The sequence below is a fragment of the Podarcis tiliguerta genome, assembly GCF_965153285.1.
Source record: "Podarcis tiliguerta genome assembly, chromosome: 2".
NCBI lineage: Eukaryota > Metazoa > Chordata > Lepidosauria > Squamata > Lacertidae > Podarcis > Podarcis tiliguerta.
This window is the reverse complement of record NC_139535.1, coordinates 17,087,102-17,142,751: the sequence shown is the minus strand read 5'-3', so window position 1 is coordinate 17,142,751 and position 55,650 is coordinate 17,087,102. Positions and strand designations below refer to the sequence as shown.

The window sequence follows — 55,650 nt, the reverse complement described above, 5'->3', positions numbered from 1 at the left end:
AGGTTTAGATCAATCAAGGGACATCAACGGACAAGGTTGGTTTCCCACTAAGGCAGCCCCAATGCTGATTACAGTGGTACCTCGGGTTAAGAACTTAATTCGTTCCAGAGGTCCGTTCTTAACCTGAAACTGTTCTTAACCTGAAGACCACGTTAGCTAATGGGGCCTCCCACTGCTGCCGCCGCGCTGCCCCTGCGCGATTTCTGTTCTCATCCTGAAGCAAAGTTCTTATCCCGAGGTACTATTTCTGGGTTAGCGGAGTCTGTAACCTGAAGCGTCTTGTAACCTGAAGCGTCTGTAACCCGAGGCACCACTGTATATAGAATCATGGAATTGTAGAGTTGGAAGGGGCCAGCTCCCTGCAATGTGGGGATCTTTCACCCAATGTAGAGCTCAAACTTATGACCCTGGGATCAAGAGCCTCACAGTGGGGATCTGGCGATTCAGGGTCATGCATGGATGTGGGAATTTTGGATTCAAGGTCAACTCTGTCGTGGACCCCTTTCCCTTGCGGCGTTTGGAAAGGTCATGCTCTCTCATATTTTCCATAGCCTCCAACATGCTACAGAGGAACATCGAGATATAGATCTTTTCGGGCTGCATGCTCACGTGAAAGGTGACTTGCCCCAGAGAACCACTGCCATTGCTGGGCCCCATTTCTAGAGACTTAATCCCATGCTTCTTTCTTACTCTCAAGCAGCACCCCTTGCTTCCGCAGAACTTGGTCAGACTGGCCCATGACCCAGTACTTCCCCTGGATACCATACAATGCACCTTGCACCTCCTATGCATCAGCAGAAGTATAGTGTCCAGAGTAATAGTACCACTCTATTCTGCCTTGATCAGACTACACATGGAATACTGCTTCCACTTCTGGGCACCACAAATTAAGAAGGATGTTAACAAGCTGGAACGTGTCCAGAGGAGGGCAACCAAGATGATCAAGGGTCTGGAAGCTAAGCGCTTGAAGGAGCTGGGTATGTTTAGTCAGGAAAAGAGGAGAATGAGAGGAGATATGATAAAGGTAAAGGGACCCCTGACCATTAGGTCCAGTCGTGGCCAACTCTGGGGCCGTGGCGCTCATCTCGCTTTATGGGCCAAGGGAGCCGGCGTACAGCTTCCGGGTCATGTGGCCAGCATGACTAAGGCGCTTCTGGTGAACCAGAGCAGCACACGGAAACGCTGTTTACCTTCCTGCCGGAAGGTACTTGCACTTTGACGTGCTTTCGAACTGCTAGGTTGGCAGGAGCAGGGACCGAGCAACGGGAGCTCACCCCTTCACGGGGATTCAAACCGCCGACCTTCTGATTGGCAAGTCCTAGGCTCTGTGGTTTAACCCACAGCGCCACCTGTGTCTATAATATCTGAAGGGCTGTCACATGGAGCAAGCAAGCTTTCTCCTGCTCTGGAGGGTAGGACTCAAACCAATGGCTTCAAGTTACAAGAAAGGAGACTCAGATTAAACATCAGGAAGAACTTTCTGACGGTAAGCACGGTTCAACAGTGGAACAGACTCCCACAAGAGGTAGCGGACTCTCCTTCCTTGGAGATTTTCAAGCAGAGATTGGATGGGCATCTGTCATGGTTGCTTTAGTTGAGATTCCTGCATCGCAGGGGGTTGGACTAGATGATCTGGCGGGTCCCTTCTAACCATACAATTCTATGATTCTATGTACCTCTAATAAGGTACATAAAACACCATCTCCGTGATGCCCGCAAGAACAGAGGTATGCCTGGGTGGGAACAGGCATTCCTCCTCTGCTCTGCTCATTGCAATCCTCTAAGCCCATTCCCAACAACATTGTGAGCCAGTTCAGCCGCTCAAGGGGGAAAAAGGACATGGTATACAGTCCACCTGGGATTGTATTGCCTCATTATGGAGAGATGCAGGTCCTACCGTTGGGCGTTGAGGTGACTATGTAAGGAGGTAGATGCTGAAAGTGGGTGGGGAGGCAGGCAGCAGCCCCACTGCTGTTTCTTCCAAGTTCCCTAGCTGTGTAACTAACTGCCTGTTGGGGGAAGAGCTGTGTGCATCATGTGACCTGCCCTGCGCCCCTGCTGCTCTCAAGTAACACTCAGTTCCAGGTTGAGATGGTGCCATCTTCTTCTCCTCTGCCTCGGGCAGCAAAATGTCTTGGTCCGGCTCTGAACACAGGATTTGCCGCACCTTTCAATGCCCCCTACATCGAAGAAACTGTGTGGCATTCAGTGTCGTGCTGTCACAATCATTCCATCAGCGCGAGCGTTTCTGCTTTCCAGGTGGAACCAATTCCGCTTTCCTTCCCCCCTCCCCAGCTGTGTGCTGTTCTGGGGGCTCTCCTGACACCCCCACCCCACCCGCCAGCTGCTTTGGGGAGTCGGGTGGGGACAAAGCCCCGGTTGCCCTAGCTGGATTAATTCATCTGGTTGGCCACTGCGAGATCCAGCAGGCTCTGCTTGAGTTCTGATTGCGCTGGCTCCCACTAGCACAACCGTGTGGTCGAATCCGGCCCTCTCAGAACATGGAAACCCCATAAGAAGAGGCCTGTATGGGAGGCCCACAAGCAGCTTCCCCACAGCTTCCCCCTTGCGATTCCTCCTCCTCTTCCAAAACACTAGCTGTCTACATGCAGGAGTTTTGTTTTCTTCTTTAATGTGAAGAAGTGCTCAAGTAGCCTTTCCTCCACGCCCACAAACACCCGATCTGAAATGGTACCGTCCCAGCAAAGCTGTTACCTTGTGCTTTTTCAGCATCAGCTGAGGGACAGTGGTGGAGAAAAGATGAATACTCTTGCCTCACCCCACAAGCAAAAACAGATCTGGAAGTTGAGGTCCATCGCCCAGTTAGGAGGTGGGGGGAAGTTGCGGCCAACCATCTTGGGCAAGGGTGGACGCCCAGCCCGAGCTGCTTTCCCCCAGTCTCCATGTATCTGGGGGCAAGAACCCCTTCACGCCCCAGCCCTGCAGACCCCCAGGATGGACGGCATTAGGGATAGGGCTCTGGAAGGGAGTTGGGACCTCGGGCCACGTGGGGGCAGCTGGCGGGTTGCTGTTCCTGTCTCCCTCGACCCACCAGGGCGGCATGATAGAGAGAGCGGGCTCGGGAACACTCGGAGCTGGCTCCTTGTAGCGCTTGGAGCCCCCTTTCCCACCCTCGGCCCCTCCCCGCGCCCCTCCCTTGGGGGCCCGGTTGGCCGCGTGCGTACGCTGGTGGCGGTTGCGGTGGGAGCTGCGGCTGAAGCATTTCCCGCACACGGGGCACTGGTACGGCTTCTCGCCCGTGTGGACCCTCCGGTGCCTCTCCAGGTGCGAGACGAAGCCGAAGCTCTTGCCGCAGGCGGCACACTCGTAGGGCTTCTCGCCCCGGTGGGTCCGCTGGTGGGTCAGCAGCTGGGCGCCGGCCACAAAGCGCTTCCCGCACTCCTTGCACTTGTGGGGCTTCCCGCTCGAGTGGGTCCTCTGGTGCTGCAGGAGGGTGGAGCTGACGCTGAAGCTCTTCCCGCACTCGTTGCAGCGGTAGGGCTTCTCCCCCGTGTGGATCCTCCGGTGCCGGTCCAGGTGGGAGCTGACGCTGAAGCTCTTTCCGCAATCCCCGCAGGTGTAAGGCTTCTCTCCCGTGTGGATCCTCCGATGCCTCTCCAGGTGCGAGCTCCAGCTGAAGCTCTTCCCGCAGTCGGCGCACCCGTAACGCTTGCTCTCGGCCGCGTGGGATTTCTGGTGCTTGACCAGAGACGCCAGCTCCCCGTAGGTCTTCCCGCACTCGCTGCACTTGTGGGGCCTGTCGGGCGAGTGCACGCGCTGGTGCCTCTCGAGGTGCGAGCTGACGCTGAAAGCCTTCCCGCACTCTTCGCACCGGTACGGCTTCTCGCCCGTGTGGATCCTCTTGTGCTTGATGAGGGCCGAGCACCAGCTGAACTTTTTCCCGCACTCCGGGCACTGGTAAGGCCTCTCTCCCGTGTGGATCCTCTGGTGCTTCACCAGTGACGAACTCTGGCCGAAGCCTTTCCCGCAGTCCGCGCACTTGTGCGGCTTCTCGCTGCAAACCGGCGGCGAGGCAGGTGGCGGCGGCGGCGAGGGCGGGTTGGGGGCGGCCCGTTTGCGGCTGCAGTCGGAGCATTTGGTGGGATCCCGGCCCCCTGCCAGGGATGTCCCGACGTGATGGAGGGCGGCCGCGCTGAGGTAGAAGCTCTTGCCGCAGTCCGCGCACTGCCGGGGCTTCTCGCCCGTGTGGATCCGCTGGTGCCGGTAGAGGTGGGAGCTGCGGCTGAAGCTCTTTCCGCAGTCGGTGCACTGATAGGGCCTCTCCCCCGTGTGGATCCTCTGGTGCCTTTCGAGGTGGGACGTGAAGCTGAAGCTCTTCCCGCAGTCGGGGCACTCGTACGGCTTCTGGCCCAGGTGCTTCCTCTGGTGAGCGGACAGGTTCGCGCTGAGGTTGAAGCCTTTCCCACAGTCCCCGCACTGGTAGGGCTTGTCGTTCGCGTGGGTCCTCTGGTGTTGCGCCAGGGTGGAGCTGACGGTGAAGCTCTTCCCGCAGTCTTTGCACTGGTACGGCTTCTCCCCGGTGTGGATCCGCCGGTGCCGCTCCAGGTGCGACCCGACGCTGAAGGCCTTCCCGCACTCCTTGCAGGCGTAGGGCTTCTCCCCGGTGTGGACCCTCCGGTGCCGCTCCAGGTGAGAGGTCCAGCTGAAGCTCTTCCCGCAGTCCTCGCACTTGTACGGCTTGTCGCCCGCGTGGCACTTCCGGTGCTTGGCCAGGGCCTCGGCCTCGGAGAAGCTCTTCTCGCACCCGTCACACTTGTGGGGCCTTTCGTCCAAGTGAAGCCTCTGGTGCCTGAGGAGGTTGGACTTCTGGCTGAAGCTTTTGCCGCACTCGGGGCAGTGGTGGCCCCTCTTGGTCCCTTGCGGCTTCCCAGAGGGCAGCAGGAGTTTGGAAGCGCTCACTGCCTGCTTTTCCTTCTCTGCCTTTCCTTCTGCTGCTTCCGTGCGCCTCGTTCTCCCTTCTGGCTGGCTCTCTGCCTCTACTGGACTCCCGTCCAAGGTGCTCTCTGCCTGCAGGTCTGTCTTGCTCAAAGCCTCTTGCTGATGGGTATCCTCATTCTTCCTTCTCAGCTCGTCACCTAAGACAAATGAAGCAAATGTGAGCTGCCTTCTGTGGTACACCTTTCACCACAACTTAACAGTTGTTGTTTTTTGACAATAATTTTTATTAATTTTCAATTACAATAATTCATGGTAGCCTCATTATAACAATGCCAAATTACAATACCATTACTAATCCCAATCATTCAAAGGCCAAATTATATAATTTAGGTGGCCTCCCACGTGCTAGAATTGATAATTTACTTTCTTTCTGCGTTCCAAGATCTTATTCCTCTCAATTACATTCCATTCAAAATAACCACCCCTTATTTAACAACTGTGGGATGCGGGTGGTGCTGTGGTATAAATCACTGAGCCTAGGGATTTCCAATCAGAAGGTTGGTGGTTCGAATCCTCGCAACAGGGTGAGCTCCCGTTGCTCGGTCCTTTTTTTTTTATATATATATTTATTGAGATTTTCACAATGTAATACAAACAGAAAAAAGAAAATAAAAAACCAATACCAAACAAAAACAAACACACAAAAAACAACATTTTTTTTAAAAAAATCATCTTTCAGAACAATTCTTGCTTTAGCTTGTTTCTTGGACTTCCCCACACCTCCCTCCTTTGTATTCCAATGCTATTGTTTGTTCAGCAGATCCTTTCCCTCTTTACTTTTATCTCAATTTTTGTCTTAATATTTTAACTTTACCTTTCCCTCTCTTTAACATTCCATTTTTCTATAGTACCTCCAACATCATTCCATCATTCATTAATTTTACATTGTTTCTGTAAATAATCTTTAAATTTCTTCCAATCTTCTTCCACCTGCTCTTCTCCCTGGTCTCGGATTCTGCCAGTCATTTCTGCTAATTCCATATAGTCCATCACCTTCATCTGCCATTCTTCCAAAGTGGGTAGTTCTTGTGTCTTCACTCGGACCTAGCTCCCACCAACCTAGCAGTTTGAAAGCACGCCAGTGCAAGTAAATAAATAGGTACCGCTCTGGCGGGAAGGTAAACGGCGTTTCCATGCGCTGCTCTGGTTTCCCCAGAAGCGGCTTAGTCATGCTGGCAACATGACCCGGAAAACTGTCTGCGGACAAACGTTGGCTCCCTCGGCCAGTAAAACGAGATGAGCGCTGGCTGCAACCCCAGAGTTGTTCGCGACTGGACTTAACTGTCAGGGGTCCTTTACCTTTACCTTTTATTTAACAACTGCAGTATTAACGACATCCATTCATCTTGACTTATGGGTGAAGCTGCATCTTTATTCCTCCTGTGTGTGACAATTATTCCGTTCGCGGTATTTCTTCCTGTCCATGTAAAGTGTTATGTCTATCTTTTCCCAGCCAATAGGCAGAGCTAATATCCCATTGTTATTTCAAAAGTTCTCCATTGCGCCATCGAGTGGTTCATTGTTTTACAACTTTTAGCAAAAAGCTCCCAAAGATCTATGTTCACATTGTTTTACAACTTCAACAGCAGCTCCCGACAACTTAATCACTTAGCCCTGAATGACTGGCACCTCCAGAATGGGAAGAGTTGCGGGGGGGATGGGGATCTCTCTGTCTGGTATTTGATCTGCAATGGCTCATTCACACATGCAAGTCACCACTTGATAACCAACAGAGTAATTGTGTGTTGAACATGTAGATGAGAATCAGTCCTAGATATGCTACAAGGGCCTGAAAGGGACACAACTTATCGCACCACGTCGTTCAGGTCAGACCTAGCTGGAATAGCTCAGTCGGTAAAGCATGAGACTCTTAATCTCAGGGTTGTGGGTTTGAGCCCCATATTGGGTAAAAAGATCCCTGTATTGCAAGAGGTTGGATGACCCTTGTGGTCCCTTCCAACTCTATCATTCTATGATTCCCACCCAGGAGAGACCACTAGTCTGGTTCAGGAGAGCTGCCTTTGAGTTCTGAAGTTCAATTCCATTTTTTAAAAATGCTGGTTCCTCACCTGGGCTAGACTCACTTGGCATCTCCCTTCCCTCCGGCTCCTGAAAATCTGGAACCCATGGGTCTTCCCCTCGGTCCATCCAGGAGAGCAGGTCAGGTTTGGAAAGTGGAAATCCAGCTGGTGAGAAAACAAAGGTGGCACTTCAGTGAAGGTAGTGGTTAAGAGCAGGAGACCCGTAATCTGGTGAACCGGGTTCGCTCCCCTGCTCCCCCACATGCAGCTGCTGGGTGACCTTGGGCCAGTCACACTTCTCTGACGTCTCTCAGCCTCACTCACCTCACAGAGTATTTGTTGGGGGGGAGGAAGGGAAAGGAGAATGTTAGCCGCTTGGAGACTCATTAAAAGGTAAAGGTACCCCTGGACGGATTAAGTTCAGTCAAGAGCGACTAGGGGGTTGCGGCGCTCATCTCACTTTCAGACCGAGGGAGCCTGCGTTTGTCCACAGACAGCTTTCCGGGTCATGTGGCCAGCATGACTAAACCACTTCTGGTGCAACAGGACACCGTGACGGAATCCAGAGCGCATGGAAACACCGTTTACCTTTCCGCCACCATGGTATCTATTTATCTACTTGCACTGGCATGCTTTCGAACTGCTAGGTTGGCAGGAGCTGGGACACAGCAATGGGAGCTCACCATTGTTGTGGGGATTTGAACCACTGGCCTTCTGATCGGCAAGCCCAAGAGACTCAGTGGTTTTGACCACAGCACCACCCATGTCCCTACCTGGCACTTCAGTACCCTGAACAGGGCGCCATCTCTCTTTCTTGCTTGGTTACCTTCCTTTGCAAGTTTGCTCAAGTGACGCTTGTAGTGCAATCGTACACAGGTCTTCTCAGAAGCAAGTCCCACTGCTCACGGCCAGACTATGCCGTTAAGAGAGCCACCAACTTACAGGGCAACCCTAACTGTATCTACTCAGAAGTCAATCCAACCGAATTCGCTGGGGCTTACCCCTAGGTCAGAACATAAGAGGAGTCCTGCTGGATCAGGCCAATGGCCCAACTAGTCCAGCATCCTGTTCCTACAGCGGCCCACCAGATGCCTATGAGAAGCCCACAAGTGGGATCTGAGCACATGAGCCCTTTCTGTTCCTGAGGTTTCCAGCATCTGGTGTTCAGAAGCATCAGAGAGCCAGCGTGGTGTAGTGGTTAAGAGTGGTAGTCTCCTAATCTGGGGAACCGGGTTCGCGTCTCCGCTCCTACACCTGCAGCTGCTGGGTGACCTTGGTCTAGTCACACTTCTCTGAAGTCTCTCAGCCTCACTCACCTCACAGAGTGTTTGTTGTGGGGGAGGAAGGGAAAGGAGAATGTTAGCCGCTTTGAGACTCCTTAAAGGGAGGGAAAGGCGGGATATCAAATCCAAACTCTTCTTCTTCTTCTTCTTCTTCTTCTTCTTCTTCTTCTTCTTCTTCTTACTGTCTCTGATTCAGTTTGCAGAATTTTTTCTGAGAGCAGAATGTGCGCTGATACAGCAAATAATTTCCTTTGTTGCTGCTGTTGTTTTTTCTCATAAAGCACAACGTTTACTGCATGGGACCCACCTGACGCCAGTCCTCTGCGATGCGAGTCGGCCAGCGCAGTGATCCGGGGAAGGCTGATGGCCATCTCTTCTGCTAACAAGAAGATGAGAGGATGCTGTCAGAACACAAGGCAGGCTGGTCGGGGCGTTGGGCTCTGAGCCTTGAGATGCTGCTGGCTAACTTCCCCCATGCGAAAGCATTCTCCCAGTGCAAACCCTCTTCACTGCAGCAACACTCTCCTGCCTACCTTATGTAGCGGCTGGGTTACGCTAATCCAGAATGCGGTAGCTAGACTGGTGACAGGCGCTGAGATCACATAACACAGGTCTTGAAAGACCTACATTGGCTCCCAGTACATTTCTGAGCACAATTCAAAGGGCTGGTGTTGAGCTTTAAAGCCCTAAATGGCCTTGGCCCAGTATGCCTGAAGGAGCGTCTCCACCCCCATCGTTCAGCCCAGACACTGAGGTCCAGCGCCGAAGGCCATCTGACAGTTCCCTCATTGTGAGAAGCAAAGCTCCAGGGAACCAGGCAGAGGGGCTTCTCAGTAGTGGCGCCCACCCTGTGGAACGCCCTCCCATCAGATGTCATGGAAATAAAGAACTACCTGACGTTTAGAATATATTTGAAGGCAGCCTTGTTTAGGGAAGTTTTTAATGTGTGACATTTTGATGTATTTTTAATGTATTTTTTTATGTATTTTTAATCTTTGTTTCTCCAGAGTGGCTGGGGAAACCCAGCCAGATGGGCGGGGTACAAAGGTTCTCAAGTGTTTCAAAGGTTTCAAAGGTTCTGAAGTGTTCTGGAGGGCACAGAGAGGGCACAGCTGTTGGTTTTTCTACTGCGCTATCTCCAAACTTCAAGCATGTTTGCCTCAGAGACAGTCTATATCAACTGCCTGCCGGGGAGCTCACGTACTCTTCCTTCTTGTACTGTACTGTCCTGTTCTTACTTTCATTTTGGCATTTATATTCATGCGGTGTGATTTTTTTTGACTGCTGAAACTGGATTTGCTCTAAAGGAGCTAAGTTTTGCCTTGCTAGGGAGCTAGCAACAAACGGTAAGATGGATGCCTTAGTAAATCTCTATTCAATACATTTTCTGCTATCTGTGTCTTTATGGAATCCACTTATCCGCCAAAAGTTCTGCTATTCCGCTAACCAAATGACAATTTAAGACCCTGGAGAGCCCTGCCAATCAGTGTAGGCAATACAGTGGTACCTCGGGTTAAGTACTTAATTCGTTCCGGAGGTCCGTTCTTAACCTGAAACTGTTCTTAACCTGAAGCACCACTTTAGCTAATGGGGCCTCCTGCTGCTGCCGCAGCACGATTTCTGTTCTCATCCTGAAGCAAAGTTCTTAACCCGAGGTACTATTTCTGGGTTAGTGGCGTCTGTAACCTGAAGCGTATGTAACCCGAGGTACCACTGTACTGAACTAGATGGGTCAATAGCCTGACTTGAGATAAAGGCAGCTCCTATTCACCCTTGCCCATGGTGTTCTTTGGGGCATAGTAGCGACCGACAGGCTTTCACTGCCAGTCCCTTATATTACGGTAATATATTACAGCAATAATCATAACTATAAAAACAGGCTGTCTCGCAGGCTGTTTCTTTTAAAAATCAAAGTGTGGCTACATGTTTTTTTTATTTACCTTTTTGCTCTGACACAACAGGAATGCAGAAGGAGTTGCAAAGAATGGAATGGCGGCGACAGAATAAGGAAAATGTCAATTGTGGAAGGTAATGCTCGTGGCTGTCTAAAGGGAGAAGGACCTCGTGTTCCAGGGTCCAGAATTGCCTCACTGGCACTGCTGGAATCCTTACCCAGAGAGATTAGCGTCTCATAATTCTCCTGCATGATATTCCAGCAGAGGGCTCAGGTGGCGAGGCCCTGCTCTCCTGCGAAGCACACCTTTGGTCTCGGAGGCCTCTCGCATCTGTAAGGAGAAGTTTGCCCATCCATCAAACTAGCCCTGGAGGAAAACCCACCTGCCCAATTTGAAATGCACGTTTTCTTATCCCTATTCCTGTCTGTGCATGAATGACGTTGACTTTGGAGGATGAGGGAAAAACAACCCCAAGATATGACCTGCTCATTGTGGCAAACATTTGAATGGATGCTCTTATTGTTTTCTTCCACATGGCAGGTTCGGGGGACCATTTTCAACCTGAGGGCCATATTTCCCTCTGGGCAGCTTTCCAAGGGCCACATGCCAGAGGTGGGCGGGGCCAGAGGCAAAAGTGAGCGGAGCAACACATTTAAATGTTACCTTTGTACCATAGACTAGTTTTTACACACGTCCACACACCTTCCAGAAAAGCGATAGGCATTTTCAGAGTTCAAACGACTATTTCCTGCCAGGATAAACTTGGAGTGTGCTTAGCGCATTGAAGACATTTCACTGCAGGGTTTCCCAAACTTGGGTCTCTGGTTGTTTTCAGACTACAGTTCCCACCATCCCTGACCACTGGTCTTCCTAGCTGGGGGTGATGGGATTTGTAGTTCAAAAACAGCTGGCGACCCAAGTCTCTGTGTAACCTGGGTTTTGGTTATGTCTGCCTGAACTATAAACCAGCACTGCACACCTACCTGAGTATCAGGGATTGGCTCTTTGTGGTGCCTAGTGAAAAATCAGAAAGAAAGGAAGGTTAGTATGCAACAGGCTGGGTATAAATAAAGGGGCATTAGGGACATTTCCCCTCTTACACTTATATCCTAGGTTTCTTCCATCACGGGATGCAAAGCAGACTACATGCGGTACCCAGGTGTTCTCCTTTCCAGCCCGGACCAGACTCAGGCCTGCTTAGCCTCAGCAAAGTGGTGGTGCCCCTTGGACCACACCCTGGGACTACAACTCCCATAATTCCTGTGTGGGCTGGGGCTGCTGGGAGCTGGAGTCCAGCAATATCCAGAAGGCCACAAACTCTTAGTCTCTCTGGCCCCACCATCACAGAACGGCAACACCACACAAATACTGATGAACTCCCTTCCTGGGAGGGCAACCTTGTTCCACCCACCTTGGCCTTTAGATGCCTGGTTACGGGGGTTCTTTTCTTGAGAGCTTGAAGGTATTTGACAGTTTCCAGAGGGGTGACCACATCTGAGTGCTTCCAGACAGGGGCTTATTAACTCAGATGGGTCCCTCAGATATTGCAAATGGCTCAGGGTATATTTTCTTTTTAACTTATTGGCAGTGGTGTTTGGTCCATGAGGGTGACCCACCAACCTAAGTCTATCCTCTGCCAGCCTTCTTCCTTCTAACCGTTCAAAGGAAGAAGTCAGCATCTTCTTCCTCTCCATCAATCTCAAGAGTTGCTCTTCAGTAGGGAAGAGGATGGAGAGCCAGTGTGGTGTAGTGGTTAAGAGCGGTAGACTCATAATCTGGTGAACGAGGTTTGATTCCCTGCTCCTCTACATGCAGCTGCTGGGTGACCTTGGGCCAGTCACACTTCTCTGAAGTCTCTCAGCCCCACTCACCTCACAGAGTGTTTGTTGTGGGGGAGGAAGGGAAAGGAGAATGTTAGCCGCTTTGAGGCTCCTTAGGATAGTGATAAAGCGGGATATCAAATCCAAACTCTTTTTCTTCTACTACTTGGCTGCCTGCTGTTGACTCTGTCTCCCCCTAGTGTTGGGCTCCCTGCCTTCCACCCCGATGGGGGTGGAGACGCTCCTTTAGGTATACTAGGCCGAGGTCGTTCAGGGCTTTAAAGGTCAGCACCAACACTTTGAATTGTGAGCTTTGAATAGCTGCTCATCCTGGCAGATCTTGACATAGGATTGCCCTCTTAAACAAATGGCATAAGCAAATTATGACATAAGCTTCTGTGCATTGCATACAGTCCACTTTCTCAGATACATGAAGTGTTAACCAGAGTAGGGCGGATGGCCACTTTTCATAATGTAAATACCACTGTCTATATACTGTCCTCCGTTTACAACCTACACAAATATGTAGGATTACTCTTCATGCAACTGAGAACCTGAAATACAGCCCATGAAAGTTTCTGCCATAATAATTTATTCAGCATTCATCCTAAAGTTTACGTGGTGACTGGTCTGCACTGAGCTCCACATGCAGCTGCTGGGTGACCTTGGGCCAGTCACACTTCCTTGAAGTCTCTCAGCCCCACTCACCTCACAGAGTGTTTGTTGTGGGGGAGGAAGGGAAAGGAGATTGTTAGCCGCTTTGAGACTCTTTCGGGTAGTGATAAAGCGGGATATCAAATCCAAACTCTTCTAAAGATTAGTCGTGCAGAGGCAGTCTAGGCAGCCTTTGGCCTGCCTGCCAGCTGTTGCTGAACTACAACTCCCATCATCATTGGCCATGCTTGCTGCGGGGGGATGGGAGTTGTAGTCCAGCAAAACATGCAACAGGCCAAAGGTTTCCCACGCTAGAGCTTGAATCCGCTTTAATTGCGCAAACCCAAATTCCCTGGCAAAATGACAGTGGAAGTGCCCATAGTCTTTGTTTATTCTAGAACATAATGTATTAGTGGTTTTATATTGTGATTTTATGTTGTGAACTGCCCTGAGACCTGCGGACATAGGGTGGAATACAAAGTTAATTTAATAATAATAATAATAATAATAATAGTAATAATAATACATTCATGGCGCTTTGCAATGCAAATGATTAACAAGGCAATAGGTCGACTAAAGACACATACAACAAAAAACGGGACTACACACTCTTTTTATGCAAGAAAATTGGGACAGTTGCTGTTTCTAATTCTGCCTGGGTTTTGCTCCCTTCCCGGGTTCATCGGTTTGCTACAGCGACCCCATTCTTATTCCGTCTTGCAGCTTTATCATTTACACGTGTTAACTGCCTTCTCCGTAGATCAAGCGGCAGAGTTTGCATTGTATGAAGAAACACTTTAAAAAATCACTAAACGAAAGCATGCCCTCATGCGCCACCAGTGAACAGCAAACCCTTGCCTGATGGCAGCCGAGAATTTTTCATCGCATAGTAGACCCCCCGTGGAAAGTGTGGGGCGGGGATGGGGCGGGGTCACCCCTTCTTTCACCAACCTGCTTGTGAACGGGAGCATCTCCCGGGGTGGCCAATTCCGTGTCAAGCGACTGCGCGCACAGCTTTGGGAGGTTTGCGCAGGCTGCAGCTCCGGGGCGCGCAGGCGATCAAGGCAGCAGGATGAGACGCAGCCACCGCCCCCCACCCTCCCCAGTCTTTTGCCTTCAGCTTCCTTACAGCCCTCCAACCTCAGGGCATTCCCGCAGCCCCGGATCGGCTCTCCTTGCGAGCCGGAGACCTTGCCACCTTGGCCGGGCAATGGCAAAGGGAAGCGTCCCGTCTAGGGCAGGCAGGTCTCCTGCGGGCATCGACTCGGGCTGGGGCGCCAGAGCAGCTGATCCGGCCCGCTTCTCAGCTGCATCCGAGTCACCCAGGAAGCTCAACGCCCGGAGGAAACACGCAGAGAGAGCGCGAGAGAGAAAGAGCCGCGTTTCTCTCTCTTCCCCAAGCCATACCCAGAGCCCTCTGGTGGCTGCCGAGGACGGAGCCTCCTCTCCGGACCGGCTTGGAAGACCTGGACAGAGGGATGGATGGATAGGCTCAGGGGGACCCGTCGCCAGCGGCTCTGTCTCCAGCTGCGGTGCTGGGGCTGCTGGCTGGTGATGTGAGAGTCGGAGACCCAGGGTGTAGATTTTGGTGTTCTTGTTGGTTGGGTTTTTTAAATGTCTCAATATTAATTGCATTTAACTTTAGGCTAAAATGCAACCATTCCTGCGGTCCTGCGTTTTGTGACTCTCACAAATCCCTCCTACCAGTGCCAGATTTACGTATAAGCTAAACAAGCTATAGCTTAGGGTCCCACTCTCTTGGGGGCCCCCAAAAAATTTAAAGGGGAAAAAACACTGGATGTACATTTCCAAAATATAAGATAAAAAACAAATAAAATAAAACTTACATACAGCAACAGTGTTTTGTGTTGTGTAGGCTCCTATTTGTTATGTGCAAATGGCTTTAGATACCTATTAGGGCCATAAATTACCATATAGCATATATTTAACAACAACAACAAAAACCAGTGACAATTTGTTGCTGACAAAGGACAGCTGGACATATAAAAGGCCCCATTACCTTCAGTAGCTTAGGGCCTCATCAAACCTATGGTAAATCTGGCCCTGGACCCAGGGTGTAGATTTTGGTGTTGTTGTTGTGTTTGTTTTTAATGTCTCAATATTAATTGCACTTAAATTTTGGGTAAAATTCATCCATTCCTGCTTGCCTTCCTTTTGTGACTCTCATAAATCCCTCCTACAACTTTGTGCAAATTAATTGAAACAAAGCATGTTTTCTATCTTACTTGTAATCCTGTGCTCAAAACAAACATGAAAAGTCAGTTGATCATTATGGCGTCGGAAGCCTGCAGCCAATAGAAGGAATGAAGCGCTCACCACAATATATTGAGGTTCTACGAAAGAGAGTTATTCCAGAGCTGGAAAAGAGGTATCCTGACAGTATTGGGATATTGCAGTGGGACCTAGCCCCCTGTCACACATCGAAAGTGGTGAAGAAATTCATGACAGAGCAGCAAATATAGGTACTTGATTGGCCAGGGAATTCCCCGGACGTAAATCCCATTGAGAATTTGTGGGCTATATGCAAAAGTCGATTCCGTGCTGTAGACTGTACGACTATGGAGAAGCTCCTTCTGATTCAAGTGTGGTACAAGGATCTGAAAACCAACAGTGACTGTTCGAAACTAGTAGACTCCATGCCAAACTATGTTCAAATGCTGCTTCAAAATAGCGGAGGTTTACTAATGTACTCACTAATGTGAGTTTTGTACATGTATATGTGAGTTTTGTACAATAAACTACATTGCTTGTGTCAATAATAATTAATAATAATAATTTATTATTTATACCCCGCCCATCTGGCTGGGTTTCCCCAGCCACTCTGGGCGGCTTCCAACAAAACACTAAAATACAATAATCAATTAATTTGCACAAGGGTGTACACCACATTCTATCTATAGGAGCCAACTCCTAGGGGTCAAGGGGTCTTTGGCTCCCCCCATAAGATATTTGAGGGTCAGCCATGGGCAACGCCCTCCTGAGCAAATCAAGTAAATAAATAAAAATACTTAATAAACAGACCAATTATATCACAGATAACTCGGTTCTGCCCCCCCCCCCACATAAAGCCTACCCCCCCCCGAAAATAAATCCTGGCTACGCCCATGGGGGCCACACCTCCAGAGTTGATGGGCATTGCCATTCAAATGGTGAGTATCCGTGGGCGTAGCCAAGAGGAGGCGGGGGGCAGTTGTGCCCCCCAAAATCAATCAAAATCTATACATATCAATACAAATCTGAGGTTCTGTCACCCCTTAACAAAAATCCTGGCTACACCCATGTGTGCGTGCACCGCATCATGTGGGGCGGGGCTCACCTGCCTCCCCCTCCAATATTTTATTCAAGTTGGCACCCTGATTTCACATCTCTTATCTGACCCTGAAAGTACCACCAATGGCAGGGCGCTTTGTCTGTTGTGAGTACTGTGATAGGAATTTTGAGGTCTTAGTTATATGTTAAATGTTCATAAGTGTACCAACCAAGCACGTACATAGATCAGCACAGGAAGACCAACCTGGAACCATTTTGATTTCTAAACTGAGCAAATGTTTTCTCTGCAAGGTCAAAGTGGGAAACCTCCCCATTGTCTCTTTCCTCACAAATCCTGTCTTAAGGGTATGTTGAATAGGGTGTGAGCCTGTGACCTGGCCCAGGAACTAAGTATTTATCATTACAAAAGACTGGCCAGGCTCCCCAGGCAATCCAATCAAGTAACCTGCCAGTCAGAAATAAACAAGGACAGGAGAAAAACAACATTCAAATTTCTGTTTTAGACCACCTTTTTTGTGATGTAGGTATGATGTATCTGGAGAGTGGTCTTAGGTTACACCCCTTCTGTGATGTATGTATGATGTTTCTGGGGGTGGTCTTGATCTACAGGGTGGGAATTTCAAAAGTCTTTATAAAGCCTTGCGCGCTATTGTTCTGGGTTCCTCCTCCTTTCCTGTGGGTGAGGGGAGCACCCTGTTGCAACAGATCAATAAAGATCAAGCTTACTAGCTGCTTTGCTTCTCAATATTCTCTGGTTGGCCTCTGTTATTTTCTCCTACCAATAGGGTACCCCAATTGGATACCCCATAAAGGAAAAGAGCAATTTTTGTTTACAACAGTACCTTGTAGTGAATGGAACACAGCTCCCTTTACTGACTTGAATCAACTTGAGTTCCAGCTCAGCACCTTGAAGACGTCCACCAGGTTCATTCCTGCCATTGGCTTGTGGCATTTTGTCATCTGTGTATATGTGGGTTTATGGGAAGCAGAGGTGGGTTGGTGCTTAGAACATCTTGTGTTGGGCACCAGATGATGTTCTGGTCTTCTCCAGCCTCCTCCAAAAGAATATGCCAGGCATGAACTGGATTGTCATAGCTGAATGCTGGCAAGATGTCCCTATACTTCCTTCCTTCCTTCCTTTTTTTAAAAAAGGGAATTGTTCTGTGCTGGCTGAGCAGTTAAAGATCTAGCGGAGGTGTTTTGTTCTTAAGATCCACCTTCAGTGGGTCAAACTAGCCCCATCATTAACTCTGAAGAAACAAAAAATTTTCCATTACAAACAGAAGGCTAGTTCAGACCAGTTTAGCCAGCTGGAGGTGACAAATATACCCATCCCATGGTCAAAGGGAAGGGCAATATTAATTGTGTGCAAAAATAAAATAAAATGTCTCCAGCATTTCCTCTTATAACTCTATCAATTAATAAGAGAAAAAAAACTGCATTAGAACATTATCATAGGGGAGAGAAAATATTAATAAAAATAAAAAGCAGAGTTTTTGTTGTGCTAATTTTATATTTCAGGTAGGTATTATTATTATATTTGGTATGAAGTTGTAAGTGGGACAGGGGAAGGGGAGGGGAGGGGAGAGGGGTTGAGTATGCTCTCTGTTCCTGTTTTTGAAAATCACACACACACACACACACACACACACACGTGTAGCTGACTAATGTTTCTGAGTGTTCTTTCTTTCATTCTACAAATCATCTTATCAAAGGTCTGCACTCTGCAGCCCTCCTGGGTGCCTATGCTTCAATAAAAGCCCTGGGGAAGACATCATAAGCCTTGGTAACTCTCCTCAAAGGTCTTCTCTTCAGATTGGGAAATGTGGGTAGCCAGGGAGGCTGCAGAACTTTCAAGAAGTGTTTGCATGAAAGCAAAACACAGAAACCTCCCTTGGCCACCTTGCAGCAGTTAGGTTAGCTGTTAAAAAAACAAAACTGCAGCCACCCATCAAAATTCTCAGATGCCCTGAGAGTCAGGCAGAAAAACTGAAGCCCCTTGAAACTGGAGGACAGATTTTGGTAGCTCACTAGCTTTTTGTGTTGCTGTGTACAGAAGCAAGAAGCAGGAAGCAGACCCAAATGCAGGTGTAGCCAACGTGATACATTCCAGGTGTTGCTGGACTACACCTCCTATCATCCTGGACCACTGGTCATGACAGGATTTGTAGTCCAAAATCTGGAAGGTACCAATCTAGCTACTATTGTGGCTAATAGTAAGCAGTTGATACACCTGTTGTCTGTGAATTTGCTGCATCCAATAATTATCTGTGGTAGTCGTCTTTAACAGAGAGTGAACACAGCTTGCCAACAGTCCAGACTGATCAACTGGAATTCCTCCAGTGTGATCCAATGGATAAGTCATGTCTTGCATTGGGGAATTGACTTTGCAAGTGCTAAAGTCTGAGACTATTGCAAAGCAGTCTGCAGTTTCTCAGGAATGATAAAGCATTTCAGAGACTTCCTTTGGGACCACTATGTAGTTTATTTGGATTTTATTGATTTGGTGCGTACACACAAGGCTATGAGATTTTCTGGCAGATAATTCATTCATCTGGTCTCGGTGAAATGTTGTTATGGGAGTGGACAAATCAACCAAGTTTGAGTTTCTCCCTCTTTCTCATTTTCCCAATCTTAAATTCAGTTGTCCCCATTCCCACAATAGTTTGCTTTTGTTTTGTTTCTTGAGTGAACAAAACTTCATATGCAGTTTTGTCTCCTATGCGGTTTTGTCTTCATATGAATTTTTGTCTTCACGTGCATTTTGTTTACAAGCAATTTCCCTTAATAAAATGCACTTTTGGTGTTAGTTCCATGAAAATAAGGGTGCCTTTTAAAACACTTCCCCCTAATTTACATTCTTTTGGTATGCTTTTTTGGGGGGGAGGGGGAACGGCATTGAGAAATTTTGTCAAAGTGTGCATTTTGATATAGTTTTGGATAGCTAGCTTGGGGTTTCCATGAGTGAGAGGTGAGTTTGCACTGAAATACGGTTTTCTCTCCCATCCCTAATCATACAAGAGGGAAGCTTAAGTGAAGGGGGGGGGAAGTACGCCAGTGTGCGCATGATGGAGCATCAGGAAAGCAGCATGACCCACAGGTCCTTCTCTGACTGCTTTGGAGACTGATCACAACGAATCCATATCCTCGGGATAATCTGTACTGCTTTCCCAGAAAACCCTGTTGCACATCTCCGGTTCCACGCAGCACTCAAATTTGATGGTATAGTCACCGCTTTTCTGTTCTGTGCCACAGATGTCGATACCAGGCCTGGTGCAACCATGGACACGCAACAGCTCTTGCTCTTCTGCAAAAAGGTAATAAAATGTGAGGCTAGTGGTGAGCTACCCTTGCATGTACAGTGGTACCTCAGGTTACAGACTCCGCTAACCCAGAAATAATACCTCAGGTTAAGAATTTTGCTTCAGGATGAGAACAGAAATTGTGCTCCGGCAGTGCGGCAGTAGCGGAAGGCCCCATTAGCTAAAGTGGTGCTTCAGGTTAAGAGCAGTTTCAGGTTAAGTATGGACTTCCGGAATGAATTAAGTACTTAACCCGAGGTACCACTGTATATGGATGGCTTATCTGGGCGGTGGTCCTAAAATACAGAGTTTAGATTTGGGACTGATGCTTCCAGTCTCCATTCTGGAGATGGAATGGTCTCCTGTGGACTCTCCTTGCTGGGAGGTTTTTAAGCAGAGGCTGGGTGGCCATCTGTCATGGATGCTTCAGCCGAGACTTCTGTATTGAACTCTACAATTCTATGATTCTACTAAGGGGGACTGCCGAGTGGGGGAGGGGTACGTTGGGGATGGAGCATGGGGGAGAGTTATTAGGGCTCAGGGAGGGGGGGCACATTACTCAGGACACTTTCAAACTTGCTCCAGACCACTATAAGGAAATTCTGCCCTTGGTATGTTCATTTTCCACTTCTCCATTTTGATTCCCTGGCCCCATATCTGCACAAACTTATTATCCCAAAATACAGGTGTGCTTTTACACTTGCAAGACTGGATGTTTTGCCATCTGAGGTACTTGAAGGTCGATTCCAAAAGATCCCGCCTGAGAAATGTCTTTTTGTTACGATATTGAAGCAATGATGCTGCAAGCTGATTGCTTGGAAAAGTCACATGATGTTGGGAGTGTCTGTGGGAAACAGACAGCACCGGAATTAGCTCAGAGTGTAATATGAGCTGCACAGGAAGTGCTTGTTCAGTCGTCTGCTGGAGTTTGAGGAGAGCAGACATGTTTTCTGTAACACTGCAAAGACAGGAATAAAGCCATGTAAATACGTTTCTGTCTTATCTCTTTCCCCTGCCGGGGGGGCAGGAAAGAGGGGTGTGTTCTTCTCACGCTGAGAAGGATCGCCTATCGCGACCTCTGCCTGGTCCCTGCCGGGAGAGCAGACCGGGAGGTCAACAGGAGACCAAGCCGGGTGCCTGGGTGAGTTGCCTGTTTCTGCTGATAAAGGCTTGGAATCCAACACTTTTCCCCTGTGGAGACTGTAGCACCGAAACGGCGGCACACGTCCTCCTGTCCTGTACTCTCTACAAAGACCTGAGGAACGAGATCATCATCCCACTCGTACTAACCATCCCAGGGCGCTCAACCACTGCCACAATGTCCTTTCTTCTATCAGATCAAAATGAGTAGATAACAGCAAAGGTTGTTAGGTTCATAGCGGGGGCAATCAGAATAAGGGCCACTAACTGACGGCTGATTTAGGACTTATATCAGTGATTCGGTGCTCTTATATCAAATTTCCTTTTCTGCGTATGCTGTAATGTTTTACTGTTGCTATAACCATTGGCTAATATGAATAAAGCTTTATCTTATCTATCTAACCTGCTCCAGAGCCGGCTCTACCATTTGGCAAAGCGAGACAGTTGCCTCGTGACGGGGCAACAAACGAACAAAATGCCCATTCAGAAGAAAGAACGTGTGGTCACGGGACCACGACTTACCATGGAAAAAATGGAGCGTTATGCAATTCTGTCCTCTCTCTAGGTCGGCTGAACATGCCTTTCCTCCAGTTACGCACCCAGATCCAGGGTAGTTCATGAGACAGCTGTAGCATCTGGTGCGCTCTGTCACAGGAAGCAGTGCAGGTGAGATACCCTGTCGTTTGGGTTTAATGTGGGGACGCGGGTGGCACTGTGGTCTAAACCACTGAGCCTCTTGGGCTTGCCGATTGGAAGGTTGGCGGTTCGAATCCCCACGACGGGGTAAGCTCCCGTTGCTCTTTCCCAGCTCCTGCCAACCTAGCAGTTTGAAAGCACGCCAGTGCGAGTAGATAAATAGGTACCGCTGTGGCAGGAAGGTAAACAGTGTTTCCGTGAGTGCTCTGGCACTTGTCACGCTGTCCTGTTGCACCAGAAGCGGTTTAGTCCTGCTGGCCACATGACCTGAAAAGCTGTCTATGGACAAACGCCGGAAAGCGACCCATAGTCGCCTTTGACTGGACTTAACCATCCAGGGGTCCTTTACCTTTACCTAACATGGAGCCATTTCACACATTGGGCAAATCTGTCAATGTTGGTTTCTCTCCAGCTCTCATTTTTCCAACCTTAAGTTCTATTTTTCGCATTACCACATCTGTTGGCAAGCCCCCCCCCCCCATCGTTTTGGTGCTTATTTATCAGAATACTGTATGTGTATACATTTTTTGGTAAGCCGCTTCCCCATGTATAATGCACTTTTTTGCATGTTTATTTTCACTATGGAACGTGCTCCTTCTGGGTGAAATACCAGCAGTCATGACTTAGCAAAGTTTGTCTCTAGGTGGAAAAGCTGAGACGAAGATCTGGCAGAATTTTAGGGTCACTCTTGAAGAAGGGAAGTGTGCATGTAACAATATCCCACAGCTAGATCTGTCGAGAAGGCAGTTCCTGTTGAGAAGATATGTTGGCAAAATCGAAGTTGTCTGCATCTAGTGTGTGTTGAGATATTTGGTTCGGTTTGCACTTAAATATTAAGCGAAAAACAACATATAAAATGCATTATAACCGGGAAACTTGATTTGCAAAAATGCCTATATTGGCCAAAATTGCCTTGCCAACAAAGGTCCGTATAGTTAAATCTATGGTTTTCCCAGTAGTGATGTATGAAAGTGAGAACTGGACCATAAAGAAGGCTGATGGCCGAAGAATTGATGCTTTTGAATTATGGTGCTGGAGGAGACTCTTGAGAGTCCCACGGACTGCAAGAAGATCAAAACTCTCCATTCTTAAGGAAATCAGCCCTGAGTGCTCACTGGAAGGACAGATCGTGAAGCTGAGGCTCCAATACTTTGGCCACCTCATGAGAAGAGAAGACTCCCTGGAAAAGACCCCGATGTTGGGAAAGATGGAGGGCACAAGGAGAAGGGGACGACAGAGGACGAGATGGTTGGACAGTGTTCTCGAAGCTACAAACATGAACCTGACCAAACTGCGGGTGGCAGGGGAAGACAGGAGTGCCTGGCGTGCTCTGGTCCATGGGGTCACGAAGAGTCGGACACGACTAAATGACTAAGCAACAACAATATTTAAAGAAATGCACACTAAAATGCTGGCAAATTTTAGCGATGATGACTGAAGGTTTAGCTCAGTTTGTAGAGCATGTGATTCTAAATTCCAGGGTTCTGGGTTTGAGGCCCACGTTGGCCAAAAAAATCCTGCATTGCAGGGGGTTGGGCTAGATGACCTCCATGGTCCCTTCTGACACAACCATTCTATTCTATGAATTTCCATGAGGAAAATCACAAACCCACGTAGAAATGTTTTGGACGTGGAAATGCTTAGCCGCCCAGAGTGGCTGGGGAAAACCTGCCAGATGAGTGGGGTATAAATAATAAAATTATTATTATTATAGCTAAAGCTAAAGGGACTCCTAACCATTAGGTCCAGTCGCAGACGACTCTGGGGTTGCGGTGCTCATCTCGCTTTACTAGCCAAGGGAGCTGGCGTATGTCCGCTTCCACAACAGGAAGCTCACCCCGTTGCGGGGATTTGAACCACCAACCTTCTGATCAGCAAGCCCTAGGCTCTGTGGTTTAACCCACAGCGCCACCCGTGTCCCTTTTATTATTATTATTATAGTTCAAAACAAAAAGAGACTGTGAAGAGCTCTCACAGGACCTCTCCAAACTGAGCACTAAAATGGCAAATGCAATTCAATGTAAACGGTTACACTGGAATGAGACTTACCTGCCAGGCTCAGATCTAGGCAAAGCAGCACAAAGGTGGCAAAAAGAAGGGCCCGGACCATACTGGAATCTCTTGCTTCTTCTCAGTTGGTGGAAATTTTCATAAAGGCGGAAAAAGAGATGCCTGATAAAGTCTCCCTGCTAGAAGGTGGGTTTTTAGAAAAACACACCCTGTGGGCAGCTGGTGGATTAAGCCAGCAGATAAAAGTATGAGGTCTACTTAGCAGCAAGAGAATCAGAAGACAAAAGTGATAAGATCAAATAATCCATTTTGTTGTGTGAAGAGGAGGCACCGGGCATTAATAATAACTTTGCTGTAGGAAATGGTTTATTGAATATTTACAGATAAATTATAAACAGAATAAAACACTGGCAGGATTATTGTAACAACCTGCGGTTTTAGAAGAGTATGTATTTGAAGAAGATGAATAAATGAGTAAATTAAGGTAATTTGGATATGCAGAAGATATTCAAAACAAATTTAAGGAACTGCAGAAAGAGGGGGATGGAAGTTAAGTTTTGAAATGTCAAAATGAATGTAAAATTAGTGAAATGTATAAACTTGAAAAGTATAAATAAAAGAAGCTCTTTCTGTTCCTGGGGTGTGTGTTTGTGTGTGTGTGTGTGTGTGTGTGTGTGAAAATACAAAACTTAAAGAAATGATGGATAAATTTGAGAAATCCTGCATGCCTAAACAGAATGAAATTTTTGACAGAAACAAGTATTTCCTTTTTTCCATGCATCAGGAAAGCAGGTCAAACTATGGCTTGGTATTTCTCAGGATTAAGAAGGCTGAGCAGGAATTGTGGTTTTGGCTACTTGAAAGAGTCTCTGATAAGATACAGAATTATATGTGTTATTGGAGATAGATGTCCTCAGAGAGCAAGGACTAGCCATGTGAGGGACATCTTGACCCTGCATGAAAGTCCAGGAACTATTGGAAAGATGCTGTGATCTTGGGTTATTAATTAATAGCTGGAGGCGATTAGCAGCCTCGCTGAGGTGGGTGTAACGAGACCGGCTTAATCTGAACACACTGTGCAGCACTAGATCAAGGAAGCATCTAGTGATTTGCAAGAATGTGGCATGGTTGTAGTTCTTGAACGCACCTAATGTTCTTTTTAAAAGTTTCTGAATCTGCCCAGCTGGGTTCACATTATACAAACTGGGTTCTGTAAGGAGGGCCTTCTTCCTCAAGCCAGGACTCCTCCCAGGCCTACATTTTCTGTTCCTCTACCTTCACCCAACCCTGACTGAGTCTCCTACCATCAACTTCATTACACCAACAAAGAGAAAAGGTAGCAAAATGTGCCACGGACAGTTTTCTGTCCTTTGCAGCCAGCTTTCTGGTGAGTTTCAACAACAGTGAAAGTGGGAATCCACAGCCCGGGAGACTTTTTCATATTGCTTTGGGGGGCAGGAAGCACAAAACTTTCAGTCTGGCTGTGTACATATCACAGATTGTCTTTAATTAATTTTGACTTGTGGTTTGCACCTGTCTGTCTTGAGTAACAATGGAGTACGCCTCCAGGGGTGATGTCAAATGGCTGCGTTAGCAGCACCAAAGTAGTAGTAGTAGTAGTAGTAGTAGTAGTAGTAGTAGTAGTAATTTATTATTTATACCTCACCCATCTGGCTGTGTTTCCCCAGTCACTCTGGGCGGCTCCCAACAGGATATTAAAAATAGAATCAAACATTAAAAACTTCCCTATAAAGAGCTGCCTTCAGATGTCTTCTAAAAGTCAGATAGTTCTTTATGGTGCTGGAGGAGACTCTGGAGAGTCCCATGGACTACAAGAAGATCAAACCTATCCATTCTGAAGGAACTCAGCCCTGAGTGCTCCCTGGAAGGACAGATCCTGAAGCTGAGGCTCCAATACTTTGGCCACCTCATGAGAAGAGAAGACTCCCAGGAAAAGACCCTGATGCTGGGAAAGATGCAGGGCACAAGGAGAAGGGGATGACAGAGGACAAGATGGTTGGACAGTGTTCTCGAAGCTACAAACATGAGTTTGACCAAGCTGCGGGAAGCAGTGGCGTGCTCTGGTCCATGGGGTCACGGACACGACTAAACGACACGACTAAACGACTAAACAACAACATACAGAGCTGCCTTCAGATGTCTTCTAAAAGTCAGATAGTTCCTTATTTCCTTGACATATGGTGGGAGGGCATTCCACAGGGCGGGCACCACTACAAAGAAGGCTCTCTGCCTGGTTCCCTGTAATCTTACTTCTCGCAGTGAGGGAACTGCCAGAAGGCCCTTGGCGCTGGACCTCAGTGTCTGGGCTGAATGATGAGGGTGGAGATGCTCCTTCAGGTATACTGGGTTGAGGCCGTTTAGGGCTTTAAAGTGACCTCCCTGGGGCACAAGCCTGGGCAGGGTGTATGGAGGTCCTGGGTTGCCCAGACAACAAGACCGGCCTCTCTTGGCCTCTCTGATATGGCCCAAAGGAAAGCAGAACAATGCATTTGGCACCAGCAGGAGTTGCCAGAAGGAGGTGTACAGTGGAACCTTGCGTTATGGATGGGATCCGTTCCGGAGGCCCGTCCGTACCATGGAACTGACGCAAGCCGAAGTGCACGGTTTAGTGTGTCTGCACATGCACGAGCGGCAAACCCCGGAAGTAACCCATTCCAGTACTTCCGGGTTGCCGTGGGACGCAACATGAAAACACGTAACCTGAAGTGGACGCAACATGAGATAGAAGAAGAAGAGGAGGAGGAGTTTGGATTTGATATCCCGCTTTATCACTACCCGAAGGAGTCTCAAAGCGGCTAACATTCTCCTTTCCCTTCCTCAACCACAACAAACACTCTGTGAGGTGAGTGGGACTGAGAGACTTCAAAGAAGTGTGACTGGCCCAAGGTCACCTAGCAGCTGCATGTGGAGGAGCGGGGAAGCGAATCCGGTTCACCAGATTACGAGTCTACTGCTCTAAACTACTACACCACACTGGCAAGGTGCCTTGAGTGCCATAATGTACGAAAGTGGCATAGTGAAACAATAGTCAGGTTATGCACTCTGCTCTTTGTCTGTTGAGCAGGAGCAGATCATCCCTGACTGAGAAGGACAGCATGGCCCAGGCTTTCCTTTTCGCCGCTTCGATTCTGCTATGCCTGGAACTGTTGGTAAGTTCTCCAGTTGCAATTATGATCTGTGATTGTGCTGCTTCTTATATTATTGCCTTTTCTATGGGCCCCTTTTCCAGGCTGTCCAGCTTCGTACACCTGGAAAATTTTAATATTGAATAAAGTGGTCTACAATATTTTTTAAAAAATGCATCTTAAAGAATAAGAAAACAATTTAAGAAAGCGGAGTTCTAGAGGTGGGTCATCACAACTAGGAACATAGGATGCTAACATGTTCAGACCCTGGGTCCTTCTAGCACAGTATTCTACACTGACGTGGGTAGCACTGCAGTCTAAGCCACTGAGCCCCTTGGGCTTGCCGATCAGAAGGTTGGTGCTTTGAATCCCCGCAACAGGGTGAGCTCCTGTTGCTCTTTCCCAGCTCCTGCCAACCTAGCAGTTTGAAAGCACACCAGTGCAAGTAGATAAACAGGTACCGCTCTGGCGGGAAGGTAAACAGAGTTTCCATGTGCTCTGGTTTCTGTCACGGTGTCCTGTTGCGCCAGAAGCGGTTTAGTCCTTATGGCCACATAACCCGGAAAGCTGCCTGCGGACAAACGCCAGCTCCCTCGGCCTAAAAGCGAGATGAGCGCTGCAACCCCATAGTTGCCTTTGACTGGACTTAACCATCCAGGGGCCCTTTCCCTTTACCTTACACTAAGTGGCAGCAGCTCTCCAGGGGTTCTGGCAGGGATCTCTCCCAGCTGTACTTGGAGCTCCCTGGGGCAGCATCTTCCATTAAATCTTTGCTTACAAGGAGTTGCTAGCAGGTCTCATCCTGTTCCCTGTTCTAGGGAGCCTCTACTGCAAAGCGTGTCTCTATGAACTAGACAGCACGTGTCTCGCTGGTAGGAGAATGTGCATAGGCCGCAAACAATGTGTGGCTATTACTGTCAGTCTGGGTAAGTTTTGCTGTCCCAGTTTTCCTCAATTTGGAACAACACCAACCCAGGTTCTGGGGGTGGCCTGAGCGATACATCTTTTGCAATAGGCACAAAATCTGCCCCTCCTGTGGTCTCCTGCAACTATTTAATTGTGCTTCTTAAAATTGATATACTGTTTGATTGTAATTTATTTTCTTAAAAAACTTTAAAAAATAAAATTCAGATTTTGAAATTTATAAGGAATTGTCAAACAACCAAAACAAAAAGAGAATTCCATAAATTCCCATGGACTCCCCTTTGTGGCTCTTTATGTTAATTTTTTTCCTCCTGCATCTTCTCTATGAGTCCAATTCTATTGAAATTGCATTGCAACCATTCTCCAACGTTAAACTACAAGTGTCATTCCAGTCCTGTTGAAAAAAATTAACAGTTTACAACGGTTTTTATGGTAAATGATATCTTTTCCCCATTCCTTATTGACATGTTGATCTTCCTGGTTTCTAATTCTCCCGGTCAAGTTTTTTAAGAAATTCAAAGTGGTTTACGAAAAGAATAAAACAATGAAACAGTCAGTTAAATCAAGAATTTAAAACTTTCCAGAAATGGATAAAAATCAACAATAGCCGAAAAACAAGCTTTAAACACATGTGAACATTCTGCATGTCTGGATAGGTTTGGCTAAACAAATTGCAGGAGTTGGGTAAATGACCCTTTGTGGTGTCTTCCAACTCAACATTTCTATGATTCTCTGTTTTCAGTGAAGGGACCTACCTGATGTCACTAGGTTTTGCCCTGCTAAAAGATTGTTTCCTTACAAACGTAGAATGAGTATTTTTAGTGGTAGCTAGAAGCCATGTAGGGCTAACAGAGTCAGGACGCCATGTTGGGAGTGGGAAACCGTAACTGACTTAAATTTTCTAACCTCCCTGCATGGCGCCACCCACTGGCCAAGGGCTTATACAGCTAACACCACAATACAGTGGTACCTCGGGTTACAGACACTTCAGGTTACAGACGCTTCAGGTTACAGACTCCGCTGACCCAGAAATAGTACCTCGGGTTAAGAATTTTGCTTCAGGATGAGAACAGAAATTGTGCGGCAGCAGCGGGAGGCCCCATTAGCTAAAGTGGTACCTCAGGTTAAGAATGGACCTCCAGATCGAATTAAGTTCTTAACCTGAGGTACCACTGTATGCAGAAGCTGATGGGCAACAGATGCTGTTGTGACACAGCTCCCATCATCCCTGACCACTGTCCATGGTGCTGGCTGGGACATATGGGAGTTGTAGTCCAACGATAACTGGAGGGTACCACAGGAGCTACTCCTGATCTATACGCCCAAGGCATGAGAAATGTTGGAATGGAAAGCACGTGGACATAATTTCTCATGAGAGCCAGTGTGGTGTAGTGGTTAAGAGTGGTAGTCTCATAACCTGGGGAACCGGGTTTGCATCTCCGCTCCTCCACATGCAGCTTCTGGGTGACCTTGGGCCAGTCACGCTTCTCTGAAGTCTCTCAGGCTCCCTCACCTCACAGAGTGTTTGTTGTGGGGGAGGAAGGGAAAGGAGAATGTTAGCCGCTTTGAGACTCCTTAAAGGGAGTGGTAACCTCCAAGTTGGATTACTGCATTGCATTGTGTGGTGCTGCCCCGGAAATTGGCCTGGGAGCTCCAGCTACTGCAAAACGTGGCGTCTTGACTGCTACCTGGGGCAAGGAAAAGCCCCTGGTATTACATTGCTGCTGAAAGAACTGCAGTTCTGACACCTTTCTTCCGGCCGATAAAATAAAAATGCCCAATAAGTGACACACGCACACGCGCACACACATATCGTTGTCAAATAAAACAAAGAGATTTTATTAATAATCTTACAAGCCACAAGACACAGATCTTGCCCTAAGCTGTGGGTTGCCAGCCCACTCATGCTCAAGGGTCGGACGCACCCAAGTCAGAGCTTCCTCAGCCGCATAGACGCACACGTACACAAGCCAATCGCGCAACTCCAGACGCTACCATTGGAAGGTAGAGGCAAGCTGAGCCCCACAGGGCATCACTGGGAGGGATGGGTTAAAGCCAATAACTAACCTGAGGCTGAACTGGGAACTGAATGTCTTAGAACAAGGTGGGTGGGGAAACCTGTGGCCCTCCAGATGTTGCCTTAGTCCAGGCATGTCCAAAGTCAGTTTTGGGGGTCTAATCTGGCCCACCAGTCTGTTTAATCTGGCCCCTGTGCCAGTTTATTTCCTGGGGTAAAATCCTAAAAAACCTCAACAACTTCAACCCAAAGGAAAGGTCAACAACTTTGGTTGGCCCTCACGGCCCTTCACTTCATCAAATCTGGCCCTCTTTGAAAAAAGTTTGGACATCACTGCTCTAACTCCAATCCCCTCCAGCCAGCATGGTCCAGAGTCAGGGGTTGTGGCAGCTGTGGTCCATCATCAACATCTGGAGGGCCTTGCTGTAGAGGAATTTTCCCTGTCATGTTCAGAGGTGGTTGGAATCTTTATTCAACATACGTATTTTGCACTCAAGGGTATTCTAATCACAAACATAAAAAGGTAAAGGACCCCTGAACAGTAAAGCCCAGTCAAAGGCGACTATGGGGTTGTAGTGCTCATCTCGCTTTCAGGCCAAGGGAGTCGGCGTTTGTCCACAGACAGCTTTCCGGGTCATGTGGCCAGCATGACTAAACCGCTTCTGGTGCAACAGGACACCGTGCCGGAAGCCAGAGCACATGGAAACACCGTTTACCTTCCCGCTGCAGTGGTACCTATTTATCTACTTGCACTGGTGTGCTTTCGAACGGTCTGGACAAATGCCAGCTTTCTCGGCCTTAAAGCGAGATGAGTGCCTCAACCCCATAGTCGCCTTTGACTGGACTTAACCGTCCAGGGGTCCTTTACCTTACCTTCACCAATCACAAACATACATACCTTCTGTAATAACTTTTAATATTCTAACTCTGGTGGAATCTCTCAGGACGAGTGGCGGTGATGAGAAAGTTGCACATTCATCTGCTCCCCATTACCTTTCTTATTTGCTCTTGTCACCTATCGAAAGCTGCTTCTTTCCCCAGCTTTAAGCAGCAGCAGCAGCACCATTCCTCCATGAAAACTGCCCGAATAAAGGCCGTTTCCTAAGTCAGGAGCAGCCAATCTGAGATCATATAATGACGGATGGCCACCCAACCTCTGCTTAAAAACCTCCAAGCAGTGTGATGATGTCACACTACAGTGCAGCCAGATTGGTCTGTTTTTCAAACAGGTAAACGTAGCAGCTGCATTTTGCCGACTTCCCCCAAAACATTGGCCAAAGAAGCGTTTTTTGGTGTTGATCCCTCTGCCTCACATTTGGCTAAGCCGTGCAACATGGGTGAATTTCAGGATTGAAAGGTTTGCAGAGGTGCCTTTTCCTCGATTCAAGTGAACTACTGGAAAACGTTCGCCCTCCATTGCAGGCCATTGCCCTCGACTCATCTATGCACTGTGGGCACTACTTTTACCCGTGACTAATGCCGCCAGGCATTCCTCTTCACAGCCCACAGGCAAGGGTCACAGTACATGCCGTTCAATTCATGAAAGACTTTGGGATGGCAGCTTGAGTTAAAGCCAAATGGATGCCACCAACTACAAATCATACAACCGGCATTTGGATAAAATTTGGGTCTTAAGACCAAGTTGTCCAAGGGCGCTCACAACCAGGCAGCTCTGCTTCCTGGTTCCGAGACAGAAACTCAGTTCCAGCACCCTCAGTCCAGATCTGCCAGCTGGCTGCAAGGGCTGTGCAGCCCATAATAGGGCTGGGCAATATATCAATATGTCACCCAGAACTGGTTTCAAGTCCATACCATGATATCGCTTTCATAGTTTTTGACCTGGCAATATATTGTGAATCATGATGTGCATTTGTGTGCTATGCAAAAAAAACACACCACAATGTGGGGAAAACTGTGAAGCCAGCCAAGGCCTCTACATAGCTCCATCCTCATTTCAGACGTTGTGATATATCAGTATATCGTGATGTTTAGCTGGCGATGTACTGCGATGCTGAAAACCAGGTATTGCCCAGCCCTGGTCCATAGAGATCTCTTAACACTCTACACAGGGAGTGCTGGGGTGTTCAAGAGGAAAGGATCCATTCCTGGCCTGCTTTATTCTCACATGTACTGTATTTTTCACTCTGTAAGACGCACCAGACCATAAGACGCACCTAGTTTTTGGAGGAGGAAAACAAGAAAAATTTATTCTGAATCCCAGAAGCCAGAACAGCAAGAGGGATCACTGCGCAGTGAAAGCAGCGGTCCCTCTTGCTGTTCAGGCTTCTGGGATAGCTGCGCAAACTGCATTCGCTCCATAAGACGCACACACATTTCCCCTTACTTTTTAGGAGGGAAAAAGTGAGTCTTATAGAGCAAAAAATACGGTACATTACAACACTCTACCAAGACTACAGGAGGCTGCTCCCGCATACACTGAATAAGGTGCAGAAGGAGCAGCGAAGGGAAAAAGAGATGGTTTCTGCAATCCACACACGCGCAATGATGAATCCCTTCAGACAGGTCACTTCCCTCCACTGCCCACGTAGCACACGTCTGCCACGCTCTCATTCACACACATTGCTGACCAGCTCTGCCCACAGCTAATGCAAACAGTGTGGCTTGGTTTTTCTCCGCCCCGCCCCCAAAGTTTCAGCATCACCGTCTCAGATTTAAGCCCCGTTTGAGGTTTGGGAAAGCAGAAGGAATCCATTTCTTCACTGGCCTCCACAAAAGCCGAACTGCTCCAAAACGGGCTCTTTGCTTTTGTGGGAATATTCCCTTCACTATCGTCACATCCCTTCAAGAAAATGTGAAGCCAAAAAGTTAAATACCAACATTTCTGTAGGGTTCCCCTGCCCCCTTCGGTGGTGTTTTTGAAAGCCTTTCCACGTTTCCTTCTGCCATTCCCAGCTTGGTTTCCCGCTCCCTTGCGTCCTTCTCCACAGAGAAACTGCCTTAAATAACTCCCTCAACACATCTGATAAGATATTTAGATTAATATTTTAGTTTTTTGGGGGGTGGGAAACAGATATTTGATATTATCTACTTTCCTTTATGCTCTAATAAAATTATTTGTTCAAATTCATTCAATTAAAAACCACCTTTGAGGGCTAATCCTAGAACGAGGAGCAGAGGGAGAAGAATCGGCCATCTTGTCACTCCCAGTCCGTGGGAGGCCGAATGATGAGGGGAGCTGCGTTCTTGCGTCCGGCACGGATTCCTGGGTAGAAAAAAGGCCACAGCTTCTCCGTGAAGGTGTCGGTGAAAGTGTAGATGTGGGAGCGGTCCGTCACATTGTAGAAGGAAAGCCTGCCGGCCTCGTAGTCCAGGAAGACGCCCACCCGCTTGGGTTTGGTGGCGACACTGAGGGGCGTGAAGGGGGTGGTGGTGGCCGCGTACTTGTCCCCGTTGAAGAGCCTCACCCGCCAGTAGCCAGTCTCCGGCAGGGAGGTCGTCTCCCCTTTGCGGCTCACGGATTCGTTGCAGACCCCTAGGGCCCAGTGGGTCTTTTCGCCCACTTCCACTTCCCAGTAGTGGCGGCCCGAAGTGAAGCCCTCCGTCGCCAGGACACAAGGGTAGGTGGTGAAGCGCCGCGGGCTGTCGGGCAGGTCTCGCAGGCGTTGCTCCACAAACTTGACGCTCTTCCGGTCCTCGGAGAGCACTAAGTTGGGGTGGGCCGTCTCGGGGTCGAGGGTCAAATCTCCTGCAGGAAAAGGGAGAGACATTCGTTCAAGCTCCGCTGCGACGGTGGCCAGGCCTCAATGGCTTTTTCTTTTCTTTTTTGAAATAATTTTCATTTGATTTTACAAATATAAAATTATAACAATACAACACAAAATACATGTCCATATTTAGAGATTTCTCCGAATCTCTGGACTTCCCACCTTCCCCTCCATGGGTCCTACTGGCAACCTTTACAACTGCATATTATTTCATAACCATATTTTATCTCTCTCCATTTTGTCCATAATGTTTGCTGCATTACAAGTGTTATTGCAATCCTGCTAATGTTTTCATCCACTTACAATGGTCTCCTAGATAAGTTACAATTTTTTCCCCATGTTGTTATCCGGAAACACTGTTCAGCAGAGTTCAGAGTTGGACATCAGAATTGGACATTTGCTGATTATACAAAGCTTCACAGCTTGCTATCTTCCGGGTAAAGTCTGGCACCATGATTCATTTAAGGACTTTCAGAGACTTCAGTTTGTTAATTTTGATGTTTTGAATTATTCCATAAAGTTGCTCACATTGTTATTGTTTCTGGCCATCGTGTTGCTTTTGATATTGCGGACTCATATTTTGCAACACAGGGGTTGGTTTGTTTACCCAGAATATATTCTAACACAGATTTAATAATCTATCCTAGTTTTGCCCTAAAATTATCTTTGCATTCTTCTTTGCTTTTCAGGGGAGGCATGACATCCTCAAGAACATTCAACCTGCATGACTACTCTTCCTTCTTCCTCTGCTTCCAGCCATTTCTCTACATACAGACCAGTCTTCCACAGCTGGAGGCCATCCAGCTATTTTGAACTACAGTGGTACCTTGGAAGTCGAACGGAATCCGTTCTGGAAGTCCGTTCAACTTCCAAAATGTTCAGAAACCAAGGCATGGCTTCCATTGGCTGCAGGAAGCTCCTGCAAGAAGCTCCTGCAGCCAATCAGCAGCCATGAAAGTCGTGTCGGACTTTCGGGTTCCAAAGAACGTTCGCAAACCGGAACACTCACTTCTGGGTATGTGGCGTTGGGAGCCAAAACATTCGACTCGCAAGGCGTTTGGGATCCAAGGTACGACTGTATCATTCCTGTTACTGCTGACAACTGGCTGTGCTGGGTGGGGTGTGTGTGTCGCATCAGATTGGGGAAGGCTAATACTGTTCCTCTCCCACTATCAACAATTCTAGCACACCTCTCCTGGACAGAGTTGTGTTATGTGTGCACTGATCAGAATTAAGCTCAATTGCTTGGACGGTGCTAATCTGCAGAATCTATTCCAAACTCAAAGAGTTTTGTTGGCACTGTGGACAAACCCCCTGATCCATGAGCAAGGGAGAAGAGGCCCAATTCTCCCAGCCCCCACACCAACCAAAACGAAAAATGCCTGGATGTGGCACCACACCAACTTACCTGTGAGCCTCTTGATGATTTTGCGCAGGACGAAGTACTGCCTGGGGAAGTTGCAGAAGTTCTTTTCCAGCTCGATGGAGACCAGGTTCAGCTTCTGGGCCTGCACCTCTTCACATCTGCAAGAAATAGAGCAGAGCAAGTTGGGTGAGGGCAAGTCCAGGGTTGGGGAACCTGTGGCCCCTTCAGATGTTGCCGGGCTCCCAACCCCCAGCAGCCCCAACCAGGATGGACAAGGGTCAGGGATGCTGCAAGCTGTGGGCCCCAGGAACATCTGTTGGGCCCCAGGTTCACTGTCCCTGAAGTTGTCCATTGCTTCCATGTTCCCCCCAATCATCTTTCATTTCATGGCCATTGTGAGGGCAGACTTCAAATACTTGTAAGGTCTGGTCAGTGCCTGGATGAGTGACCACATGAGAACCTACAGGTCTGCAGCCTTGGCTTCTGGGATGGAAGGAAGATGGGCTATCAGTGTACAAACATAAATAAGTGAATAAAAATTCTTGAGATTCACAAGTACTTTTAATTCTGCTGATTCTCTTATGCTGCTTTTTACATATTTTTGTGCCTTTTAGTTTGGTATGCTTTATGTATATGCTTTTTTATTTTTGTAAACTGTCCTGGGAATATGATTGAAAGGGAGTTATAAAAAAATACTTACAATAAATATATAAAAGAATCTCCAGGGAAAGGGGGAGTGAATCATCTCCCAGGCTATAATTGAGCAACTTGTTTATTTTCAGGGAGGTCTTATTTAGTTTTCACCAGGTTTCCCCAAACTTGGGTCTCTGGCTGTTTGTGGGCTGCAACTCCCATCATCGCTAGGGAGCAGGGCCAGTGGTCAGGGATGATGGGAACTGTAGTCCAGAAACAGCTGCAGACCCAATTTTGGGAAACCCTGCTGGCAGTGTTTGAAACTCCCATTGTTCTAGGCACATTTCCACTAGACTTGGCCTCGATCAAAGGCCAATCTGTTCTTGGAAGGACTCCCACCAGGAATGAAGTGGCACTTTTAGAGCCAACCGCTTGCCTTTGTCCTTACAAGTATTTGCTTCAGCAAAGCAGGGGCCTTTCATACCTTCAACCACACCTGATGCCAAAAGAACAGTAAGGTAGGTTGCAAGCCAAACCTCTCTGGGGAGAGCTTTCCGCAGTTGTGAAGGCGGATGGCACCACCATAGAGAAGGCCCTGTTTTTGGTAGCTGCCCACCTCCTTTCAGAAAGCAAAGGCATCCATTGGAATTTTATTTATTTATTTATTATTTATACCCCGCCCATCTGGCTGGGCCTCCCCAGCCACTCTGGGCGGCTTCCATAGAAACCAAAAATACAGTAAAACCAAAAATACAGAAGCGCTCCTTCAAGAGGTAAGGAGACCAGCAGTCTTTAAAAGAGCATTTTATGTGTCAAACCAGGACAAATGCTTGTCCAGCAGCTGTTTATGACAAGGACCACCTCATAGGATGCCCATGTTAAGAGGCAGTGAGGCTGTTGTGATGACCAAAGAATTTGCTCCTTACCTTTCGAGGGTGTGCTTCACATCCTGCATGAGAAGGACAAGAAATAAAAATGGTTAAGAGTCGTGTCGTCATTAAGGAGCCCAACCGCTAAGTAAAATCTATCTATGCAGACTGGTGAAATGAGGAAGATCCCACCTTTGGTTAAAGCAACACATGTTATTCTGCTGTTTTAGCTTAAAAAAGCACAGGCAAGTGTAAAAAAACCCCAAACGCACCAAAAAGATTCAAGTGTTGGACCTTTTGTGCAAACCACACCAACTTCCAGCCTGCCACTGTAATGTCCTGAAATATCAGCTATATGCATCTATCCAAGGATCTGCCTTCACAAAGCAAACCAATTCTGATGACCTTACACTGGATTTCATGCTTGCATGTCAACTACAGAAAGCTAGAGCCCTACGCATCTTGCCCTGCTACCCACAAGAGGCATACAGATTCACATCCAAAGGGTCTATAGAAATTGGGGTTCACAGACCCTTATGGAAATGTTAGATGAGAGGTGGAGGAAGTGGGGAACAGAAATGGGCTGGCGCAAGACTAGAATTCATCGACCCTTTGTTCTACTCTCATCCCTCTGAGTTGCACGATCAGTGATGGAGCCAAAACCCCACATGAAGGCCCATGAGCCCCATTCCACGGTGGCCCCAGGCAAAGAGCACTGCATTTCCAGGAAACTGGTTGAGGCAAATGATCTCTGGAGGTTCTTTGAACCCATCACATGCAATCACTGCTTCCGAAGAAAGTCCTGTTTAGAGCTTTATCTGCTCCATCAGGCTGCAGTTGAGGGGAAAAGGGGAAGCAGGCTCTCTCTTTCAGATCCGTGGGTGCAAAAGATACCGTATTTTTCGCTCTATAAGACGCACCAGACCACAAGACTCACCTAGTTTTTGGAGGAGGAAAACAAGAAAAAAATATTATGAATCTCAGAAGCCAGAACAACAAGAGGGATCGCTGAGCAGTGAAAGCAACAATCCCTCCTGCTGTTCTGGCTTCTGTGATAGCTGCGCAGCCTGCATTCGCTCCATAAGACACACACACATTTCCCCTTACTTTTTAGGAGGGAAAAAGTGAGTCTAATAGAGCAAAAATACGGTAATTCAAGTCTGTTTTAATCTACTGTTGATTTACTGCCTGCCTTAAGCTTTACTGGTGGTTTACTACTTCTTAAAGCACTAGAAAAAAGTAAGGGAAGGAGGCAGACTCAAGGGCTGCTGAGGAACGGGCTGTTCCAAGCAGCATTTGTTCAGATGCAGGAGACAGGTAGACTCTGATGCACACCCCACCTTGAGCATCTCCATGCCTGACTGCAGACACTTCTCCTCGATTTCCGTGATGAGGCTGTTGAGGGAGACCCGCTGTTCAGACAGCTCAGCCACATTGTCCTTTAGTTTCTGCAAGATCTCTTTCTCCTCGTCCTCCAGGTGTCGCATCAGCACTTCTTGCTCCTCCTCCAGGAACAAATGCATCTCCTCGAACTCTCGGATGATGAGCTGGCGGCGGTCCTCAACCTTCCGCTGCAGGGAGATGGGAGACAGGGTTCAGGTAGGGCTCAATGAGGTCAACCCAATGAGGCTGATGCTCAGGATTGGGAGAAAGGGGGAACTTCCCCACACAGCACAAAACCGTGGTGTGACACCCAGGGAGACCCAAATTCAAGTACTTGCTCAGTTGCGACTCTCACTGGGTCACCTTGGGACAGTCTCCCTCTCAGCCCAACTTACTGTATAGAAACAACAACAAAAGAGCCTTGTGACACCTTGAGCACCAATTTAGTGGATCAAAGTCCATTTCATCAGATGAATGATGATAATGTAGTGAGGTGGATTCTGTCTATGAAAGCTTACATCATAATAAATGTGTCAACCTTTAGAGTGTCAGAAGAATCTTTGTGGTTTGTGCTCCAACAGACTAATGCTGGCGCTCCTCTTGGAAGGTTACCAATTTTTTTGTGAAGACAGAGGAGAGTTATCCCACTGTGTACCACCTAGAGTTGGAGGAAAGGTTGGCTATGAAGTGTGGCAATCTAATATTTTTTGGAATACAGTAGACTCTCCAGATATGAATTTAATTCGTCCCGGGGGTCTGTACTTACCCTGAAAAGTTTGTAACTGGAGGTGCCAATTCTGCGCACAGCACAATATTGTGCGCACACCATGCACACAATAGAAGTGTATAGAAGTATATACTTCTGGGTTTGCCGCGATCACAACCGAAAAGTTACGTATCCAGAGCGGTACGTAACCAGAGGGTCCACTGTAATGTGATTCTCTACTATGGGTGGTACTATGGCATCTCAATGCAACATTAAAAAGAACTAGATGAAAACCTTTAGGCCAAGCCTGTCAGCCATTTTAACCAAACTGAACCTCCTCGTTCAGAGACAGTATACCTCTGAATATCAAATGAGAGGGACAAAACCCAGAAGGGAAGGTCCAGGAAACGTTCTTACACTGTTTCTAGGTCCCCAAAGGTACTAATGCTGAAAGAGTGCATTGCTTGCTGCTGCCACTGTAAAGCTGGCATAAATTTGTTGTATTTTTTAATTGTTTCAATATGCTTTGGTATATTTGTACAATTGTCGGCTATCCCAGGCTTTGCAAAGAGGATAAGAGGAGCATAAACATTACATACACAAAGGTGGCTACACAGCATACTGGGCTACACGGTTTCACCTGTATCACTAAGACAAATCCTTGTGTTTTCCCACCCACAGATGTGGCTTCTTAGCTGTTACTAATAACAATGCACTTTTAAAGTTGTTTGAAGGGTACTTTGTGGGTTGTTGTTGTTGTTTTGCAAAACATTTTTTATCATCACCATCATCATCATCATCAAAAGCAATTTCCAGAGGAGCTAAAACTAAAAGAAATTAAAAGCAAGGGAGCATGAAGAACTGTCAGGACTAAACGGAAGGGAAAAAAGAGCACATTATCCCAAAGTATGCAATTCTGGTACACTACAATTTTCCGGTGTGCTTCTGTGTTCCTTCTTATAATTGGTTCGTTTTGACATAAAAGTTAACAGAATGTATTTTCTTAAACCATTCTGATTCTGCCATGGTGGGGGCAGAAAGGCAACAAAAAGTGGCACAGAACTTTGAGATAGTTAACTATATATTTCAAATGCCTGCGCTCGGCATTTATTTTTTGAGGGAATCTTGGTGCAGGTATATCACAACAAATGAAAATATCACAGACAGTTGTACCTTGGAAGTCAAACAGAATCCGTTCCGGAAGTCTGTTCAACTTCCAAAACGTTCGGAAACCAAAGCACGGCTTCTGATTGGATGCAGGAAGTTCCTGCAGCCAACTGCAAGTCGCGGAAGCCCTGTTGGACATTTGGCTTCCAAAAATAGTTTGCAAACCAGAACAGTCACTTGGTGTTCGGGAGCCAAAACGCTCAAGAACTAAAGCTGTTCGAAAACCAAAGTACGACTGTACCAGCTTTTATTTTATACAGCGAGTGGTTTCATTAACTATTTCCTATTAAGTTTTCTTTCTTTTTTCGATAGCAGTTACAAGCTCGGTGGAGCATCGGAATTCTGTGCTATTCTTGTGGAGAAGCAGTTAAATGTGGGTTGAACGAGGTAACTTAGGTAGATTTGTAGCTGGTTGACAGACAGAATCCAAAGAGAACTCATTAATAGTTCCTCGTCATCTTGGAAAAAAGTGGCAAGGCAAGTAGGGTGCTGCAGGATTCTGCTCTGGGCTCTTTGTATTGAGGGGATGCTCATCAAATTTGCAGATGACACCACACTGGAAGGGGTAGCCCATGCCCCAGAAGACAGAATCAGCATTCAGTTTGACTTTCAGCAGATTGGAGAGCTGGGCCAAAACTAACAAAATAAATTCCAACAGGGACAAATGTAAGGTTCTGCACTTAGGCAAGAAGAGCCAGCAGCACATATATGAACCGACCCAGACTCTGCAACTGTGATCTGAAGCCTTCTTTGTGCGCCCCCTCCACAAGGGGACTGGAGGGTGGCAACACGAGAACAGGCCTTTTCTGTAGTGGCTCCCTATTTGTGGCAGGCTCTTCCCAGGGAGGTTTCCCTGGTGCCTTTGTTACATATCTTTAAGTGCAATGCAAAAGCATTCCTCTTCAACCATGCCTCTGGCTGTTAATGATATATGGCCTTTTAAAGCACACGTGATATACTGTTGTTTTTAATGTGTGTATTTTTCCTTTACCCCTGGGATATTATGAAAGCTTGTCTTTTGTTTTTATAAAGACTCCTTGAGCTGCCTCAGTGAGAGAAAATGTTAATACTACTACTAGTAGTAAGGTAAAGGTAAAGGGACCCCTGACCATCAGGTCCAGTCGTGACCGACTCTGGGGTTGCGGCGCTCATCTCGCTTTATTGGCCGAGGGAGCCGGCGTACAGCTTCCGGGTCATGTGGCCACCATGACTAAGCTGCTTCTGGCGAACCAGAGCATGGTACCTATTTATCTACTTGCACTTTCACATGCTTTCGAACTGCTAGGTTGGCAGGAGCAGGGACCAAGCAAAGGCAGCTCGGCAGGATTCGAACTGCCGACCTTCTGATCGGAAAGTCCTAGGCTCTGTGGTTTAACCAACAGCGCCACCCACGTCCCACTACTAGAATTCAAGCAAGGCTCACAGGGTTTCCACTGAAGCATTTGCTTTGGGAGAAAATTCCAAATTCCAAGTGAAAGAGATACAATCCAAAGCATGCAGCACTTGCCTTGAGCTCCCCTGGCTTCTTCTCCTCCCGGGATCTGCACTGGCCGATCTCATGCAGCTTTCGTTCAAGTGGCTCCAGGCATTTCTGCAGCTTTTCCTGCTTGAAAGAGGAGATGGCATAATTGGGAACTAGCACACTTACAGAGTACGAGGCACGAGCATAAGAACCGCCCATCTTGCTTCCTGCAGTGGCCAAAAAAAAAAACACCTCTAGGACGCCCACAAGCAGCGTTAGAAACTCAGATATATAAGCTAAGTGCCAAATAGCTCCTTAAATCAAGGTTACAGTCTCCAAAATGGAATGCCCTCATCTTCAAAAAGGGCAAAAAGGAAGACCCAGGTAACTACCAACTGGTGATCTTAACATCAGTACCAAGGAAGAGCCTAGAACAGATAATTCAACAGTCGGTCTATGAGCATTTAGAAAAGGATGCTGTGATTACTAAGACCCAGAATGGGTTTCTCAAAAATAAGTAATGCCAGACCAATCTGATTTCGTTTTTTGATGGAATTACAAACTTGTTGGTTCAGGCAGGAAAACACTGTGGACCTAGTAAGGCTTTTGACACACACCCCCCCGGTGATATTTTCGTGAGGAAGCTGGTAAAATGTGGGTTGAATGAGGTAGCTGTTAGGTGGATTTGTAGCTGGTTGACTGACCAAACCCAAAGAATACTCTTTAATGGTTCCTTGTCATCCTGGGAAAAAGTGAGAAGTGGAGTGCCACAGGGTTCTGTCCTGGGCCCGTTGTTGTTCAATGTCTTTATAAATTACTTGGATGAAGGAATTGAGGGGATGCTCATCAAATTTGCAGACACCAAACTGGGAGGGGTAGCTAATGCCACAGAAGACAGAATCAGAATTCAAAATGACCTTAACACATTGGAGAACTGGGCGCAGAATAACAACTTGAATTTCAATAGTGACAAATGTAAGGTTCTGCACTTAGGCAGGGAGAATCAGATGCACAAATAAAGGATGGGGGACACCTTGCATACTAGCAGTACATGTGAAAAGGATCTAGGAGTCTTGATGGATCACAAAGTATCCATCTGTATGGATGGAGCAGCAGTATGATGCAGCAGCAGCAAAAACAAAACAAAACCTGTGTCCAGATCGAGGGAAGTCATAGTGCCACTCTATTCTGCCTTGGCCAGATCACACTTGGAATACTGTGTCCAATTCTGTGCACCACAATTTAAGAAGGATCTTGACAAGCTGGAACATGTGCAAAGGAGGGCAACCAAGATGATGAAGGGTCTGGAAACTAAACCTTATGAGGAGCGCTTGAAGGCATGGGTATGTTTAGCCTGGAAAAGTGGAGACTGAGAGGAGATACAATAGCCATCTTCAAATACCTTAAGGGCTGTCACATGGAGGAGGGAGCATGGTTGTTTTCTCTTGCTCTGGAGGGTAGGACTCGAACCAAAGACTTCAAGTTGCAAGAAAAGAGATTCCGACTAAACATTCGGAAAAAAAAATTCTGACAGTAAGAGCTGTCCAGCAGTGGAACAGACTCCCACGAGAGGTAGTGGACTCTTCTTCCTTGGAGGTTTTTAAACAGAGGTTGGATGGCTATCAGTCAAGGATGCTTTAGCTGAAATTCTGGCATTGCAGGGGGTTGGACTAGATGACCATTGGGTCTCTTCTAACTTTAAGACTCTATGTCTAGTTGCAATTTTGGAGTTAAACAGCTCTAAAATCTTATTTTTCATATGGTGGACTGACTGTGATTGATTCTCAGTTAAACATCTGGCTAGTTCCAATGGCTACATTGAGCTAGGTTAAGAACTTTGAGGACTTAAAGAAGAAAAGTCACTTTATCCAGGGACAATCTACATATACACTGGCCTATTCCTGCCTCTTTTTCTTAAGGTTGACACAGACCTTTCATAATGTAAGAATATTCTTCACAACTGTGAACAGGGCAGTAGGGTGGGGTAAGTGAAGACAAGCTACAACAATTACATATAACGTTATTCACTACTCCTGCTCAGGCTGCACAGAAAAAGCATTTTGGTTCCTGAAATTCATTCCAATTGTGCCGCTAAATATATAACTGACAGAATTGTACAGGGTGCGGTATTATTGTGTGAAAACAGTTAAGATCCAATGATCCCCAGGCATGCACCTCCAGATGGTGGAGATGTCAGGTGCCATCCAGGAATCTTCATTTGGTGGAAAGTGGTTGATAGGCAGGTGCCAAATGCACCTGGCTAATTTCAGACACTGCCCACAACTTGAGTGCTCACCTGTTACTGCTGCCAGATCTATCCTATAGTTAGAAGCAAAACCTATCTTAACAGAATGTAATGGCTTTAAAAACAGAAAATGAAACAAGTTGGGAGTTCCTGGTTGAAGTGCCATTTCAGAGACGTTCTAGATCAGGGTTCAGCAAACTTTTTCAGCTGGGGGCCAGTCCACTGTCCTTCATACCTTGTGGAGGGGCAGACTATTTTTTTTTTGGGGGGGGGGGATGAACAAATTCCTATGCCCCACAAAAAACCAAGAGATGCATTTTAACTAAAAGGTCACATTCTACTCATGTAAAAACACACAGATTCCCGGACTGTCCACAGGCCGGATTTAGAAGGCAATTGGGCCGGCTCTGGCTCCCGGGCCTTAGGTTGCCTACCCATGTTCTAGATGGTCTTTTGCAAACAACCATTGCCCTCCCACCCACAATCTCTGCAGCATTATTTCTATGGAAATAGTAATGCTGTCCTACCCTGACGAGATTCTGCTATATGGTGTCAGAAGTGTTCAAAACTCCCATTATTCTAGGCGCATTTTGCGACAGGGAATTTCATTAGCGTGAGCAGTTTCTGAGCTCTGGGCACAGTACCGCACCTAAGATTTCAGATTAAAACAGCAGAATGGAAGGAAAGGAGGACCTTTTTCTGTCTCCCCACTTCCAGGTACTCTCTGAAGACTGGAGAAGAGACCCTCTTAAGAATATCAGGGGTGTGGGCAGGGGAAGGACTAAACCATGTGAAAAATAAATGAATATTTTAGTCGCAGTTCATTCATTTTCAGCTTTGAATTCTTGTTATAAAAAAGTGCTCCTAGACATTCCGTTGTTGCGCCCATAACCTAGGTTTAAGGTGCCATTTAGCTCCTAGCTTTCATATCTCAGTTTCTAAAATGATGTCTGTATAGCATTGTGAGCAAGCATGATAAAGTGCTAGTGGATATTCCTGTATACTTTGATCTTTGCAAGGTTTACTTATAAGCCCAGATGATTGTGTTATAGTACAGTGGAACCTCAGGTTGCGGATGTAATCCGTGACGGAGGCACGTCCACAACCCACAGTGTTCGCATCCTAAAGCGCTGTGTCTGCGCAGGCGCAATTTAATGCTTCTGTGCAAGCGCGAGTGGCGAAACCCGGAAGTAACCCGTTCCGGTACTTCCGGGTTTCCCGCGGTTCGCAACCCAAAAACACGTAACCTGAAGCGTCCGTAACATGAGGTATGACTGTAGAATAGTTCATGATGTACCAACATAACTTAAAGTTAACATAGCTAGAATGTTTATGCTCGTCTTGTGTCTAAACATTTTGTATTTTGGATTGAACTGCGTGGGTAAGGAGTTTTCTAAACTGGGAACTCTGGAGAATACTGTCAAGTAGAAAGCAGGAAGTCTCTAACGTTCTGCTGATCACACTGGCTGAAGTGTGGTGTAGTATCAACAACAGATTGTTGGCCCTGTGTAACGGGTTATCCATATAGTAAAAGCTATGGTTTTCCCAGTAATGATGTATGGAAGTGAGAGCTGGACCATAAGAAGGCTGATCGCCGAAGAATTGACGCTTTTGAATTACGGTGCTGGAGGAAACTCTTGAGAGTCCCATGGACTGCAAGAAGATCAAATGCATCCATTCTTAAGGAAATCAGCCCTGAGTGCTCACTGGAAGGACAGATCCTGAAGCTGAGGCTCCAATACTTTGGCCACCTCATGAGAAGAGAAGACTCACTGGAAAAGACCCTGATGTTGGGAAAGATGGAGGGCACAAGGAGAAGGGGACGACAGAGGATGAGATAGACAGTGTTCTTGAAGCTACAAACATGAGTCTGACCAAACTGCGGGTGGCAGTGGAAGACAGGAGGGCCTGGCGTGCTCTGGTCCATGGGGTCACGAAGAGTCGGACACGACTGAACGACTAAACAACAACAACAACAACAGGTTATGGGCCAACTGACCTCACAAGTCTAACACGTACTGGTCAACATTTGGCCAGATGCATTCTGCACTAATTGAAGTGTTCACACATTCAAGGGCAGCCTCATGTACAGGGGGATTACTGCAATGCAAGCAAGGGAGAGGTTCCTGGAATTTGGGGAGCTGTGAAAAAGAGTATTCTTCTCCAGAAACAACTGTAGCCTGGCAAGTAAGCAAGAGCTGGACAAAGGCACCACCTTGGACACTTGAGGTTCAAGTGAGAAAGCTGGATCTAAGTGTACCCCACCACATAGCAGCATAACTCCACTTATAGCAGGCTGCATACCTTGTTCCCAAACATAAGAGCAACCTACCCACATTGTGTCTGTCATTTGCTGCCTTTATTTTGCTATTCTTCCTGCCTTCCTATTCATTATAGGAAGACAACTGTGTTCCCTTTCCCCATTCAACTCTGCACTGAATTCTCACATCAAATTTCAAGCTCCTTCCCTCATTTTTAAGGCTTTCCATTCCTCATCTCCATGACACTCTCTAATAGCAAAGTCCATCTCTGACTGCAGTGCCTAACAGAAATTCAGCTAACACGGAAGCCACCAAGAAACAAAAGAGAGGCACCAGAATACTCAGGGGACCCCTGAGGGTTGCAGAAGAGCCAACAACAGCCCCCACCCAGACAACCCTATGGAGACTGAGAGCAGTCAGTGGTCACTAGCAACCAGCTGAGCATTACGTTGAAAAGAAAAAATGGGAGAGTGAATTGGCTTACTTATAGTTCCCTGGAGGAAGCCGTGGCTGGCTGGCTGGCTGAGCACTTTAATGATTAAAGAAGCAAACCAAAATATAGGACAGCATTTTCTTGCAGTTCCCACTTGGGCTTCCCTATTCAATCAGGTTAAGTACAGTCTGTGCAAGTTTATGTGCTACTGTGATGGCAAAAAAGGCATCTGCCCGCAATGGGCAGATACACATCAAATGCATACCTCACACAGCCGGTGATGTTTCTGTTGTTATTTATATACATTAATTGCATTGCTCATGGAAATGACTCCAAGACGCAGACACAACAGAAATATTAAAACCAATTACTATGAACAAACTCAAATGTTGGTCTTCATGCCCTCTCCCGTCTTTTTTAAAAACTTGATTCCAGCCATGTCCCATCCGCACTTTACCTTATACTCCAAGGAGGCATCGTCCAGGGTCACCACCGTGTGGGAGCGGTGTTCATGAGAAATCTCGCACACTAAGCAAACGGCCTCCTGGTCATCCTTGCAGAAGAGGCGGAGGACTTCATTGTGCTTCTCGCACAAGTTCTCATCCCGCACCTTGCGCTTGTTCGTGACCTGCAGCTGCTTGGCTATCTCCACCATGTTGCCCAGCTGCCGGTTGGGCCTCAGAATGCGGTGGCGCGAAGTCTTGCGGCAGACAGGGCAGGGGAAGTCCCGGTTCAGATCTTCCCACCAGCGGGTGATGCATACCCGGCAGAAATTGTGGCCGCAGTCAATGATCACAGGGTCCTTGAGGTACTCCAGGCAGACAGAGCAGCTGGCTTCTACCTGGAGGTTCTCCAAAGGGTTTGTGGTGGCCATGGCTCCTCAAAGGCAGAAGGGGGAAAGCATGGATGGCAGAACCAAGGGCTGTATCCAGAGTAGCACTAAGTCACTTATTGATATCCTTGTTGTGCTGGCGGAGCATTGCTGTGCAAAGGAAAACAAGTATATTACAAAAGACTGCTCGCCAACAGATGACACAGCTGTTGTGCAACAAGCTTCCACTAGCACAACAGCTGTTTGATTCCTTCATTGCACAATCTTTAAACTAGGCCATCCACTAGTGCAAGGGATCTTGCACTAGCATACAATAACACTGCATATGGCCACGACAGAGTGGTGGCACAGTTCAATTTGTCCCAACTGTGTTTTGTTCTTTTTACAAACTCTACTGAAAATTCTGAAAGCAACCACCAAACATTAAGTGTTGTCTTCCAGGACAAATACATGAACATATGTTAAGTCTTGCATGTACAGTGGTACCTCGCAAGACGAATGCCTCGGAAGACGAAAAACTCGCAAGACGAAAGAGTTTTTCGTTTTCTGAGTTGCTTCGCAAGACGGATTTCCCTATGGGCTTGCTTCGCAAGACGAAATGTCTTGCGCCTTTTTTTTTAAACCGCCAATGCATTCCTATGGGAAACCGTCAATACACAGTGGTGCTTCGCAAGATGAAAAAATTCACAAGACGAAAAAACTCGCAGAACAAATTAATTTCGTCTTGCGAGGCACCACTGTAGTCATCCACACAGCATCAAAACAAACTTGCAGTATCTTTTACATTACAAATTCAGCCCACTTCTACAGGGTATATACATCAATCTAAAGAGTTAAGATAATTTCTTCATGCACTGCTGAACTATAACTCCCATCGCACCTGGCCATTGGCCATGTTTGCTGAGACTGATGTTTGTGCGGGGAATTAAGACTCTAGTCCCTATTTGCAGAGTATGTGGAAGACAGCCCTGGGTTGTTTGACCCTTCTCTTTTTCCTCCTATGAAAACCACACAAGATACTCATGTTTAAAGACCAAATAACTTTTACTTAGCGTACTTGCAGTTGCAGATACACACACACAATGCAGGTGGAAGTTTATTTAGTTGCTAGAACATCTTACATAGACTGTTACCTACTAACATTTACTTTGACTCTGAGGCAAACAGCAGCACAACACAACACACCTGCTGCTCTAACCGTTAAGACTCACAAGACTGTTAACAACTGAACCAACTGAAATACCACACAGAGAGAAACGCCACAGAGCGTATGACATCACAGGGTTCTACAGTCCTTTCAAACCTTAACCTTTTCCATATGCATTTTGGATGCTAACAGCCCAACAGTTTGTGGTTCAGCAACATACGGAGAGCAAAATTCCCCGGACTTTCTCCTGCTGCTGCAAAATTAGTACAATCCCTGGAACCTATGACAGGTGTTCCTCTGCTATGTGTAATTTGCACACATTCTGCTAATGCTAAACACAGCAGCCCAACATCTGGAGGGCAGAATCTGTCTCCCAGATTCAAAGCTAATCTATTCACTTCATCTCAGTGGCTCTCAACTAACCAATTAAAAAGTGTCCACTCTCAGCATTACAGCAGTTTTAGTATTTGTCAGGGTACTTCAAAGCCCTTTAGGGCAGGCGATGCCAGACTACCTACCCTGTTGTTTGGAGCTCCTCAGCTGCAAGCGTATTTTCCTCTTTGAGCCGGGTTTTGGACAGCAAAGATTTATCCATTGGGAGCTGGCCGAGGCATGATTCAACATCACAGTTGAACAGTTAAGCTATGGCTGTTGATCTCTTCCAGTTCCTTAACACCAAGGCACCTTGCAAATGAGTCGTCTAGCATTTAACACTTTGGTATTCCCTTGGAAGGTCAAAAGGGGAAAAAATATATTTATAAAGCAATAATACTTCCCATTTATACAGCATATTTCCAAGTGTTCGAAGTACTTCACATATATTATCCAGTAACCATTACAACAGCCTTTAAGGAAAATTAGTATTATACAGTGGTGTGAGTTTTTTCGTCTTGCGAAGCACCAATGTGTATTGATGGTTTCCCATAGGAATGCATTGGCGGTTTAAAAAAAAAAAAAAAGGTGCAAGACGTTTCGTCTTGCGAAGCAAGCCCATAGGGAAATCCGTCTTGCGAAGCAAATCAGAAAACGAAAAACTCTTTCGTCTTGCGAGTTTTTCGTCTTCCGAGGCATTCGTCTTGCGAGGTACCACTGTAAATTATCCCCATACAGCAGATGAAGTGCTGAGACTGAGAAAACACTGGCTTGCCCAAGGGTATTTATATCTCAAGCAAGATCTGAATTAGAGACTTTCTAGCTCACGACTCTTACCCAAACTCTGGGCCTGTCCACACTGGAGTAAGCCATACATTTGTACCTGCTTGTCTCCCTATTAAAGTAGGGTCACCCTCTCCACGCCTGTTTCGTTCCAGATCTTTTACCCCTTTAATTGTCGGCTTTTGAGATTTCTCCTTTTGTACAGGGATATCAAATTCACCCTGTGGGGCCCAGATAGTGGGCCATTGCCTCTGAACCATCTAGCAAAAGCAAAAACGCACCAGAAACACACTTTTAAACAGTCCTGTTTTAGTTAACAAGGGGACAGCAGCCTCCTTCCTGGCAAGCTGGTCACCGTTTATGCAGCGCTTCCCCCAAAACACTTCACAGGCGTTTATCTCAAGCGCTTGTACAACAGCCCAACCCAGTAGGCCCTCACGTTGCACTGTAGGAGCGGTGAACTGAGAGAATGCCACACCATGAACAGAAAGAAGATACAGGGCTTTTATTTCAGCTCACCCTGTTCAGCTACTGCACCACTCCAGCGCAGGCAGAGGAGGAAGAGGCAGGGCAGCAGGACTGGCGGTGGCCATCTGTCAGGGATCCTTTAGTTGAGATCCCTGCATTGCATAAGGGGGTTGGGATCGATGACTCCCCTGGATCCCTTCCAGCTCTGGAATTCTAGGACTGAGGCAGGCACCTGAAGCGCACCTGCAACCTGAAGCACAGGAGATCTCTGTGGAGAGGACTTGGGCTCGGGGGCCAAGACTGCCGCAGCCCCCGCAACGCCCTCCTGAGCCCAAGGCGCCCGTTGTTAAGAACCGGCTGCCAGGGAGAAGCCAGAGGGGCGGGGATCTCACGGCGTGCAATAAGGACAATTTCAGAGGGAGCTTTAGAGGGGTAATTACGGGAGGCCCCACAAAACCCGCCGCTCCTCCGCGCAGCACGGCCGCAATTACGGCAGCCCCGCCGCCCCGCTTTGGCCCTCACTTTCCCGCCCCGCGAACATGAGGGCGACGGCTGACGGGGCGAACCGCACGGCCTGCTGGACGTCCGGCCAACCGCCAGCCCCCTCCTTCCACTTCCACAACAAACCCGTTCCGTAAACGCCACCACAGGAAGCGGCTCCTACGTTACCGGAAGCGACGCTCTGAGCTCCGCCGAGGCCATAGAGCTACAGCTTGATTCGTTCTCCCGCCCCGGCTCCTCCGCCCCTCTGGGAAGCGGCTCTGACGTCGCCGGAAGCGACGCTCTGAGCGCCGCCGAGGCCATAGAGCTAACGGTTGATTCGTTCTCCCGGCCGCTTTCGCTATCTCCGCTTTCCATAGACGCGTCGCCTTCCGGGTTCCTTTCGCTACCCCCGTTCTGTAGGCCATGCAGGGAGTTGCTCTGTAGGCCTTGCAGTTGCTCTGCCCTCCTGCGGCTCCCAGCAACTGCTATTCGGGAGCTTTGCTGCCTCCAGCTGCTGAGGAAGAGCCTAGCTGTCGTGGCTAGTACCGAATCCTCTTTTAGAGTCAACCTGGTTGGTGACCATCCCTGCCTCCTGTGGGAGGGAGTTCCGCAGTTTACCTGTGAAGAAGCGCTTTCTTTCATCTGAACCTTCCAGCCATTACCTTCATCTGGAGCCCACGAGTTTTGGTGGGACCAGAGAGGGAGAACTCTTATTTCGCCACTTTCTTAAAAATATATATCTTATTTTTTTTGTTATACCTTTCAAGTTTATACATTTCACTATTTTTTACAATCATTTTGGCATTTCAAAGCTTGACTTCCCTCCCCTCTTTCTGCGCCCCCCTAAATCTATTTTTAATATCTTCTGCATATCTAAATTAACTTAATTTGCTCATTTATTCATCTTTGTTAAATATATACTCTTAGGAAGCTGCATAATTTGACACAATTCTGTCACGTAACTTCTCACTGGCCTTTTCTCGAAACCTAAAAGTTCCCGTTGTCGCAACTTTTCCACACAGGTGTTAGAGTGCACACACTCCACAGAAAACCAATACTACACCCTTCAAAGTTTCCCTGAGGAAATGACACATTATTTTCATACACACAGCACTCCCCTCACCCAAGCCATCTTGGCTCTCCTAATGACTCTAAATATTTCCTCTGCAGAAGAGAAACCTTTCCCAGTAGCCCTTTCACTTCCAAATCCTTCAAATCCTGCCCTAAGGGCATATTTTGTGTATGAATAGGGTGGGCTTGTGACCTGGATTCAAGAACTATTTACCATGTCAAAGGAATAGCCAAACTACAATTCTCAGCATCCTTAACAGACTACAGTTTCTGGGATTCTCTCCATGACTGCTGAACTGATGTAAAACTAATTACAGGTAAGGAAATCAGCCCTGAGTGCTCACTGGAAGGACAGATCCTGAAGCTGAGGCTCCAATACTTTGCCCACCTCATGGAGAAGAGAAGACTACCTGGAAAAGACCCTGATGTTGGGAAAGATGGAGGGCACAAGGAGAAGGGGACGGCAGAGGACGAGATGGTTGGACGGTGTTCTCGAAGCTACCAGCATGAGTTTGACCAAACTGCGGGAGGCAGTGGAAGACAGGAGTGCCTGGCGTGCTCTGGTCCATGGCGTCACGAAGAATCGGACACGACTAAACGACTAAACAACAACAAGCCGAGTTGGTCTGCCATAGTCGAAACAAAATAAAAAAAATCCTACCAGTAGCACCTTGGAGACCAACTAAGTTTGTAAAACTGCTTTCAATGTATGGTGTGAGATATGACCATAGGTAAATGTAGGTAAGGAACCCGGGAGAAAAAGGTCAACAACTAATCCCCCCAAACAAAAATCCTAGTTATGGCCATGTCCAGGAGCACCTAATTTTATAGTGCTGGGGAGAACTAAGGTGCTTCAGCCCTTTCTGGTGTCTGGTTGTGAAATCAGTGGATGTACAATGGGAGCTGCTCCAAGTGTGCCAGTTGTTTTGCCGCACAAGCATTTCAGCTTGCCAATGTGGAAAGACCCCCCTTCTTCCTGCTAGGTAGCTTTGGGGGTTCTCCTGACACACACACCCCAACCAGTCTTGGGGAATGTGGAGGGCATGCAAGGTAAAGGTTACCAGACATCCCCGTTTCCCAGGGACAGTCCCCAAATTTACAGATCAGTCCCCTGACAAAATCCATCTATTTAGTAGGAAGTTGAAAAGTGTCCCCGGGAATCAGTTACCCACTAGGGGAGAATGGTTATGTAAGCTTTCAGAATATTTAAAGATAAAGGGACCCCTGACCATTAAGTCCAGTCATGACCGACTCTGGGGTTGTGGTGCTCATCTCGCTTTATTGGCCGAGGGAGCCAGCGTACAGCTTCTGGGTCATGAGGGCAGCATGACTAAGCCGCTTCTGGCAAACCAGAGCAGCACACAGAAACACCATTTACCTTTCCGCCGGAGCAGTACCTATTGATCTACTTGCACTTCGAACTGCTAGGTTGCCAGGAGCTGGGACCGAGCAACGGGAGCTCACCCCGTCGCGGGGATTCGAACCACCGACCTTCTGATCGGCAAGTCCTAGGCTCTGTGGTTTAACCCACAGCGCCACCCGCGTCAGAATATTTAGAATTAGCCAAATTGACAGACCCCTTCATGGATCACTGCCTTGCCGTGGCGAAGGGGCTTGAATAACTCAGAGAAGCTATGAACTATGTTCCCAAGATGGACAGGTCATAGTGGAGAGTTTTGACCAAACGTGATCCACCTGGAGCAGGAACCGGCAAGCCACTCCAGTATCCCTGCCAAGAAAACTCCATGGACAAAGACAACAGGCATATAAAAGTTATGACGCTGGAAGATGAGCCACTCAGGTCGGAAGGCGTCCAACATGCTTCTGAGGAAGAGCGGAGGACAAGTACAAGTAGATTCAGAGCTGATGAAGTGGCAGGGACAAAGCCGAAAGGACGCTCGGTTGCGGATATGCCTGGAAGCGAAAGGAAAGTCCAATGCTGTAAAGAAAAATATTGCATAGGAACCTGGAATGTAAGAACCATGAACCTGGGTAAGTTGGATGTGGTCAAAAATGAGATGGCAAGAATAAATATTGACATCCTGGGCATCAGTTAACTAAAATGGACAGGAATGGGCGAATTCAGTTCAGATGACCATCATATCTACTACTGTGGGCAAGAATCCAGCAAAAGAAATGGAGTGGCCCTCATAGTCAACAAAAGAGTGGCAAAAGCTGTACTGGGATGCAATCTAAAAAATGATAGAATGTTCTCGATACGAATCCAAGGCAGACCTTTTAACATCACAGTAATCCAAGTTTATGCACCAACCACTGGTGCTGAAGAAACTGAAATTGGCCAATTCTATGAAGACTTACAACACCTTATAGAAATGACACCAAAGAAGGATGTTCTTCTCATTATAGGGGATTGGAATGCTAAAGTAGGGAGTCAAGAGATAAAAGGAACAACTGGCAAGTTTGGCCTTGGAGTTCAAAACAAAGCAGGGCAAAGGCTAATAGAGTTCTGCCAAGAGAACAAGCTGGTCATCACAAACACTCTTTTCCAACAACACAAGAGACGACTCTACACATGGACATCACCAGATGGGCAGCATCAAAATCAGATTGATTATATTCTCTGTAGCCAAAGATGGAGAAGCTCTATACAGTCAGCAAAAACAAGACCTGGAGTTGACTGTGGCTCAGATCATCAGCTTCTTATAGCAAAATTCAAGCTTAAACTGAAGAAAGTAGGAAAAACCACTGGGCCGGTAAGATACAATCTAAATCAAATCCCTTATGAATACACAGTGGAAGTGAGGAACAGGTTTAAGGATTTAGATTTGGTGGACAGAGTGCCTGAAAAAACTATGGATGGAGGCTCGTAACATTATACAGGAGGCAGCAACTAAAACCATCCCAATGAAAAGGAAATGCAAGAATGCAAAGTGGCTGTCCAACGAGGCCTTACAAATAGCGGAGGAGAGAAGGGAAGCAAAATGCGAGGGAGATAGTGAAGGATACAGGAAATTGAATGCAGATTTCCAAAGAATAGCAAGGAGAGACAAGAAGGCCTTCTTAAACGAGCAATGAAAAGAAATAGAGGAAAACAATAGAATGGGAAAACCCAGAGATCTGTTCAAGAAAATTGGAGATATGAAAGGAACATTTCGTACAAAGATTACCATAATAAAAGACAAAAGTGGAAAGGACCTAACAGAAGCAGAAGATATCAAGAAGAGGTGCCAATAATACACAGAGGAACTATACCAGAAAGAAATAGATGTCTCGTATACCCCAGGTAGTGTGGTAGCTGACCTTGAGCCAGACATCCTGGATAGTGAAGTCAAATGGGCCTTAGAAAGCACTGCTAATAACAAGGCCAGTGGAAGTGATGATATTCCAGCTGAACTATTTAAAATTTTAAAAGATGATGCTGTTAAGGTGCTACACTCAATATGCCAGCAAGTTTGGAAAACTCAGCAGTGGCCAGAGGATTGGAGAAGATCAGTCTACATCCCAATCCTAAAGAAGGGCAGTGCCAAAGAATGCTCCAACTACCGCACAATTGCACTCATTTCACATGCTAGCAAGGTTATGCTTAAAATTCTACAAGGCAGGCTTAAGCAGTATGTGGACCAAGAACTCCCAGAAGTGCAAGCTGGATTTCGAAGGGGCAGAGGAACCAGAGACCAAATTGCAAACATGCGCTGGATTATGGAGAAAGCTAGAGAATTCCAGATATCTACTGCTGCGTCATTGACTATGCAAAAGCCTTTGACTGTGTCGACCACAGCAAACTATGGCAAGTTCTTAAAGAAATGGGAGTGCCTGATCACCTCATCTGTCTCCTGAGAAATCTCTATGTGGAACAAGAAGCTACAGTTAGAACTGGATATGGAACAACTGATTGGTTCAAAATTGGGAAAGGAGTATGGCAAGGCTGTATATTGTCTATTTAACTTATATGCAGAATTCATCATGTGAAAGGCTGGGCTGGATGAGTCCCAAGCCGGAATTAAGATCGCTGGAAGAAATATCAACAACCTCAAGTATGCAAATGACACAACCTTGATGGCAGAAAGTGAAGAGGAATTAAAGAACCTTTTAATGAGGGTGAAAGAGGAGAGCGCAAAATATGGTCTGAAGCTCAACATCAAAAAAACAAAGATCATGGCCACTGGTCCCATCACCTCCTGGCAAATAGAAGGGGAAGAAATGGAGGCAGTGAGAGATTTTACTTTCTTGGGCTCCATGATCACTGCAGATGGTGACAGCAGCCATGAAATTAAAAGACGCCTGCTCCTTGGGAGAAAGGTGATGGCAAACCTAGACAGCATCTTAAAAAGCAGAGACATCACCTTGCCAACAAAGGTCCATATAGTTAAAGCCATGGTTTTCCTGGTAGTGATGTACGGAAGTGAGAGCTGGACCATAAAGAAGGCTGGTCGCCGAAGAATTGACGCTTTTGAATTATGGTGCTGGAGGAGACTCTTGAGAGTCCCATGGACTGCAAGAAGATCAAACGCATCCATTCTTAAGGAAATCAGCCCTGCGTGGTCACTGGAAGGACAGATCCTGAAGCTGAGTAGTAGTAGTAGTAGTAGTAGTAGTAGTAGTAGTAGTAATTTATTATTTATACCTCACCCATCTGGCTCGGTTTCCCCAGCCACTCTGGGCTGCTCCCAACAGGATATTAAAAATAGAATCAAACATTAAAAACTTCCCGATACAGAGCTGCCTTCAGATGTCTTCTAAAAGTCAGATAGTTCTTTATGGTGCTGGAGGAGACTCTGGAGAGTCCCACAGACTGCAAGAAGATCAGACCTATCCATTCTGAAGGAAATCAGCCCTGAGTGCTCACTGGAAGGACAGATCCTGAAGCTGAGGCTCCAATACTTTGGCCACCTCACGAGAAGAGAAGACTCCCTGGAAAAGACCCTGATGCTGGGAAAGATTGAGGGCACAAGGAGAAGTGGATGATAGAGGATGAGATGGTTGGATGGTGTTCTCGAAGCCACAAACATGAGTCTGACCAAACTGCGGGAGGCAGTGGAAGACAGAAGTGCCTGGCGTGCTCTGGTCCATGGGGTCACGAAGAGTCGGACACGACTAAACGACTAAACAACAAAATTGACAGATA

General features: G+C 47.1%; 2 protein-coding genes and 1 long non-coding RNA gene across 7 annotated transcripts; all 3 read right to left on the bottom strand.

Moving 5' to 3' along the window:
• Positions 1 to 2,615: 2,615 nt before the first annotated feature.
• On the bottom strand, positions 2,616 to 14,171 carry LOC310670181 (uncharacterized protein). Of its 2 annotated transcripts, none has more exons than XM_083425007.1 (6): positions 13,584 to 14,171; positions 11,142 to 11,172; positions 10,376 to 10,488; positions 8,571 to 8,642; positions 7,029 to 7,145; positions 2,616 to 5,096 (listed from the first exon to the last, which is right to left on the bottom strand). In XM_083425007.1, exons 3-6 carry the CDS (start codon positions 10,407 to 10,409, stop codon positions 2,824 to 2,826), a joined length of 2,496 nt encoding a protein of 831 aa, XP_083281133.1. In that variant the 5' UTR covers positions 10,410 to 10,488; positions 11,142 to 11,172; positions 13,584 to 14,171; the 3' UTR covers positions 2,616 to 2,823. The 2 variants fall into 2 exon arrangements, with proteins under 2 accessions (XP_083281133.1, XP_083281134.1); XM_083425008.1 differs by having other exon boundaries at positions 8,571 to 8,639.
• Positions 14,172 to 18,990: 4,819 nt separating this feature from the next.
• LOC310671065 lies at positions 18,991 to 23,232 on the bottom strand. Its single transcript, XR_014507736.1, has 3 exons — positions 23,111 to 23,232; positions 20,888 to 21,010; positions 18,991 to 19,230 (listed from the first exon to the last, which is right to left on the bottom strand). It is a non-coding gene; the product is annotated as an uncharacterized lncRNA (long non-coding RNA).
• A 5,721-nt stretch (positions 23,233 to 28,953) lies between these two features.
• LOC310670596 (E3 ubiquitin-protein ligase TRIM39-like) lies at positions 28,954 to 49,702 on the bottom strand. Of its 4 annotated transcripts, none has more exons than XR_014507592.1 (8): positions 47,906 to 48,062; positions 45,866 to 46,390; positions 40,515 to 40,610; positions 37,092 to 37,322; positions 35,809 to 35,831; positions 34,292 to 34,407; positions 31,545 to 32,864; positions 28,954 to 31,288 (listed from the first exon to the last, which is right to left on the bottom strand). XR_014507592.1 is itself a non-coding variant. In XM_083426169.1 (8 exons), the coding sequence occupies exons 3-8, from the start codon at positions 46,280 to 46,282 to the stop codon at positions 32,317 to 32,319; spliced, it is 1,434 nt and encodes a 477-aa protein (XP_083282295.1). In that variant the 5' UTR covers positions 46,283 to 46,390; positions 47,906 to 48,112; positions 49,680 to 49,702; the 3' UTR covers positions 28,954 to 32,316. The 4 variants fall into 4 exon arrangements, 3 of the variants coding, with proteins under 3 accessions (XP_083282295.1, XP_083282296.1, XP_083282297.1); XM_083426169.1 differs by adding an exon at positions 49,680 to 49,702 and having other exon boundaries at positions 28,954 to 32,864; positions 40,515 to 40,613; positions 47,906 to 48,112; XM_083426170.1 differs by adding an exon at positions 49,638 to 49,657 and having other exon boundaries at positions 28,954 to 32,864; positions 40,515 to 40,613; positions 47,906 to 48,112.
• Between the last annotated feature and the right edge of the window lie 5,948 nt (positions 49,703 to 55,650).

What these genes read in the sequence shown, in the direction of transcription:
- LOC310670181 (XM_083425007.1), bottom strand. Translation starts at nt 10,409, where the DNA reads ATGCAGGAGAATTATGAGACGCTAATCTCTCTGG. An exon ending in TGAGACGCTAATCTCTCTGG is followed by an intron (nt 8,643 to 10,375) that starts GTAAGGATTCCA and finishes TCTTCTTGTTAG; the next exon opens with CAGAAGAGATGGCCATCAGC. An exon ending in GCCAAGTGAGTCTAGCCCAG is followed by an intron (nt 5,097 to 7,028) that starts GTGAGGAACCAG and finishes CATTTGTCTTAG; the next exon opens with GTGACGAGCTGAGAAGGAAG.
- LOC310670596 (XM_083426169.1), bottom strand. Translation starts at nt 46,282, where the DNA reads ATGGCCACCACAAACCCTTTGGAGAACCTCCAGGTAGAAGCCAGCTGC. An exon ending in ATGCCTCCTTGGAGTATAAG is followed by an intron (nt 40,614 to 45,865) that starts GTAAAGTGCGGA and finishes TCCTCTTTCAAG; the next exon opens with CAGGAAAAGCTGCAGAAATG. An exon ending in AATCATCAAGAGGCTCACAG is followed by an intron (nt 32,865 to 34,291) that starts GTAAGTTGGTGT and finishes CTTTTCCTGCAG; the next exon opens with GAGATTTGACCCTCGACCCC.